The sequence below is a fragment of the Delphinus delphis genome, chromosome X, assembly GCF_949987515.2.
Source record: "Delphinus delphis chromosome X, mDelDel1.2, whole genome shotgun sequence".
Lineage (NCBI taxonomy): Eukaryota > Metazoa > Chordata > Mammalia > Artiodactyla > Delphinidae > Delphinus > Delphinus delphis.
In genome coordinates this window covers 79266901-79338989 of record NC_082704.1, presented here as the reverse complement: position 1 = coordinate 79338989, position 72089 = coordinate 79266901, and the positions used below count along the sequence as shown (strand labels likewise).

The window sequence follows — 72089 nt, the reverse complement described above, 5'->3', positions numbered from 1 at the left end:
TCTAGATTTTTTGAGGATGGCCATTCTGACTGGTGTGAGATGATATCTCACTGTAGTTTTGATTTGCATTGCTCTCATGATTAATGATCTTGAGCATTCTTTCATGTATTTGTTGCAAATCTGTATATCTTCTTTGGAGAAATATCTATTTCGGTCTTCTGCCCATGTTTGGATTGGGTTGTTTGTTTTGTTGATATTGAGCTGCATGAGCTGCTTGTAAATTTTGGAGATTAATCCTTTGTCAGTTGCTTCATTTGCAAATATTTTCTCCCATTCTGAGGGTTGTATTTTGGTCTTGTTTATGATTTCCTTTGGTGTGCAAAAGTTTTGAAGTTTCATTAGGTCCCATTTGTTTATTTTTGTTTTATTTCCATTTCTCTAGAAGGTGGGTCAAAAATGATCTTACTGTGATTTACATCAAAAAGCATTCTGCCTCTGATTTTCTGTAAGAGTTTTATAGTGTCTGGCCTTACATTTAGGCCTTCAATACATTTTGAGTTTATTTTTGTGTATGGTGCTAGGAAGTGTTCTAATTTCATTCCTTTACATGAAACTGTCCAGTTTCCCAGAACCACTTATTAAAGAGGCTGTCTTTTCTCCATTGTATATTCTTGCCTCTTTTATGAAATATAAGGTGACCATACGTGCATGAAATTACCTCTGAGATTTCTATCCTGTTCCATTGACCTATATTTCTGTTTTTGTGCCAGTAGCATACTGCCTTGGTTACTGTAACTTTGTAGTATAGACTGAAGACCAGGAGCCTGATTCCTCCAACTCCATTTGACTTTCTCAAGATTCTCTGACTCTTCAGGGTCTTTTGTGTTTCCATACAAATTGTGAAAATTTTTTTCTAGTTCTGTGAAAAATGCCAGTGGTAATTCTATAGGGATTGCATTGAATCTGTAGATTGCTTTGGATAGTATAGTCATTTTCACAGAGTTGATTCTTCCAATCCAACAATATGGTTTATCTCTCCATCTGTTTATATTGTCTTTATGTCTTTCATCAGTGTCTTATTGTTTTCTGCATCCACGTCTTTTGTCTCCTTAGGTAGGTTTATTCCTACGAATTTTATTCCTTTCACTGAAATGGTAAACGGGAGTGTTTCCTTAATTTCTCTTTCAGATTTTTCATCATTAGGGTATAGGAATGCCAGAGATTTCAGTGCATTAATTTTGTATACTGCTACTTTACCAGTTTCACTGATTAGCTCTAGTAGTTTTCTGGTAGCATCTTTGCAATACTCTGTATAGTATCATGTCATCTGCAAACAGTGACAGTTTTTCTTCCTCTTTTCTGATTTGGATTCCTTTTATTTCTTTTTCTTCTCTGTTTGCTGAGGCGAAAACTTCCAAAACTATGTTGAATAATAGTGGTGAATATGGGTAACCTTGTCTTGTTCCTGATCTTAGAGAAAATGGTTTCAGTTTTTCTCCATTGAGAATGATGTTGGCTGTGGATTTTTCATATATGGCTTTAATTATGTTGAGGTAAGTTCCCTCTATGCCTAATGTCTGGAGAGTTTTTATCATAACTGGGTGTTGAAATTTGTCAAAAGCTTTTTCTGCCTCTATTTTGCTTATCATATGCTTTTTATACTTCGTTTTGTTAATATGGTGTATCACACTGTTTCATTTGCATATATTGAAGAATCCTTGCATTCCTCAGATAAACCCCACTTGATCATGTTGTATGATCCTGTTAAAGTGCTGCTGGATTCTGTTTGCTAGTATTTTGTGAGGATTTTTGCCTCTATGTTCATCAGTGATATTGGTCTGTAGTTTCCTTTCTTTGTCACAACTTTGTCTGCCTTTCGTATCAGAGTGATGGTGGCCTCACAGAATGAGTTTGGGAGTGTTTCTCCCTCTGCTATACTTTGGAAGAGTTTGAGAAGGAGAGGTGTTAGCTCTTCTCTAAATACTTGATAGAATTTGCCTGTGAATCTATGTGATCCTAGGCTTTTGCTTGTTGGAAGACATTTAATCAAGGCTTTTGCATGTTGGAAGACTTTTAATCAAAGTCTCAATTTCAGTGCTTGGGATTGGTCTGCTTATATTTTCTATTTCTTCCTGGTTCAGTCTCGGAAGTTTATGCTTTCCTAAGAATTTTTCCAGTTTGTCCATTTTTTTGGCATATAATTGCTTGTAGTAACCTCTCATGATCCTTTGCATTTCTGCAGTGTCAGTTGTTACTTCTCCTTCATTTTTAACTCTGTTAATTTGAGCTTTCTCTCTTTTTTCCTTCATTAGTCTGGCTAACGGTTTATCCATTTTATTTATCTTCTCAAAGAACCAGCTTTTAGATTTATTGATCCTGCAATTGTTTCCTTCATTTCTTTTTGATTTATTTCTGATCTGATCTTTATGATTTGTTTCCTTCTGCTAACTGTGGTTCTTTTTGTTCTTTCTCTAATTGTGTTAGGTGCAAGGTTAGGTTGTTTATTTGAGATGTTTCTCGTTTCTTCAGGTAGGATTGTCTTGCTATAAACTTCCCTCTTGGAACTGTTTTTGCTACATCTCATAGGTTTGGGGTTGTCATGTTTACATTGTCACTTGTTTCTAGGTATTTTTTGATTTCCTCTTTGATTTCTTCTGTGATCTCCTGGTTATTTAGTAGCGTATTTTTTAGCCTCCATTTGTTTGTATTTTTCACATTTGTTTTTCCTGTAATTGATATCATAGTCTCATAGTGTTGTGGTCAGGAAAGATACTTGATAGGATTTCCATTTTCTTAAGTTTACCAAGGCTTGACTTGTGACCCAAGATATGATATATCCTGGAGAATGTTTCATGGGCACTTGAGAAGAAACTGTATTCTGTTGTTTTTTGATTGAATGTCCTATACATATCAATTAAGTACATCTTGTGTAATGTATCATTTAAAGCTTGTGTTTCCTTTTTTATTTTCATTTCAGATGTTCTGTCCATTGGTGAAAGTGGGGTGTTAAAGTCCCATACTATGATTGTGTTAGTGTCTATTACCCCTTTAATAGCTGTCAGCACTTGCCTTATGTATTGAGGTGCTCCTCTGTTGGCTGCATAAATATTTACAATAGTTATATCTTCTTCTTGGATTGATCCCTTGATCGTTATGTAGTGTTCTTCTTTGTCTCTTGTAATAGTCTTTACTTTAAAGTTTATTTTTTCTGATATAAGAATTGCTTCTACAGCTTTCTTTTGGTTTCCATTTGCATGGAATATCTTTTTTCATTCCCTTACTTTCAGTCTGTGTGTGTCCCTAGGTCTGAAATGGGTCTCTTGTTGACAGCATATATGCGTGTCTTGTTTTTGTATCCATTCAGCCAGTTTGTGTCTTTTGGTTGGTGCATTTAATCCGTTTACATTTAAGGTAATAATCGATATGTATGTTCCTATTACCATTTTCTTCATTGTTTTGGGTTTGTTATTGTAGGTCTTTTTCATCTCTTGTGTTTCCTGCCTACAGAAATTGCTTTAGCATTTGTTTTAAAGCTGGTTTGGTGGTGCTGATTTCTCTTAACTTTTTCTTTCTGTATAGATTTAAATTTCTCCATCAAATCTGAATGAGATCCTTGCTGGGTAGAGTAATCTTGGTTGTATATTGTTCCCTTTCATTACTCTAAATATGTCCTGCCACTCCCTTGTGTTTTGCAGAGTTTCTGCTGAAGGATCCGCTGTTAACGTTATGGGGACTACCTTGTATGTTACTTCGTGATTTTCCCTTGCTGTTTTTAATTTTTTTTCTTTGTATTTAATTTTTGATAGTTTGATTAATACTTGTGCCTTGGCGTATTTCTCCTTAGATTTTTCCTGTATGCGACTCACTGTGCTTCATGGACTTGTTTGCTACTTCCTTTCCCATCTTAGTGACGTTTTCAACTATAATGTCTTGAAATATTTTCTCAGTCCCTTTCTTTTCCTCTTCTTCTTCTGGGACCCCTATAATTCGAATGTTGGTGTTTTTAATGTTGTCCCAGAGGTCTCTGAGACTGTCCTCAGTTCTTTTCATTCTTGTTTCTTTATTCTGCTCTGTGGTAGTTATTTGCACTACTTTATCTTCCAGGTCACTTATCCATTCTTCTGCCTCAGTTATTCTGCTATTGATTCCTTCTAGAGAATTTTTAATTGCATTTATTGTGTTGTTCATCATTGTTTGTTTGCTTTTTAGTTCTTCTATGTCCTTGTTAAACGTTTCTTGTATTTTCTCCATTCTATTTCCAAGATTTTTGACTATCCTTACTCTGAATTCTTTTTCATTTATGCTACCTACTTCCCCTTAATCTGTTTCATCTGGTGTGGTTTTACCTTACTCCTTCATCTGCTGTGTGTTTGTCTTCTCATTTTCTTTAACTTACTGTGTTTGAGATCTCCTTTTCACAGGCTTCAGGTTTGTAGTTCTCCTTCTTTTTGTTGTCTGCCCCCAGTTGTTATTGTTGGTTCAGTAGCTTGTTTAGGCTTCCTGGTGGAGGGGACTGGTGCCTTTGTTCTGGGGAGTGTGGCTGGATATCGGCTTTCTGGTGAGCAGGGCCCTGTCTGGTGGTATGTTTGTCATGTCAGTGAACTTAGTATTATTTTAGGCAGCCTTTCTGCTAATGGGTGGAGTTGTGTTCCTCTCTTGCTAGTTGTTTGGCATGGGCTGTCCAGCACTGGAGCTTGCTATCTGTTGGGTGGAGCTGGCTCTAAGCATTGAGATGGAAATCTCTGGGAGAGCTGTTGCCAACTGATATTACGTGGGGCCAGTAGGTTTCTGTTGGTCCAATATCCTGAACTCGGTTCTCCCTCCTAAGAGGCTCAGATCTGACACCAGGCCAGTGCACTGAGACCCTGTCAGACATACAGACAAGTTTGTAGGGACTTGCTTGCCTTTTGGGAATTCTGAGTTCTAGCAGCATTCAGTAGGTGTTCTGTAGGAGTTGTTACACATGTAGATGTATTTTTGATGTATTGTGGGGAGGAAGGTGACCTCCACGTCTTACTCCTCCATTATCTTGAATGTCCCTGCCATTATACGTGTTCGATTTGTGCTTCCCTTGAGGTTTTTGCATAACAGTCTATCTCTCTCTCTCTCTCTCTCTCTCTCTCTCTCTCTCTCTCTATATATATATATATATATATATATATATATATTTGTTTCAGGATGCTGATTATTTATTTTTTTATTTTTTTTTTACATCTTTATTGGAATATAAATGCTTTACAATGATGTGTTAGTTTCTGCTTTATAACAAAGGGAATCAGTTATACATATACATATGTTCCCATACCTCTTCCCTCTTCCGTCTCCCTCCCTCCCACCAGCACAATCCCACACCTCTAGGTGGTCACAAAACACCTAGCTGATCTCCCTGTGCTATGAGGTGGCTTCCCACTAACTATCTACTTTACATTAGGTAGTGTATATATGTCTATGCCATTCTCTCACTTTATCATAGCTTACCCTTCCCCCTCCTGATATCCTCAAATCCATTCTCTAGAAGGTCTGTATCTTTATTCATGTCTTAACCCAAGGTTCTTCATGACATTTCTTTTCTTAGATTCCATATATATGTGTTAGCATATGGTATTACTCTTTCTCTTTCTGACTTACTTCACTCTGTATGACAGACTCTACGTCCATCCACCTGACTACAAAAAACTCAATTTCATTTCCTTATTTTTTTTAACATCTTTATTGGGATATAATTGCTTTACAATGGTGTGTTAGTTTCTGCTTTAAAACAAAGTGAATCAGTTATACATATACATATGTTCCCATAACTCTTCCCTCTTGCGTCTCCCTCCCTCCCACCCTCCCTATCCCACCCCTCCAGGCGGTCACAAAGCACTGAGCTGATCTCCCTGTGCTATGCAGCTGCTTCCCAATAGCTATCTACCTTATGCTTGGTAGTGTATATATGTCCATGCCTCTCTCGTGCTTTGTCACAGCTCACCCTTCCCCCTCCCCATATCCTCAAGTCCGTTCTCTAGTAGGTTTGTGTCTTGATTCCTGTCTTACCCCTAGGTTCTTCAAGACATTTTTTTTCTTAAACTCCATATATATGTGTTAGCATACAGTATTTGTCTTTCTCTTTCTGACTTACTTCACTCTGTATGACACACTCTAGGTCTATCCACCTCATTATAAATAGCTCAATTTCGTTTCTTTTTATGGCTGAGTAATATTCCATTATATATATGTGTCACATCTTCTTTATCCATTCATCTGATGATGGGCACTTAGGTTGATTCCATCTCCGGGCTATTGTGAATAGAGCTGCAACGAACATTTTGGTACATGACTCTTTTTAAATTATGGTTTTCTCAGGGTATATGCCCAGTAGTGGGATTAGTGGGTGGTATGATAGTTTTATTTGTAGTTTTTTAAGGAACCCCATACTATTCTCCATAGTGGCTGAACCCATTCACATTCCCAGCAGCAGTGCAAGAGTGTTCCCTTTTGTCCACACCCTCTCCAGCATTTATTGTTTCCAGATTTTTTGATGATGCTCATTCAGACCTGGGTGAGATGATATCTCATTGTAGTTTTTATTTGCATTTCTCTAATAATTAATGATGTTGAGCATTCTTTCATGTGTTTGTTGGCAGTCTGTATATCTTCTTTGGAGAAATGTCTATTTAGGTCTTCTGCTCATTTTTGGATTGTGCTTTTTTTTTTGATATTGAGCTGCATGAGCTGCTTGTAAATTTTGGAGATTAATCCTTTGTCAGTTCCTCCACTAGCAAATATTTTCTCCCATTCTGAGGGTTGTCTTTTGGTCTTTTTTATGGTTTCCTTTGGTGTGCAAAAGTTTTGAAGTTTCATTGGGTCCCATTTCTTTATTTTTGTTTTTATTTCCATTTCTCTGGGGGATGAGTCAAAAAGGATCTTGCTGTGATTTATGTCATAGAGTGTTCTGCCTTTGTTTTCCTCTAAGAGTTTGATAGTTTCTGGCCTTATATTTAGGTGTTTAATCCATTTTGAGCTTATTTTTGTGTATGGTTTTACGCAGTGTTCTAATCTCATACTTTTACATGTACCTGTCCACTTTTCCCAGCACCATTTATTGAAGAGGCTGTCCTTTCTCCACTGTATAATCCTGCCTCCTTTATCAAAGATAAGGTGACCATATGTGTGTGGGTTTATCTCTGGGCTTTTGCTCCTGCTCCATTGATCGATATTTGTATTTCTGTCACAGTACCATACTGTCCTGATCACTGTAGCTTTGTAGTATAGTCTGAAGTCAGGGAGCCTGATTCCTCCAGCTCCATCTTTCATTCTCAAGATTGCTTTGGCTCTTCGGGGTCTTTCATGTTTCCATACAAATTGTGAAATTTTTTGTTCCAGTTCTGCGAAAAATGCCAGTGGTAGTTTGATAGGGATTGCATTGAATCTGTACATTCCTTTGGGTAGTAGAGTCATTTTCACAGTGCTGATTCTTCCAATCCAAAAACATGGTATGTCTCTCCATCTATTTCTCTCATCTTTAATTAATTTCATCTGTGTCTTATAATTTTCTGCATACAGGTCTTTTGTCTCCTTAGTTAGATTTATTCCTGATATTTTATTCTTTTCATTGCAATGGTTAATGGGAGTGTTTTCTTAATTTCACTTTCAGATTTTTCATCATTAGTGTATAACAATGCCAGAGATTTCTGTGCATTAATTTTATATCCTGCTACTTTACCAAATTCATTGATTAGCTCTAGTAGTTTTCTGGTAGCATTCTTAGGATTCTCTATGTATAGTGTCATGTCATCTGCAAACACTGACAGCTTTAATTCTCCTTTTCCAATTTGGATTCCTTTTATTTCCTTTTCTTCTATGATTGCTGTGACAAAAATGTCCAAAACCATGTTGAATAAGAGTGGTGAGAGTGGGCAACAGTTTCTTGTTCCTGATCTTAGTGGAAATGCTTTCACTGTTTCACTCTTGAGGACGAGTTGGCTGTGTGTTTGTCATATATGGCCTTTATTATGTTGAGGAAAGTTCCCTCTATGCCTACTTTCTGTAGGGTTTTTATCATAAATTGGTGTTGAATTTTGTCGAAAACTTTCTCTGTATCTATTGAGATGATCATATGGTTTTCTCCTTCAATTTGTTAATATGGTGTATCACGTTGATTGATTTCCGTATACTGAAGAATCCTTGCATTCCTGGAATAAAACCCACTTGATCATGGTGTATGATCCTTTTAATGTGCTGTTGGACTCTGTTTGCTAGTATTTTGTTGAGGATTTTTGCATCTATGTTCATCAGTGATATTGGCCTGTAGTTTTCCTTCTTTGTGACATACTTGTCTGGTTTCGGTATGAGGGTGATGGTGGCCTCATAGAATGAGTTTGGGAGTATTCCTCCCTCTGCTATATTTTGGAAGAGTTTGAGTGGATAGGTGTTAGCTCTTCTCTAAATATTTGATAGAATTCGCCTGTGAAGCCAACTGGTTCTGGGCTTTTGTTTGCTGGACAATTTTTAATCACAGTTTTAATTTCAGTGCTTGTGATTGGTCTGTTCATATTTTCTATTTCTTCTTGATTCAGTCTTGGCAGCTTGTGCATTCCTAATAAATTGTCCATTTCTTCCAGGTTGTCCATTTCATTGGCATACAGTTGCTTGTCGTAATCTCTCATGATCTTTTGTATTTCTGCAGCGTCAGTTGTTACTTCTCCTTTTTCATTTCTAATTCTATTGATTTGAGTCTTCTCCTTTTTTTTCCTGATGAGTCTGGCTAATGGTTTATCATTTTTTTTTATCTTCTCAAAGAACCAGCTTTTAGTTTTATTGATCTTTCCTATCGTTTCCTTCATTTCTTTTTCATTTATTTCTGATCTGATCTTTATGATTTCTTTCCTTTTGCTTACTTTGGGGGTTTTTTGTTCTTTCTCTAATTGCTTTAGGTGCAATGTTAGGTTCTTTATTCGAGAAGTTTCCTGTTTCTTAAGGTAAGATTTTATTGCTCTAAACTTCCCTCTTAGAACTGCTTTTGCTGCATCCCATAGATTTTGGGTCTTTGTATCTCCATTGTCATTTGTTTCTAGGTATTTTTTGATTTCCTCTTTGATTTCTTCAGGGATCACTTCGTTATTAAGTAGTGTATTGTTTAGCCTCCATGTGTTTGTATTTTTTACAGATCTTTTCCTGTAATTGGTATTTAGTCTCATAGCATTGTGGTCGGAAAAGATACTTGATACAATTTCAATTTTATTAAATTTACCAAGGCTTGATTTGTGACTCAAGATATCTATCCTGGAGTATGTTCTAAGAGCACTTGAGAAAAATGTGTATTCTGTTGTTTTTGCATGGAATGTCCTATAAATATCAATTAAGTCCATCTTGTTTAATGTATCATTTAATTCTTGTGTTTCCTTATTTATTTTCATTTTGAGTAAGGTGTAAAAATGTAGATCTTTTAGAATGTATCTGACTATCAGTTTAAAACAAGTAGATATACTTTTAAGTCAACACATGTGAACATGATGGTAAACGTACATCAAACCCAGCTGTAGATACACAAATACTAGAGCAGAAGAAACCCAAACATACCAATAAAGAAAATCATTAAACCATAATGGAAGAGACTAAAAGAGGAAGAGAACAATAGAGAAGGGAGGGAGGAATCAAGATGGTGGAGTAAGTGGACATGGAGCTCACCTTCCACCCCACCATGAACACATGAAGAATACATCTACATGTGGAAGAATACTCACTGAAAACTAACTGGAAACTGGAAGAAGGACTCCTGTTACAACCATGTCTGTAAGAAAGATACACACATTATCAGGTAGGAAGGGAAGAAAACTTATTGAGTTGAGACCTGAGCCCTTGGGAGAGGATTCATAAGAAAAAGGAGATTACACAGCTGGACACCTCCCCTGGTGAGTGAGTGGTTCAAGCCACAGATTGGGTGACCCTGTCCTGAGGTCTTTCATGGGGGAAACAAGCATCCATAGTTGGTTGGAGCATCTCTGTGACTAAAAGAAGTGTAATGTGAAGCCTGGACTCCACTCAACAACAGTGTTCCAGCACTGGCTAGCTTCTGAGGCAGGGAAGCTGCTGGGTTTCCTATGACCACCAAGCCGTACATCCCAGCCAAAACCCAGCAAGTGTTTCAGCCCCCACACTCCATGACACAGTGTGGCGCTGGTTATAAGTCAGCCATGACAAGGAAGAAGACAACAATGGGACGTAGAAGTGACCCAATCCCGGGGTGGAGCCCTGGTGGGGTGTCATGTGCCATTGTTGGTCCATATTCAAGCAGTAACACAGAAGCAGCCCAGACCTCGGACGATTGCAACTCCACCATGGCTCATTCCTGATATATGCAGAAAGGTCATGCAGGCACTGCCTACATTGTGGAGTGGTTCCACAACTGGGCAGGAGAGGTTGAGCCTGGGGACAGTGATCAACTATGGAAGACAAAGGGGACTTGCCCCCAAAGCAGGGTGGAGAGAGGTGTAATCAAGTTTCTGGGTTTCCCATGAATGCCTTGTGTTAAACCCCAGCCTGAGCACAGCAAACACCCCGCTCTACTCACTTCATGCAAGAGCACAACAGTGTACATGGGGCACCCATGATTAGGGAAAAGACTAGACCTTAGGAAACAGAGGAATCCTGGTTCCAGGGTGGAACCTGAGTGGTGCAGTGGCAACCACTGTTGACACTCCCTTAAGCAGCTCCTCAGAAGCCACCAGATCTATGATGGTGATTGTTCTATCACAGCTCACCTCCTGATACACAAAAAAAGTTCCACATGAGCTCAAGCCAGAACTGCAGATCTGTTCCACAACAGGGTAGGGGTGGTGGAGGCTGAGGGCAGTGATCAGCTCTGAGGGACAAAGGGGCCTTGCACCCCTGGCTGCATCTGAACAGAACCAGCTGTAGAGGTAGCACATAAGAACTCTATGGATGCCACTTGCTCTTGCAATCACCTACTCTGGAACAAAAGTCCTTGTGTGGGGAGAGAAAAAAACACACATGTAAAGGAAACAGCCAGATCAGGTAGACCCACAGGGCTTCTACTCCAGCAACTTGGGATCAGTCCCCATCCCCAATAAGGCAGTGATGGCCACTGAACAGAGAGGAAGTTCTTCCTCACACACATTGCCAGCTCTAGTCCATCCATCTCCAAGTCCACTCCATACAAAGGTGATATCTGCCAACACACCCTGAGGAAAAACGTGACATACGTCCACTTCAAATATTTCCACCAAAGGCATTGGACACATGCATACTGTATAGGGAAGCTTCTACATAAGAACAACCCTTCGAGACCACAATAGGTAAGTGTCCCACCTAAATTCATAGGGTTTGAGAAAGTAAAACAAAATGAAAAGGCAGAGGAACTACATTCAACTGAAGGAGCAAGAGTAATTCCCTGAAAAAATAAATAATAAAACAGAAATAAAAAATTTACTGAATAAATAATTCAAAACAATGGAAATAAAAGGGATGACTAAATTAGAGAAAATAATTGATGTACACAGTAAACATTTTAAAAGGAAGTAGAAAATATGAAAAAGGACAAACTACAATTAATCAATAGTTTAAATAAAAAACACACAAGAAAGAATGAATAGCAGACCAAGTGATACACAAGAATGCATACGTGATCTGGAAGAAAGAATAATGGAAATCACTCAATCAGAACAGCAGGAAAAAAAACATATTTTAAAACATGAAAGCAGGCACACGGCCTGGAAAGCTGAGGTGCTGGGTGCCGCAGTTTCACACTAGGATCTCTGGTCTGAAGAGCCGGGTGCACTGCGAATGAAACTAGACAAGCACAAAGGAAAAGAAAAAAAGATACAACAGAAATACATCTACACGTGGAACAACTCCTACAGAACACCTACTGAACGCTGGCAGAAGACCTCAGACTTCCCAAAAGGCAAGAAACTCCCCACGTACCTGGGTAGGGCAAAACAAAAAAGAATAAACAGAGGCAAAAGGATAGGGACGGGACCTGCACCAGTGGGAGAGAGCTGTGAAGGAGGAAAGGTTTCCACACACTAGGAAGACACTTCGTGGGCAGAGACTGCGGGTGGCGGAGGGGGAAAGCTTCGGAGCCGCAGAGGAGAGCACAGCAACAGGAGTGCGGAGGGCAAAGCAGAGAGATTCCCGCACAGAGGATCGGTGCCGACCGGCACTGACCAGCCCGAGAGGCTTGTCTGCTCACCCTCCAAGGCAGGCGGAGCTGTGAGCTGAGACTCGGGCTTTGGTCGGAGCGCAGGGAGAGGACTGGGGTTGGCAGCATGAGCACAGCCTGCAGGGGTTTAGTGCACCACGGTTAACAGGGAGGGAGTCTGGGGAAAAGTCTGGACCTGCTGAAGAGGCAAGAGACTTTTTCTTCCCTCTTTGTTTCCTGCTGTGCAAGCAGAGGGGATTAAGAGCACTACTTAAAAGAGCTCCAGAGATGGGTGCGAGCCGCGGCTAAAAGCACGGACCACAGAGACGGGCATGAGACGCTAAGGCTGCTGCTGCCACCACTAAGAAGCCTGTGTGAGAGCACAGATCACTATGCCCAACGCCCTTCCCGGGAGCCTGTGCAGCCCGCTACTGCCAGGGCCCGGGATCCAGGGACAACTTCCCCGGGAGGACACACGGCACACCTAAGGCTGGTGCAAAGACACGCTGGCTTCTGCCGCCGCAGACACGCCCCGCATCGTGCCTCACCCTCCCCCCAGCATCAGTGACCCAGAGCCCGCGAATCAGGGGCTCCTGTAACCCCGTCCTGTAGGAGCAAAGAACAGAAGCCCTCCGGCGACCTAAACGTACAGCAGGGCCTAATAAAAAGCTGAGCCCCGGGAGCTGTGCAGACAAAGAAGAGAAAGGGAAATCTCTCCCTGCAGCCTCAGAATCAGCGTATTAAAGCTCCACAATCAACTTGATGTACCTTGCATCTGTGGAATATATGAATAGACAACGAATCATCCCAAATTGAGGAGGTGGACTTTGAGAGAAAGATTTATTATTTTTTCCCCTTTTCCTCTTTTTGTGAGAGTGTATGTGTATGCTTTTGTGAGAGATTTTGTCTGTATAGCTTTGCTTTCACCATTTGTCCAAGGGTTCTATCCCTCCATTTTCATTTGTTTTCTTTTTCCTTTTAAAAAAATTTTTTTCTAGGGCTTCCCTGGTGGTGCAGTGGTTGGCAGTCCACCTGCCAATGCTGGGGACATGGGTTTGTGCCCCGGTCCAGGAAGCTTCCACATGCTGCAGAGAGGCTGGGCCCGTGAGCCATGGCCACTGAGGCTGTGTGTCCAGACCCTGTGTTCCACAATGGGAGAGGCCACAGCAGTGAGAGGCCTGTGTACGGCAAAAAAAAATACGTAAATAAATTCTTAATAGTTACTTTTTATTTTAATAACTTTATTTTATTATATCTTACTTTATTCTATTTTACCCTCTTTCTTTCTTTATTTATTTCTACTAGTTCTCCCTTTTATTCTGAGCCATGAGGATGAAAGTCTCTTGGTGCTGCAGCCAGGAGGCACTGCTGAGCCTCTGAGGTGGCAGAGCCAACTTCAGGACACTGATCCACAAGAGACCACCCAGCCCCATGTAATATCAAATGGCGAAAATCTCCCAGATATCTCCATCTCAACATGAACACCCAGCGTCACTCAATGAAAAGCAAGCTACAGTGCTGCACACTCTATGCAAAACAACTAGCAAGACAGGAACACAACACCATCCATTAGCAGAGAGGCTGACTTAAATCATAATAAGTCCACAGACACCCCAAAACACACCACCAGACGTGGACCTTCCCACCAGAAAGACAAGACCCAGCCTCATCCACCAGAACACAGGCACTAGTCCTATCCACCAGGAAGCCTACATATCCCAATGAACCAACTTTAGCCACTGGGGACTGACACCAAAAACAACGGGAACTACAAACCAGCAGCATGCAAAAAGGAGACCCGAAGCACAGTAAGATAAGCAAAATGAGAAGACAGAGAAACACAAAGCAAATGAAGGAGTAAGATAAAAACCCACCAGACTTAACTAAAGAAGAGGAAATAGGCAGTCTAACTGAAAAAGAATTCAGAATAATAATAGTAAAGATTATCCAAAATCTTGGATATAGAATAGAGAAAATACAAGAAACATTCAATAAAGGCCTAGGAGAACTAAAGATGACACAAGCAACGATGAAAAACACAATAAAAGAAATTAAAAATACTCTAAAAGGGATCAATAGCAGAATAACTGAGGCAGAAGAATGGATCAGTTCCTGGAAGATAAAATAGTGGAAATAACTACTGCAGAGCAGAATAAAGAAAAGGTAATAAAAAGAATTGAGGACAGTATCAGACACTTCTAGGACAACTTTAAATGCACCAACATTCGAACTATAGCGGTTCCAGAAGAAGAAGAGAAAAATAAAGGGAATGAGAAAATATTTGAAGAGATTATAGTTGAAAATTTCACAAATATGGGACAGGAAGTAGCTAATCAACTCCAGGAAGAACAGAGAGTCCCATACAGGATAAATCCAAGGAGAAACATGCCAGGACACATATTAATCAAACTGTCAAAAATTAAATACAAAGAAAACATAATAAAGAAGCAAGGGAAAAACAACCAATAACACAAAAGGGAATCCCCATAAGGTTAACAGCTACTCTTTCAGCAGAAACTCTGCAAGCCAGAGGGACAGGCAGGAAATATTTAAAGTGATGAAGGAGAAGAACCTACAACGAAGATTACTCTTCCCAGCAAGGATCTCATTCAGATTGGATGCAGAAATTAAAAACTTTAGAGACAAGCAAAAGCTAAGAGAGTTCAGCACCACCAAACCAGCTTTACAACAAATGCAAAAGAATCTTCTCTAGGCAAGAAACACAAGAGAAGGAAAAGACCTACAATAACAAACCCAAAACAATTAAAAAAATGGGAATAGGAATATACATATCGATAATTGCCTTAAATGAATATGGATTAAATGCTCCCACCAAAACACACAGACTGGCTGAAGGGATACAAAAACAAGAGCTATATATATGCTGTCTACAAGTAACCCACATCATACCTAGGGACACATACAGACTAAAAGTGAGGGAATGGAAAACGTTATTCCATGCAAATGGAAACCAAAAGAAAGCTGGAGTAGCAATACTCATATCAGACAAAATAGACTTTACAATAAAGATGATTACAAGAGACAAAGAAGGACACTACTTAATGATTAAGGGATTGCTCCAAGAAGGAGATATAACAATTGTAAATATTTATGCTCCCAATATAGGAACACCTCAATAAATAAGGCAAACACTAACAGCCATTAAATGGGAACTCGACAGTAACACATTCACAGTAGGGGACTTTAACACCTCACTTTCACCAATGGACAGATCATCCAAAATGAAAATAAATAAGGAAACAGAAACTTTAAATGATACATTAAGCAAGATGGACTTAATTGATATTTATAGGACATTCCATCCAAAAACAACAGTATACACATTTTGCTCAAGTGCTCATGGAACATTCTCCAGGATAGATCATATCTTGGGTCACAAATCAAGCCTTGGTAAATTTAAGAAAATCGAAGTTGTATCAAATAACTTTTCTGACCACAACGCTATGAGACAAGATATGAATTACAGGAAAAGATCTGTAAAAAAAATACAAACACATGGAGGGTAAACAATACACTACTTAATAACGAAGTGATCCCTGAAGAAATCAATCAGGAAATTAAAAAATACCTAGAAACAAACGACAATTGAGACACAACAACCCAAAACCTATGGGATACAGCAAAAGCAGTTCTAAGAGGGAAGTTTATAGCAATATAAGCCTACCTTACAAAACAAGAAACATATCGAATAAACAACCTAACCTTGCACCTAAAGCAATTAGAGGAAGCAAAACAAAAAGAACCCCAAAGTTAGCAGGAAGAAAGAAATCGTAAAAATCAGATCAGAAATAAATGAAAAAGAAATGAAGGAACCGATAGCAAAGATCAATAAAACTAAAAGATGGTTCTTTGAAAAGATAAACAAAATGGATAAACCATTAGCCAGACTCATCAAAAAAAAAGGGAGAAAACACAAATCAATAGAATTAGAAATGAAAAAGGAGAAGTAACAACTGACACTGCAGAAATACAAAAGATCATGAGAGATTACTACAAGCAACTCTATGCCAATAAAATGGACAACCTGGAAAAAATGGACAAATTCTTAGAAATGCACAACCTCCAAAGACTGAATCAGGAAGAAATAGAAAATATGAACAGACCAATCACAAACAACGAAATTGAAACTGTTATAAAAAATCTTCCAACAAACAAAAGCCCAGGACCAGATGGCTTCACAGGCAAATTCTATCAAACATTTGGAGAAGACCTAACGCCTATGCTTCTCAAACTCTTCCAAAATATATCAGAGGGAGGAACACTCCCAAACTCCTTCTACGAGGCCACCATCACCCTGATAACAAAACCAGACCAGGATGTCACAAAGAAAGAATACTATAGGGCAATATCACTGATGAAAATAGATGCAAAAATCCTCAACAAAATACTGGCAAACAGAATCCAACAGCACAGGAAACAGATCATACACCATGATCAAGTGGGGTTTACTCCAGAAATACAAGGATTCTTCAGTATATGCAAATCAATCAATGTGATACACCATATTAACAAACTGAAGGAGAAAAACCATATGATCATCTCAATAGATACAGAGAAAGCTTTCAACAAAATACAACACCCATTTATGATAAAAACCCTGCAGGAAGTAGGCATAGAGGGAACTTTCCTCAACATAATAAAGGCCATATATGACAAACCAACAGCCAACATCATCCTCAATTGTGAAAAACTGAAAGCATTTCCACTAAGATCAGGAACAAGACAAGGTTGCCCACTCTCACCACTCTTATTCAACATAGTTTTGGAAGTTTTAGCCACAGCAATCAGAGAAGAAAAGGAAATAAAAGGAATCCAAATCGAAAAAGAAGAAGTAAAGCTGTCACTGTTTGCAGATGACATGATACTATATATAGAGAATCCTAAAAATGTTACCATAAAACTGCTAGAGCTAATCAATGAATTTGGTAAAGTAGCAGGATACAAAAATAATGCACAGAAATCTCTGGCATTCCTATACACTAATGATGAAAATTCTGAAAGTGAAATCAAGAAAACATTCCCATTTACCATTGCAACAAAAAGAATAAAATATCTAGGAATAAACCTACCTAAGGAGACAAAAGACCTGTATGCAGAAAATTATAAGACACTGATGAAAGAAATTAAAGATGATACAAACAGATGGAGAAATATACCATGTTCCTGGATTGGAAGAATCAACATTGTGAAAATGAATCTACTACTCAAAGGAATGTACAGATTCAATGCAATCCCTATCAAACTACCACTGCCATTTTTCACAGAACTAGAACAAAAAATTTCACAATTTGTATGGAAAAACAAAAGACCCCGAAGAGTCAAAGCAATCTTGAGAACGAAAAAAGGAGCTGGAGGAATCAGGCTCCCGGACTTCAGACTATACTACAAAGCTACAGTGATCAAGACAGTATGGTACTGGCACAAAAACAGAAAGATGGATCAATGGAACAGGATGGAAAGACCAGAGATAAACTCACGCACATATGGTCACCTTATCTTTGATAAAGGAGGCAGGAATGTACAGTGGAGAAAGACAGCCTCTTCAATAAATGGTGCTGGGAAACCTGGACAGGTACATGTAAAAGGATGAAATTATATCACTCCCTAAAACCATACACAAAAATAAGCTCAAAATGGATTAAAGACCTAAATGTAAGGCCAGAAACTATCAAACTCTTAGGGGAAAACATAGGCAGAACACTCTATGACATAAGTCACAGCAAGATCCTTTTGGACCCATCCCCAAGAGAAATGGAAATAAAAACAAAAATAAACAATAGGGACCTAATGAAACTTCAGTGCTTTTGCACAGCAAAGGAAAGCATAAACAAGACCAAAAGATAACCCTCAGAATGGGAGAAAATATTTGCAAATGAAGCAACTGACAAAGGATTAATCTCCAAAATTTACAAGCAGCTCATGCAGCTCAATAACAAAAAAACAAACAACCCAATCCAAAAATGGGCAGAAGACCTAAATAGACATTTCTCCGAAGAAGATATACAGAGTTCCAACAAACACATGGAAGAATGCTGAACATCATTAATCATTAAAGAAATGCAAATCAAAACTACAATGATATATCTTCTCACACCAGTCAGAATGGCCATCATCAAAAATTCTAGAAACAGGGTTTCCCTGGTGGCGCAGTGATTGAGAGTCCGCCTGCCGATGCAGGGGACACGGGTTCGTGCCCCAGTCCGGGAAGATCCCACTTGCCATGGAGAGACTTGGCCCGTGAGCCATGGCCGCTGAGCCTGCACGTCCAGAGCCTGTGCTCTGCAACGGGAGAGGCCACAGCAATACGAGGCCTACGTTCCACACACACACACACAAAAAAAAACCAAAACAATAATTGCTGGAGAGAGTGTGGAGAAAAGGGAACACTCTTGCACTGCTGGTGGGAATGTGAATTGGTTCAGCCACTATAGAGAACAGTATGGAGGTTCCTTAAAAAACTACAAATAGAACTACCATATGACCCAGCAATCCCACTAATGGGCATATACCTTGAGAAAACCAAAATTCAAAAAGAGTCATGTACCAAAATGTTCATTGTAGCTCTATTTACAATAGCCCGGAGATGGAAACAACCTAAGTGCCCATCATTGGATGAATGGATAAAGAAGATGTGGCACATATATACAATGGAATATTACTCAGCAATAAAAAGAAACGGAATTGAGCTATTTGTAATGAGGTGGATAGACCTAGAGTCTGTCATACAGAGTGAAGTAAGTCAGAAAGAGAAAGACAAATACCGTATGCCAACACATATATATGGAATTTAAGGGGAAAAAATGTCATGAAGAACCTAGGGGTAAGACAGGAATAAAGACACAGACTTACTGGAGAACGGACTTGAGGATATGGGGAGGGGGAAGCGTGAGCTGTGACAAAGCGAGAGAGAGACATGGACATATATACACTATCAAACATAAGGTAGATAGCTAGTGGGAATCAGCCGCATAGCACAGGGATATCAGCTCGGTGCTTTGTGACTGCTTGGAGGGGTGGGATAGGGAGGGTGGGAGGGAGGGAGATGCAATAGGGAAGAGGTATGGGAACATATGTATATGTATAACTGATTCACTTTTTTATAAAGCAGAAAGTAACACACCATTGTAAAGCAATTATACTCCAATAAAGATGTTATAAAAAAAAAAAAGAAAAGGGAACACCCTTGCACTGCTGGTGGGAATGTGGATTGGTACAGCCACTATGGAGAACAGTATGGAGGTTCCTTAAAAAAACTACAAATAGAACTACCATATGACCCAGCAATCCCACTACTGGGCATATACCCTGAGAAAACCGTAATTCAAAAAGAGTCATGTACCAAATTATTCATTGCAGCTCTATTTACAATAGCCAGGAGATGGAAACAACCTAAGTCTCCATCATCAGATGAATGGATAAAGAAGATGTGGCACATATATACAATGGAATATTACTCAGCCATAAAAGGAAACAAAATTGTCTTATTTGTAGTGAGGTGGATGGACCTAGAGTCTGTCATACAGAGTGAAGTAAGTCAGAAAGAGAAAGACAAATACCGTATGCTAACACATATGTATGGAATCTAAGGAAAAAAATGTCATGAAGAACCTAGGAGTAAGAGAGAAATAAAGACACAGACCTACTAGAGAATGGACTTGAGGATATGGGGAGGGGGAAGGGTAAGCTGTGACAAAGTGAGAGAGTGGCATGGACATATATACACGACCAAACGTAAAATAGATATCTAGTGGGAAGCAGCCGCATAGCACAGGGAGATCACCTCGGTGCTTTGTGACCACCTGGAGGGGTGGGATGGGGATGCTCAGAGGGAGGGAGATGCAAGAGGTAAGAGATATGGGAACATATGTGTATGTATAACTGATTCATTTTGTTATAAAGCAGAAACTAACACACCAATGTAAAGGAATTATTCTCCAATAAGATGTAGAAAAAAAAAAAATAAAGAGGGTTCCCTTTTCTGCACACCGTCTCCAGCATTTATTATTTGTAGATTTTCAATGATGGCCATTCTATCTGCTGTGAGGTGATACCTCACTGTAGTTTTGATTTGAATTTCTCAAATGATTAGTCATGTTGAGCATTCTTTCATGTGACTGAAGGCAATAAGTGTATCTTCTTTGAAGAAATGTCTATTTAGGTTTTCTGCAAATTTTTGGATTGGGTTGTTTGTTTTTTTGATATTGAGCTACATAAGCTGCTTGCAAATTTTGGAGCTTGATCCTTTGTCACTTGCTTCATTTGCAAATATTTTCTCCGATTCTATGGGTTGTCTTTTCTTCTCATTTACGGTTTCCATTCCTGTGCAAAAGCTTTTAATTTCATTAGGTCCCATTTGTTTTTCTTTCCATTTCTCTAGGAAGTGGGTCAAAAAGGATCTTGCTGTGATTTATGTCATAGAGTGTTCTGCCTATGTTTTCCTCTAAGAGTTTGATAGTTTCTGGCCTTACATTTAGGTCTTTAATTCACTTTGAGCTTATTTTTGTGTATGGTGTTAGGGAGTGATCTAATCTCATACTTTTACATGTACCTGTCCAGTTTTCCCAGCACCACTTATTGAGGAGGCTGTCCTTTCTCCACTGTACATTCCTGCTTCCTTTATTAAAGATAAGGTGACCATATGTGCGTGGGTTTATCTCTGGGCGTTCTATCCAGTTCCATTGATCTTATTTTCTGTTTTTGTTCCAGTACCATATTTCCTGGATTACCATAGCTTTGTAGTATTGTCTGAAGTCAGGGAGTCTGATTCCTCCAGCTGCGTTTTTTCATTCTCAAGATTGCTATGGCTCTTCAGTATCTTTTATGTTTACATACAAATTGTGAAATTTTTGTTCTAGTTCTGTGAAAAATACCATTGGTAGTTTTATAGGGATTGCATTGAATCTGTAGATTACTTTGGGTAGTATAGTCATTTCACAGTGTTGATTCTTCCAGTCCAAGGACATGGTATATCTCTCCATCTGTTTGTATCATCTAAAATTTCTTTCATCAGTGTCTTACAGTTTTCTGCATACAGGTTTTTTCTCCTTAGGTAGGTTTATTCCTAGATATTTTATTCTTTCTGTTGCAGTGGTAAATGGGAGTGTTTTCTTAATTTCACTTTCAGATTTGTTATCATTAGTGTATAGGAGTGCCAGAGATTTCTGTGCCTTAATTTTGTATCTTGCTACTTTACCAAATTCCTTGATTAGCTCTAGTAATTTTCTGGTAGCATCTTTGGGATTCTCTATGTATAGTATCATGTTATCTGCAAACAGTGACATCTTTACTTCTCCTTTTCCCATTTGGATTCCTTTTATTTCTTTTTCTTCTTTGATTGCTGTGGCTAAAACTTCCAAAACTATGTTGAATAATAGTGGTGAGAGTGGGCAACTTCTTCCTGATCTTAGTGGAAATGCTTTCAGTTTTTCACCATTGAGGATGATGTTGGCTGTGGTTTTTTCATATATTGCCTTTATTATGTTGTGGAAAGTTCCCTCTATGCCTACTTTCTGTAGGGTTTTTATCATAAATGGGTGTTGAATTTCGTCGGAAGCTTTCTCTGCATTTATTGAGATGATCATATGGTTTTTCTCCTTCAATTTGTTAATATGGTGTATCACGTTGATTGATTTGCATATATTTAAGAATCCTTGCATCCATGGGATAAGTCCCCCTTGATCATGGTGTATAATCCTTTTAATGTGTTGTTGTATCCTGTTTTCTAGTATTTTGTTGAGCATTTTTGCATCTATATTCATCAGTCATATTGGCCTGTAATTTTTTTTTTGTAGTATCTTTGTCTGATTTTGGTATCAGGGTGATGTTGGCTTCATAGAATGAGTTTGGGAGTGTTCCTTCCTCTGAAATTTTTTGGAAGAGTTTGAGAACGATGGGTGTTAACTCTTCTCTAAATATTTGACAGGCTTCACATGTGAAGCCATCTTGTCCTTTTGTTTATTGGAAGTTTTTTTTTTTTTTTGTGGTACGCTGGCCTCTCAGTGTTGTGGCCTCCCTCGTTGTGGAGCACAGGCTCCGGATGCTCAGGCTCATCAGCCATGGCTCACGGGCCCAGCTGCACCGTGGCATGTGGAATCCTCCCCGACTGGGGCACAAACCCATGTCCCCTGCATTGGCAGGCGCACTCTCATCCACTGCTCTACCAGGGAAGCCCTGGAAGATTTTTAATCACAGTTTCAATTTCATTACTTGGGATTTGTCGGTTCATATTTTATATTTCTTCCCGGTTCAGTCTCGGAAGGTTGTGCTTTTCTAAGAATTTTTCCATTTCTTCCATGTTGTCCATTTTTTTTTGGCATAGAGTTTCTTGTAGTAGTCCCTTACGATGCTTTGTATTTCTGCAGTGTCTGTTGTAACTTCTCCTTTTTCCTTTCTAATTTTATTGATTTGAGTCTTCTCCTTCTTTTTCTTGATGTGTCTGCCTAATGGTTTATTAATTTTGTCTATCTTCTCGAAGAACCAGCTTTTAGTTTTATTGATCTTTGCTACTGTTTTCTTTTTTTCTATTTCATTTATTTCTGCTTGATATTTATGATTTCTTTCCTTCTACTAACTTTGGGTTTTGTTTGTTCTTCTTTCTCTAATTCCTTAAGGTGAAATGTTAGAAATTTTATTTATATTTCTTGTTTCTTGATGTAGGCTTGTATTGCTATAAACTTGCCTCTTTATACCAAACTGCTTTTGCTGCATCCCTTAGGTTTAGGATTGTCGTGTTTTCATTGTAATTTGTCTGTAGGTATTTTTCTTGATTTCCTCTGATTTCTTTAGTGACCTCTTGGTTATTTAGTAACATATTGTTTAGGCACCATGTGTTTGTGTTTTTTCTGTTTTTTCCCTGTAATTGATTTCTAATCTCATAACATTGTGGTCAGAAAAGAATCTTGATATGATTTCAATTTACTGAGGCTTGATTTGTGACCCAAGATGTGATCTATCCTAGAAAACATTCTGTGTGCACTTGAGAAGCAAGTGTAATCTGCTCTTTTGGATGGAATTTTCTATAAGTAGCAATTAAACCTATCTGATCTACTGTGTCATTTAAAGCCTGTTTTCCTTATTAACTTCCTTTTGGATGATCTGTCCATTGGTGTAAGTGAGGTGTTAAATGTCCCCCACTATTATTGTGTTACTGTCAATTTCCTCTTTTATAGCTGCTAGCAGTTTCCTTATGTATTGAGGTGTTCCTATGTTGGGTGCATATATATTTATAATTTTTATATTTTCTTCTTGGATTGATCCCTTGATCATTATGTAGTATCCTTCCTTGTGTCTTTTAACAGTCTTTATTTTAAACTCATTTTATCTGATATAAGTATTGCTATTCCAGCTTTCTTTTGATTTCCATGGAATATCTTTTCACGTCCTCTCATTTTCAGTCTCTATGTGTCCCTAGGTCTGAACTGGGTCTCTTTTAGACAGCATATATATGGGTCTTGTTTTTGTATCCATTCAGCGAGCCTGTGTCTTGTGGTTGGAGCATTTATTCCATTCATGTTTAAGGTAATTATCCATATGCATGTTCCTATTACCATTTTTGTAATTGTTATGGGTGGGGTTTTTTTGTAGGTTCTGTTCATCTCTTGTGTTTCCAACTTAGATAAGTTCCTTTAGCATTTCTTTTAGAGCTGGTTTGTTGGTGCTGAATTCTCTTAGCTTTTGCTTGTCTGTAAAACTTTTGATTTCTCCATCAAATCTGAATGAGATCCTTGCTGGGAAGAGTAATCTTGGTTGTAGGTTCTTCCCTTTCATCACTTTAAATATGTCATGTCACTCCCTTCTGGCTTGTAGAGTTTCTGCTGAGAAATCAGCTGTTACCCTTATGGGAGTTCCTTTGTATGTTTTTTGTAGTTTTCCCCTTGTTGCTATCAGTAATTTTTCTTTGTCTTTAATTTTTGTCAGTTTGATTACTATGTGTCTCGGCATCTTTCTCCTTGAGTTTATCCTGCCTGGGACACTCTGTGCTTCCTGGACTTGATTAACTATTTCCTTTCCCATGTTAGGGAATCTTTCACTATAATCTCTTCAAATATTTTCTCGGGTCCTTTCTCTCTCTCTTCTCCTTCTGGGACCCCTATAATGCGAATGTTGTTCCTTTTAATGTTGTCCCAGAAGTCTGTGAAGGCTGAATGAAGTCTTTAATGAATGAAGACTTTAATGTTGTCCCAGAAGTCTGAAGGCTGTCTTCATTTCTTTTCATTCTTTATTCTATTCTGTGGCAGTGAATTCCACCATCTGTCTTCCAGGTCATTTATCCATTCTTCTGCCTCAGTTATTCTGCTATTGATTCCTTCTAGTTTATTTTTCACTTCAGTTATTGTATTATTGATCCCTGTTCATTTGTTCTTTAATTCTTCTAGGTGTTTGTTCTTTAATTCTTCTAGGTCTTTGTTAAAACTTTTTGCATCTTCTCGATCTTTGCCTCCATTCTTGTTCTGAGGTCCTGGATCATCTTCACTATCATTATTCTGAATTCTTTTTCTGGAAGGTTGCCTATCTCCACTTCATTTAGTTGTTTTCCTGGGGTTTTATCTTGTTCCTTCATCTGGTACATAGCTCTCTGCCTTTTCATCTTGTCTATCTTTCTGTGAATGTGGTTTTTGTTGCACAGGCTGCAGGATTCTAGTTCTTCTTGCTTCTGCTGTCTGCTCTCTGGTGTATGAGGCTATCTAAGAGGCTTGTGCAAGGTTCCTGATGGGAGGGACTGGTGGTGGGTAGAGCTGGGTGTTGCTCTGGTGGGCAGAGCTCAGTAAAACTTTAATCCGCTTGTCTGCTAATGGGTGGGACTTGGTTCTCTCCCTGTTGGTTGTTTAGCCTGAGTCAACCCAACACTGGAACCTACCCGGACTCCTCGGTGGGGCTAATGGCCGACTCTGGGAGGGCTCACGCCAAGGAGTACTTCCCAGAACTTCTGCTGCCAGTGTTCTTGTCCTCACGTTGAGCCACAGCTACCCTCAGCCTCTGCAGGAGACCCTCCAACACTAGCAGGTAGGTCTGGTTCAGTCTCTATGGGGTCACTTTTCCTTCCCCTGGTCCCGATGAACACACTACTTTGTGTGTGCCCTCCAATAGTGGAGTCCCTATTTCCCCCAGTCCTGTCAAAGTTGTGCAATCAAATCCCACTAGCTTTCAAAGTCTGATTCTCTAGGAATTCCTCCTCCCATTGCCGGACCCCCAGGTTGGGAAGCCTGATGTGGGGCTCAGAACTTTCATTCCAGTGGGTGGACTTCTGTGCTATATGTGTTCTTTGTGAGTCACCCACCCAGTAGTTATGGGAGTTGATTTTATTGTGATTGCGCCCCTCCTCCCATCTCACTGTGGCTCCTCCTTTGTCTTCGGATGTGGGGTATCTTTTTTGCTGAGTTCCAGTGTCTTCCTGTTGATGACTGTTCAGCAGTTAGTTGTGATTCCGGTGTCCTCATAAGAGGGAGTAAGTGCACGTCCTTCTACTCTGCCATCTTGTTATTTCTATGATTCCATTTATATGAAATATCCAGAATAGTCAAATCCATAGAGACAGAAAATAGATTAGTGGTTTCCAGTGGCTGTGGGATGGAGGATTGGGAGTGACTGCTAATTGGTACATGTTTTCTTTTTGAAGTGATAAAGATATTCTGGAATTAGATAGTGGTAATGGATGCACAATTTTGTGTATACTTTATTTTTGTTTTTTTTTTGTTTTTTTTTTTTGCGGTACGTGGGCCTCTCACTGCTGTGGCCTCTCGCATTGCAGGCTCCGGACGCGCAGGCTCAGCGGCCATGGCTCACGGGCCCAGCCGCGCGGCATGTGGGATCTTCCCGGACCGGGGCACGAACCCATGTCCCCTGCATCGGCAGGCGGACTCCCAACCACTGCGCCACCAGGGAAGCCCCTGTGTATACTTTAAAATGCTGAATTGTATATTATTAAAAGGTGAATTTATGGTTATGGATTAATTTTCAATTTTAAAAGCTGGAAACAATGAAAGTATCCACAAACATCCATAAATAGATAATTATTTAAATTAAAAATTATGGTAAGTCCATACAATGGGTTTGTGTGCAGCCATTAAAAGGACCTTTAAAAATGAGAATAAAGAACATGTTACATGGAAAAATCACCAAGCTACATGGTTAACTTTAAAAAAACACCCTACCAAAATGGTGAATGTATGATCACTTTGTGAAATGAAAAGCAACACATATGCAGGTAGATGCAACTCTCACACACATATCTGTGTGTATGTGTGTGTTTGTGTAAACATATACAAATTTATATTCTGCTCTTCTCCACGCTATTAATTATTGAATCATGACTATACTGGCCAACTTTGGATATTTTTACTTTTCATTGGCTCTTTCTGCAGTATTAATTTTTTCTAATCTTACACTATTTTATCTCTTTTACTTATTTAATCTTTTGAATGTTTATAGAGGCTATCTAGATAGAGAGATAATAGATCTTCTTACTTTCTTCTTTGTGTTTCATAGAATTCTAAAAAATTCTAAGTGAAATATTACATTGAAAACCTGAAGTAAGGGCTTCCCTGGTGGCGCAGTGGTTAAGAGTCTGCCTGCCGATGCAGGGGATGCAGGTTCGTGCCCCGGTCCGGGAGGATCCCGCATTCCGCAGAGCAGCTGGGCCCGTGAGCCGTGGTCTCTGAGCCTGCGCCGTGGTCTCTGAGCCTGCGCGTCCGGAGCCTGTGTTCCGCAGGAGGAGGGACCGCAGCAAGTGAGAGGCCCGCGTGCCAAAAAAAAAAAAAAAAACCTGAAGTAAAACACACACACAAAAATACATGTAGTCTTCCTCCAAATCATTCTTATTTTTCATTTTATGAGAATGTTACAGGGACTCCATGGTTCTTATCCTTAGATTTTTACCTTAAAAAAATTAACAGAGAAGTCCTTTATATTTGTTCAAAGAAGAGAAAAATTCTTGGCCTTAAGATGAAAGCTAATTTCCAGAAAAAACACAATGAATCAACGAACTCCTCAATTAAAAAACCCTAAATGAAAACAGATTACTATCGCCCAGAGGGTTCAGTTTTGTTCTCTGTTGTCATCCTTTGAGCACTTGAAATTATGAAAGAATTTCAGATCTATAGTCCTTCACCTTGGCAATGCCCTCTTCTTGTTCCATGTTTCACATGCAGCTAGTTCATCAATGTTGAAAAAAAAAGGCTGAACTTGGAAAAAATGATGGGGAAAAATCATTTTGAAACCTAGAAGTAAAAGGCTTTAGTTTTCCATTCTAGTATAACAAAAAAACACAAAAATCCAGTTGTGAGTATAATGGTGGTTGACAGGGCTGGGGAGAGGGGAAAATGTGAAGTTGTTTAATGGGTATAAAAAATTCTGGACTTTGGTTGTACAACTCTGTGAATATACTTAGCATGACTGAACTGTACACTTAAAAAAGGTTAATATGGTCAATTTTATGTTATATGCATCTTAATGCAGTTTAAAATAAAAATAAATAAATCCATTTAAAGTATAAATGGTTCGGGTTGATGTCAGCAGCTCTAAGTTGGGAATGTTTTCAACTCAAGTCAAATGTTTCCCATAAATCAAACCCACCTGGATTTGATACAATTTTTAATTCCAGTCATTTTACTAAAATACGCACATATTTCTCTTAATTTACTAAAACTATATCTATAGCTATAAAACAACTTAATTTCCAATTTTACTCTTAAAGTCTTTTGTCTTGCAAGATTTAGAGACCCCTGTAAAAAGATTGTGAAAATATTACTACATTTACTTTGGGAAATAATAAATAGTCTGATATATATATATATATATATATACACACACACACACACACACACACACACACACACACACACAAAACTCCAAGGTTTGACTTGTACAACTGGGTAGAAGTGTGACATTCACTGAAATGAAGAGTAGGAAAGGAGCAAGTTTGGAGGATTAGGGCTAGATCAACTGTTCTCAAAAGGTATGATTTCCCCCCCAGGGGACATTTGGGAGTACCTGGAGACATTTTTGGTTACCACACCTGGAGGCAGTTGCGGGATGTGGGGGCATGCTATTGGCCTGGGTTGGGATACTGTTAAACATCCTACAGTGCACAGGACAGGCTCCCACCAGAAAGAGTGATCTGTCCCCAAATGTCAATAGTGCCAAGAGTGAGAAACCTTGGGTTGGCACCCTCTCTTCTGAATCTGGCCACTCTTTCTCAGCCTTTGCAGCAGGCTTCTCCTCTTCTGACTCTAATTGCTCAATAGTCTGCCTTTAGCAGCCCACTTCTCTTTTCCTCTACATTTTCTCTTGGGAACATCACTCATGACTTCAACTACCAATTCTATGTTGCTAACTCCCACATCTTTATGCCTAGTCCCAACTGTTCTTCTAGCTCTAGAGCATTTTTTCTTTGTATTTCCCTTCACATCTTTTCATTAACTTACTGCTACGTTTCTTGTCTTTATAAGTAGCATCTGGTAGAAAACCACAGGGTCATTTATTTCCCAAACATTTACTGAGTATCTAGTTTGTGTAAAGGGCAGCACTAGTATTTGAAAGAAGGTAGTGGTGGTGGAGATGAGAGGTAATCATAGTAAGTGTCTTAAATGCATTATCCCTGATTATGGCAATAGTTTTACAAGGAAGAAATTATTATCTCCTGGAAACGAAAGCCTCAAGTGCTTAATCAACTACTTAACTATCACAGCTTGTAAATAGCAGAGTATTTTAAAAGTCAGTTCTATTTTGACATTAAGGATTGAACTCTCTACATTAAAAAACACTGGGGACAGTGCTGGAAAAGTGTGTCCATAGCCAAAGGGAGATGGATGTGAATGAGGAAGGTCTAAGACGTTCCAATAGCCTTTTATTCTAAGCCACAGTGCACCCTCTTCCGGTTGCTTACCGTATATCCCAGAATATAATACACCAGCCATAGGAGGATGAATCATTATTTTCCTTAACTCTAGAAAAGATAAAAAATTGACAACGAAAGTATGATATACCATCAATTGTCAGAGATTTCCTAGATGTTGAAATATTTTTTAAAAGGTAAGCCTTCAGAGATTTCTAATTTGTTAAAATATGAAGAAGAAAGTAATCTTAGATTCTATGACATACGATGAATTTGTTTTCTACATTCAATTTCCACGGTCAGTGCTGGTGGCTGGTGTGCTATTCTGCACTTCAGTCAACTAAGACGTTTGTATATTGCTTTCTAAATGGTCGTAGATTGTTTCATGGCTCTGTGTTGTGCTTCTGCAACTAGATCGTAAAGCTCTTAGCTCTTCAATCACCTCTTTGTTCTCCTCCCCCCCCCCGCCGCCCCGCCCCCACACCAAGCGCCTTTCAACAATCTACGCAGAGTTTACCACTTATGAGTAAACCTAAATTTCTTGTAACTTAGAATTTCATAGACAGTATAAGACTGTTCACAGATTTAGTTACACTGGGGGGCGGGATGGGGAAAACATTATATTAAATATGAGCATCGTTTTTTTAAAGACCCATCCTTGTAGAAACGTTAAAATGTGGTGGGGTAGGGAGCGAGGCGGAGAGGGGATATACGTCTCAGGATACAGGAAATACGGAAAAAGCGAAACCCGGAGGAAGCTCTGTGCCTGGAGGGGACCCGCCGCCATCTCCGGTCTCTTGGCTTCGCCAGGGCCCACCGGAGAGAGCTGACACCCGGGTCCTATAATCCTTATGGGGGACCAACCTTGTACCTCCGGGAGATCCACGCTCCAGCCTGGAAACACGCGGGAAATCAAGCCTCCAAAAAAGCGCTGCCTCCTAGCTCCACGTTGGGATTATCCAGAAGGAACCCCCAACGGAGGTAGTACCCCTCTCCCTTCCACACCTCCTCCAGCATCACCGGGCCTGAAGTCGCACCCACCTTCTCCGGAGAAATAGTACAATATACTTCTCTCACCCCAAACCAGGTCAGATTCTTTCTCATTTGGGATATCCAGGCTCTCTGAAACTTAATTATATATTTTCCCAGATCTCCTTCTCCCTTTCCCTATTCTCTCCAGGATTTCAAAGTTGAAGAAAGAACATGCAGGCATTAAATAGCTCTTTCACAAAATATGTGGGGGTGAATTTATGGATATTTAATAACATTAAGTAATTATTTTAATATATTAGCTATGACAATTGTGGTTATATTTTTAAGAAGTAGACTTAATCTTTTGATATGCTTGAAAGTAATTCAGTAGGGCCAAGGTGAGGGGTACAAACAAAATGTTCATGAGTTAATAATTGTTAAAGCTGAGTGACGTATACATGGGGATTCATTAAACTGTTCTTGCTACTTTTGTGTATATTTGAAACTTTTCCATTCAAAAAATGATTGGTTCAAGATCAATAACAACATTATATTGAAGGCCTAATTCCTATGGCTAGCACTGTGGTAGCAGTATTGTAAGGTGAGCCTTCAGAGGTGTGTGCTTCTCTGTGTATGGCAGGAGAATTCAATTAGTAAAAAACAAAAAGTTACAATATGGTAACTCAAACCCAAGTGCCATAATGTTTGCTTGTTCAAGGTATTTAGGAAGCACGGGGGCGGGGGGGACGAGATGGACCAAATCATTCTGCCTGGTAGTAATCTTGAGCCATCAAAGAGAAAGGGGTAACTCTGGGTGGACCTTAAAGGGTGAGTGACATCTGCCATGTGGAGGGGGAGAGAATGTTTTTCTGGCTTACCTTTCCCAAGGCAGGCTTGTTCTAGGAAAACTTGGCTATAACTCTGAATGTATGAGAAGAACTAGGTGAGATAGAGTGCTGCAGGGCTTTAAATGTTATGCTAAGGAGTATGCAGTTTAATCCATAAGCAGTGGAAGCCACTGAAGATTTTCAAGGAAGTATTGTATTTTAGCAGTCCAGTTTTTACTATCAGAAAAATGATCTATTTAGATGAGCTTATAGAATACAAAAAACAAACGCTGACCGAAACCTCACAGATTCTTGTAATCCAAAGGAGACAGGGCATCCTTTCTTCATTCATGCAACAAACCTTTAAGAAGCCCTTGCAATGGACTAGGCATTATGCTGGGAGCTGTAGGGGATGGATAACCAAAGCACATAGGAGTGAAACAGATATTTGAATAAATAGGTCAATGAATGATGGGATAACAGTGGCAACTAAGGGAGTTCTGGACTTGGGGCTTGGTGGTAGTGCATAGAAAAAGAATGAGCTCTATTGTGCTTGGAGGCATCACCCAGTCATTCCTTACTGCCTGATTTCCCTCAACTTTACCTCTTTGTTCAAAGGGGTAGAGTTGGGACTGGGAGGCACCATAGGGATAGCAATGCTCAAACAGAAAACAAAGAAGGTTGTACAGGGCAAGAAGTGCAAGAGCTACATAATTTCCTCCAGTGACTCAAATCATTGAAAATTATAATAATAGCAAATATTTACTGAACATCTTTATGTGCCAGACACTGTTCTACAAAGCTTCCTAAAGTCTCTGCTCATAATTACTATGCAATAGATCCCTTCTACTACTGTCTATATAACTGTTTTTCATGAATATATAACTGCAATGGGGGTATGGTAAAGCATAAGGACTTGAGGAGCCCAGGGGAAAGAGATGAACAGTAACAGAAGAAATGATTTAATGTTATTTTATTATTTTTCAGTCTTTGAGGGATTGCAGTATGACTCCATTTCCTTGGTGCATCCATAAAATAATTATTCAGTGAAGACAATGAAGATTATTGACAACGCTACCCTGCTTTTCTGATGTCCTGCTTCAGGAAGTTGTGATTTTTAAGGTAATCTCTTTACCAAAAACTTTTTAAGGAAGGAGCAGGAATAAGAGTTGATTATGACACATTAAATATAACTAGCCAAACAAAAAGCTAGCACCAAATGATAAATTGAAACCATTTTCTACATTATATGAAAGCATATATACCATATAATAATAATGTTATCTATAAGCTGTTTTGCTATATTCATTCCTAATTACCTTATAGTTCCTGCTGTTACTGTGAAATGTATATTTTAAACCACATTTTCAGATTATTGCCCGTAAATGAGAACACGATTGATATTTTTACATACTGATTTTATACACTGTAACCTTTCTGATTTATATCTGTTCTAATAATTTGTAGGTTCTCTGGATTATCTGTTAATTTATTATATTGTGAATAATGGCAGTTTGTTCCTTTCCAATATTTATTTTTTAATTTGTCTTACCGGGCTAGCTAGGATCTTCGGTACAATGAGAAATAGTGGCAGTGACAGAGGATTTCCTTGTCTTGCTCCTGAATTTACAAGGAAACTATACGTATTTCACCATTTTTAGTAGATTTTCTTTTTCGGGTTAAAGAAATTCCTTTGTATTCTTAGTTTGCTGAGAGCTTTTATTCTGAATGAGTATGGAGTTTTTTCTCCAAATACTTTGTATCTACTGCCATGATCATGTGGGGTATTTTCCTCCATTAATATGACACTGTGACTGTGTGATAAATTATAATATTCAGTTTTCTAATGTATTTCCTGCTTTTGGTTTCATCAGGCCTCACCATTGAATATTTTGTCCCCTATTTTTATAATTTTTCCTTTTATCTTTATTTTTCTCTTTACTTTCTTTTTGTTTGCTCTTTTTCTAATTTATTTATTTGGACCATTAGCTCAGTAATTTTAAATCTTCTTTCCTAAAATAAGAATTTATAACGAAGTTTTCCACTACATACCACTTTAGAAGAATTTCACAGGTTTTTATGTGTAGTATTTTTATTATTATTCAATTATTAGTATCTAATTGCTCTTATGATTTCTTTTTTGACTCATGAGTTATTTGGTTTTGTTTCAATTTACATACATATGATCTCTTTTTTAGAAATCATATTGTGAAATTATTAATCCAGTTACAGTTAAACTTCATCTTTATTATTCTTCTGGTAACAAAAACAAAATTATACACTGGCTCCTCATCCCAATAGATTTCAGCAATATAAAACTTTTTCTTTCATTAAATACATAGGGAAACTGATTACGCTATTCAGTGATGGAGTTATTGATGATATTTACACTTGTGATTTTAAACCTTTTATTTTGATCTAATTCTACACTTAAAGAAAAGTTCTGAGAATATTACCAAAAACTCCCATACACCCTTTACCCAGGTTCACCAATTACCATTTTACCATGTTTGCTTTATAATTCTCTATTTCTGTTTCTCCCTCTCACTCTCCCTTCCCCTTTCCCTTCCCTGTCTTAAGCCTCCCCCCTCCCTCCTTCTCTCTCTTTGAACTATTTGAGAGTAACTTGCAGACATCATGCTCCTTTACCTGTAAATACTTCAGTGTATATTTCCTCAGAATAATGCCTTTCTCTTACATAGCCTCAGTACATGTGTCAAAATAGAAATTGGACATTGTTCCAATTTTTTGTTCCATAAACCTTTATTGTCAAGATTATCCACTCATACTCACTGAAAAAGGGATGAGTTTGGGAGAACATGTATTTCAAATGGACAATGTAAGCTCTATTATAGTTCATTTTTTCCAGCTTTATTTTTTTTATTGGAGTATAATTGCTTTAGAGTGTTGTGTTAGCTTCTGCTGTACAATGAAGTGAATCAGAATCAGCTATATGTATACCAATATCCCCTCCCTCTTAAACCTCCCTCCCACCCCTCGCCCCATCTAGGTTGTCACAGAGCACTGAGCTGAGTTCCCTGTGCTATACAGCAGGTTCCCACTGGCTATTTTACACATGGTAGTGTATTTATGTCAAACCTAATCTCCCACTTTGTTCCACCCTCCCCTTCCCCCACCATATCCACATGTCCTTTCTCTATGTCTACATCTCTATTCCTGCCCTGCTAATAGGTTAATCTGTACCATTTTTCTAAGTTCCACATATATGCGCTAATATACGATATTTCTTTTTTTCTTTCTGGCTTACTTCACTCTATATGACAGACTCTAGGTCCATCCACATCTCCACAAATGACCCAATTTCATTCCTTTTTATGGCTGAGTAATATTCCATTGTATATATGTACCACATCTTCTTTATCCATTCATCTGTCATTGGACATTTGTTTCCATATCATGGCTATTCTAAATAGCGCTGCAATGAACATTGTGGTACATGTGTCCTTTTGAATTATGGTTTTCTCAGGGTATATGCCCAGTAGTGGGATTGCTGGCTCGTATGGTAGTTCTATTTTTAGTTTTTTAAGGAACCTCCATACTGTTATATTTGACATATAACATTGTAAGTTTAAAGTGTACAGTGTGATGATTTGCTACATGTATATATTACAAAATGATTACACAGGATAAGATTAGTTAACACATCAATCACCTCATATAGTTACTATTTTTGTGTGTGTGTGTGGTGAGAACTTTTAAGATCTACTCTCCTAGCAACTTTTAAGTATACAATACAGAATTGTTAACTGTAGTCATTATACTATAGTATTAACTCTACTAACTATAGTTATATAACTATATATACTATAACTATAGTATTAATTACAGTATAATATACATCATGCTTTATATTAGATCCCTAGAACTTATTCATGTTACCACTGAAAGTTTATACCCTTTGACCACCTTCACCCATTTCCCCTACCCTACCACCCCTGGAAACCACCAATATACTCTCTGTTTCTATGAGTTCAGTTTTTTTAGATTCCATGCATAAGTGAGAGCATACAGTATTTATCTTTTTCTGTCTGACTTATTTCACTTTGCCTGATGCCCTCAAGGTTTATCCACTATGTCAGAAATGACAAGATTTCCTTTTTTTTTATAGCTGAATAATGTTCCATTGTGTATTTTTTTTTATTTGTCCATTCATCTGTCAGTGGACACTTAGTTTGTTTCCACATCTTGGCTATTGTAAATAATGATGCAGTAAACATAGGGGTTGCAGATATCTCGAGATCGTGATTTCATTTCCTTCAGATATACCAAGGAGTGGAATTGCTGGATCATATGGTAGTTCTATTTTTAATTCTTTGAGGAACCAACATACTGCTTTCCATAGTAGATATTTCAGTTCACATTCCCATCAAGGGATGTGCAAGGGTTCACTTTTCTCTATATCATCACCAGCATTTGTTATCTTCTGCTTTTGTTAATAGCCATTCTAAAAAGTGTGAGATATCTCATTGTGTTTTTGATTTGTATTTCCCTGATGATTAGTGATGTTGAGTACCTTTTCATGTGCCTGTTAGCCAGATATGTCTTCTTTGGAAAAATGTCTATTTAGGTCTTTTGCACCTTTTTGAATTAGATTACTTGTTTTTCTGTTCCTTATATATTCTGGATATTAATTTCTTATCAGATATATGTTTTAAAAATATTTTCTCCCATTCCATAGTTTGCTTTTTCATTTTGTCAATCATTTCTTTGTCTGTGCAGAAGCTTTTTAGTTTGGTATAGTCCCATTCGTTTATTTTTTGCTTTTGTTGCTTATGCTTCGGGTGTCATATCCATAAAATCATTGCAAAGACAAATATCAAGAAGCTTTTTCCCTGTTTTCTTCTAGGAATTTCATGGTTTCAGATCCTTACCTTTAAGTCTTTAATCTATCTTGAATTAATTTTTGCGAGTGGTATAAGATTGGGCTCCAGTTTTATTCTTTTTTGTGTGAATATTCAGTTTCCTCAGCATTATTTATGAAATAGACTATCTTTTCTCCATTAAGTACTCTCAGATCCCTTGTCAAATATTAGTGGACTGTATATGCAGCATTTTATTCTGGGCTCCCAATTCTGTTCCAAGGTCTGTATGTCTGTTTTTATGTCAGCACCATACTCTTTTGATTACTATAGTTTTGTAGTATATGAAATTGGGGTTCCAATATTATTATCTAGGCCATATTCCAATTTCACCTATTTATCCCAATAATGTCTTTTATAGCTATTTTCTTTTCCTGATCAAAATTTCAATCCAAGATGATGCATTGCATTTAGTTCTCATGTCTCTTCAGTTTTTTTTTTATTATTAACCTGGAACAGTTCAACCTTTCTTTATCTCTCATGACATTGACAATTTAGAAGACTACAGAACAATTATTTTGTAGATTGTTCCTAAGTTTAAATTTGCATGCCAGTTCCTCATTATTATGTATAGATTATGCATTTTGGCAGGAATGTCAGAGAAGTAATAAATTGTTCTTAGGGCAGCATATCAGTGGCGTATAATATTGATTTGACCCCTTAGAAGAAATGTTAACCTTGATTACTTTGTTCAGATGATGTTTGCTAGATTAATCCACTATAAAGTTCCGTTTTCCTCTTTGTAGTTAATAATTTTGCTGGGGGTACTTTGAAACTGTGTAGATATCCTATTCCTCATCAAACTAAAATCCACTGGCCTTAATATCTATTGATAATTCTTTACCACATCAGTTATTACTATGAAGGCTGCAAAATGGTCATTTTCAAACATCATCATTTTTACTACATTAGTTTGTATTCTACTTCAAGGAAGAGCTTTTTTCCCCCTCCATCTATTTATTTATTTATCTTAGTTTGGCACACAGATTTTTTTTACTTTATTTCATGAATACACTATTGCTATCATAATTTATTTTAATGCTCAAATTGTCCCAGTGGCAGCCCATTCAACCTGGATTCTCTGATTATTTGACATATTCCCATCATTCTTTGATATATACTTTGAGTTCAATATTTCCTTACTTTTTTACTTTCATGTTTGTCTGGTGTTTCCTGACTCATTGACCATTTCTCTATGGATCTCTGGTACCATTTAGTGGGAGACAGTATTTGGAAACCAAGACATGGGTACATGGATTTTTTTTAACTTTTTAAAAAATTTTTCATACAATTATAAAGATTACTTTACATTTACAGTTATTACAAAATATTGGCTATATTCCCCACGTTGTACAACACATCTTTGAGCCTGTGTTATACCCAATGGTTCGTACCTCCCACTCCTCCACCCCTATACTGCCCCTCCCCCTTCTCCCCACTGGTGACCACTAGTTTGTTCTCTATATCTGTGAGTCTGCTCCTTTTTTGTTATATTCACTACTGTGTTGTATTTTTTAGATTCCACATATAAGTGATATCATACAGTATTTGTCTTTCTCTGTCTGACTTATTTCACTTAGCATAATGCCTTCCAAGTCCATCCATGTTGCTGTAGATGACAAAATTTCATTCTTTTTTATGGCTGAGTCGTATTCCATTTTGTGTGTGTGTGTGTGTGTGTATACCTAATTTTACCCATTCATCTGTTGATGGACACTTAGGTTGCTTCCATATCTTGGCAATTATAATGCTGCTAGGAACATTGGGGTTGCATGTATCTTTTCAAATGACTGTTTTTTGTTGTTGTTGGATATATACCCAAGAGTGGAATTGTTGGGTCATATGGTAGTACTATTTTTAGTTTTTTGAGAAACCTCCATACTGTTTTCCGCAGTAGCTGCACCAATTTACATTCCCAACAAGAGTATAAAATGGTCCCTTTTTCCACATGCTCACCAACATTTTTTATTTGTGCTCTTTTCAATGATAGCCATTCTGATAGGTGTGAAGTGTTATCTTGTGGTTTTGATTTGCATTTCCCTGATGATTAGTGATGTTGAGCATGTTTTCATGTGCCTGTTGGCCATCTGCATTTCCTCTTTGGATAAATGTCTATTTAGTTCTTCTGCCCATTTTTTAGTTGGGTTTTTTTTATGATGTTCAACTGTATGAGCTGTTTATATATGTTGGTTGTTAATCCCTCATAGGTCATACCATTTTCAAATATTTTCTCCCATTCACTAAGCTGTCTTTTCATTTTGTCAGTGGTTTCCTTGGCTCTTCAAAAGCTTTTAAACGTGATTAGGTCCCATTTGTTTATTTTTGCTTTTATTTCCTTTACTTTAGGAGACAGATCCAAAAAAATATTGCTGTGATTTATGTCAAAGAGTATTCTGCTTTTGTTTTCCTCTAGGAGTTTTATAGTATCCAATCTTACATTTAGGTCTTTAATCCATTTTGAGTTTGTTTTTGTATATGGTGTTAGAGAATGTTGTAATTTCATTCTTTTACATGTAGCTGTCCAGATTTCCTAGCACTACTTATTGAAGAGACTGTCTTTTCTCCACTGTGTATTCCTGCCTCCTTTGTCATTGATTAATTGACTGTGAGTGTGTAGGTTTATTTCTGGGCTTTCTATCCTGTTGCATTGATCTACATGTCTGTTTTGTTCTAGTACCGTATGATTTGGATTAGTGTAGCTTTGTAGTATAGTATGAAGTCAGGGAGCATGATTCCTCCACCTCTGTTCTTTCTTCTGGAGATTGATTTGGCTATTATGGGTCTTTTGTGTTTCCATAAAAATTTTATGATTTTTGGTTCAGGTTCTATGGAAAATGCCACTGGTACTTTCATAGGGAATGCAATGAATCTTCAGATTGCCTTGGATAGTATGGTCATTTTAACAATATTGATTTTTCCAACCCAAGAATCTGGTATATCTTTCCATGTTTTTATGTCTTCAATTTCTTTCATCAGTGTCTTACAGTTTTTGGAGTACAGGTCTTTTGTCTCCCTAACTAGGTTTAGTCCTAGGTATTTTATTCTTTTTGTTGCAGTGGTAAATGGGAGTGTTTCCTTAATTTCTCTTTCAGATATTTCATCATTAGTGTATAGGAATGGAAGAGATTTCTGTGCATTAATTACTTGACCAAATTCACTGATTAGCTCTAGTAGTTTCCTGGTAACATCTTTAGGATTCTCTATGTGCAGTATCGTGTCATCAGCAGTGACAGCTTTACTTCTCTTCTGATTTGGATTCCTTTTATTTCCTTTTCATCTCTGATTGCTGTGGCTAAAACTTCCAGAACTATGTTGAATAATAGTGGTGAGAATAGAAAACCTCGTCATGTTCCTGATCTTAGAGGAAATGGTTTCAGTTTTTCACCATTGAGAATGATGTTGGCTGTGGGTTTGTCATATATAGCCTTTATTATGTTGAAGTAAGCTCCTTCTATACCTACTTTCTGAAGGGTTCTTATCATAAATGGGTGTTGAATTTTGTCAAAAACTTTTTCTGCATCTATTGAGATGATCATATGGATTTTTCTCCTTCAGTTTGTTAATGCGGTTTATCACATTGATTGATTTGCTTATATTGAAGAACCCTTGCATTACTGGGATAAACCCCAGTTGATCATGGTGCATGATCCTTTTCATGTGTTTTGGATTCTGTTTGCTAGTATTCTGTTGAGGATTTTTGCATCTATGTTCATCAGTGATGAACACTACACTACATCAGTGTAGTGTTCTTTCTTTGTGACATCTTTGTCTAATTTGGGAATCAGGGTGATATGACCTCGTAGAATTAGTTTGGGAGTGTTCTTCCGTCTGCTATATTTTAGAAGAGTTTGAGAAGGATGGTTGGTAGCTCTTCTCTAAATGTTTGATAGAATTCACCTGTGAAGCCATCTGGTACTCAGCTTTTGTTTGTTGGAAGATTTTGAAAAACAGTCTCAATTTCAGTGCTTCAATTGCTCTGTTTATATTTTATATTTCTTCCTGATTCAGTCTTGGAAGGTTGTGCTTTTCTAAGAATTTGTCCATTTCTTCCAGGTTGTTCAATTTATTGGTATATAGTTGCTTGTAGTAATATCTAAAGATCCTTTGTGTTTCCTCAGTATCAGGTGTTACTTCTCATTTTTCATTTTGAATTCTATTGATATGAGCCTTCTCCCTTTTTTTCTTTTTTCTTTTTTTTTAAAATTTAATTAATTTATTTATTTGGCTGTGTTGGGTCTTCGTTTCTGTGTGAGGGCTTTCTCTAGTTGTGGCAAGCGGGAGCCACTCTTCATCGCGGTGCGCAGGCCTCTCACTGTCGCGGCCTCTCTTGTTGCAGAGCACAGGCTCCAGACGCGCAGGCTCAGTAGTTGTGGCGCACGGGCTTAGTTGCTCCGCGGCATGTGGGATCTTCCCAGACCAGGGTTTGAACCTGTGTTCCCTGCATTGGCAGGCAGATTCTCAACCACTGCGCCACCAGGGAAGCCCCTCCCTTTTTTTCTTGATGAGCCTGGCTAATGGTTTTTCAATTTTGTTTATCTTCTCAATGAACCACCTTTTATTTCATAGATCTTCACTATTGTTTCCTTCATTTTGTTTACATTTATTTCTGATCTGATCTTCATGATTTCTTTCCTACTGCCAACTTTGGGGGTTTTTTTGTTCTTTCTCTAATTGCTTTAGGTATAAGGTTAGGTTGTGTATTTAAGATGTTTCTGGTTTCCTGAGGTAGGATTCTATTGCTATAATCTTCCCTCTTAGAACTGCTTTTGCTGCATCCCATAGGTTTTGGGTTGTCATGTTTTCATTGTAATTAGTTTCTAAGTATTTTTTTATTTCCTCCTTGATTTCTTCAGTTATCCCTTGGTTATTTAGTAATGTATTGTTTAGCCTCCATGTGTTTGTTTTTTTTAAAGATTTGTTCCTGTAATTGATATCTAGTTTCATAGTGGTGTAGTAGGAAAAGGTACTTGATACGATTTCATAAATTTTCATAAATTTACCAAGGCTTGATTTGTGACCCAGGATATGATCAATCATGGAGAATGTTCCATGAGCACTTGAGAAGAAACTGTATTGTGTCTTTTTTGGATGGAATCTCCTATAAATATCAATTAAGTCCATCTTCTTTAATGTATCATTTAAAGCTTGTGTTTCCTTATTTATTTTCCTGTTTTTTTTACACTATTTTGAATTTTATTTATTTTTTTATATGGCAGGTTCTTATTAGTTATCCATTTTATACATATTAGTGTATATTTGTCAATCCCAATCTCCCAGTGTGTCACACCAAACGCCCCCTCCCGCGACTTTGCCCCTTTGGTGTCCATACGTTTTTTCTCTACATCTCTGTCTCTATTTCTGCCCTGCAAACCGCTTCATCTGTAACATTTTTCTAGATCCCACATATATGCATTAATATACAATATTTGTTTTCCTCTTTCTGACTTACTTCACTCTGTATGTCAGTCTCTCGATCCATCTATGTCTCGGCAAGTGACCCAATTTTGTTCCTTTATATGGCTGAGTAATATTCCATTGTACATATCTACCACATCTTCTTTATCCATTCATCTGTCAATGGGCATTTAGGTTGCTTCCATGACCTGGCTATTGTAAATAGTGCTGCAATGAACATTAGGGTGCATGTGTCTTTTTGAATTATGATTTTCTCTGGGTATATGCTCAGTAGTGGGATTGCTGAGTCATATGGTAATTCTACTTTTAGTTTTTTAAGGAACCTCCATACTGTTCTCCATACTGACTGTATCGATTTACATTCCCACAGCAGTGCAAGAGGGTTCCCTTTTCTCCACACCCTCTCCAGCATTTGTTGTTTATAGATTTTCTGATGATGCCCATTCTAACTGGTGTGAGGTGATACCTAATGGTAGTTTTGATTTGCATTTCTCTAATAATTAGTGATGTTGAGAAGCTTATCATGAGCTTCTTGGCCATCTGTATGTCTTCTATGGACAAATGTCTATTTAGGGCTTCTGCCCAGTTTTGGATTGCATTGTTTGTTTTTTTAATATTGAGCTGCATGAGCTCTTTATACATTTTGGAGATTAATCCTTTGTCAGTTGATTCATTTGCAAATATTTCTTCCCATTCTGAGGGTTGTCTTTTCGTCTTGTTTGTAGCTTCCTTTGCTTTGGAAATGCTTTGAAGTTTCATTAGGTCTCATTTGTTTAGTTTTGGTTTTATTTCCATTACTCTGGAAGGTGGATCAAAAAAATCTTCCTGTGATTTTTGTCAAAGAGTATTCTTCCTATGTTTTGCTCTAAGAGTTTTATAATCTCCAGTCTTACATTTAAGTCTCCATTTCAGTTTGAATTTATTTTTGTGTATGGTGTTAGGGAGTGTTATTAATTTCATTCTTTTACATGTTGCTGTCCTGTTTTCCCAGCACCACTTATTGAAGAGACTGTCTTTTCTCCATTGTTAATCATTGCCTCCTTTGTCACAGATTAGTTGACCATAGGTAGCTGGGTTAATCTCTGGGCTTTCTATCCTGATCCTTTCATCTATTTCTGTTTCTCTGCCAATATCATATTGTCTTGATTACTGTAGCTTTGTGTTATAGTTATATTTCTGTTTTTCTGCCAATATCATGTTGTCTTGATTACTGTAGCTTTGTGGTATAGTCGGAAGTCAGGGAGTCTGATTCCTCCAGCTCCGTATTTTTCCCTCATGACTGCTTTAGATATTCAGGGTCTTCTGTGTCTCTATACATATTTTAAGATTTCTTGTTGTAGTTCTGTAAAAACTGCCACTGTTATTTTGATAGGATTGCATTGAATTTTGAGATTCCTTTGGGTAGTATAGTCATTTTCACAATGTTGATTCTTCTGATCCAAGAACATGGTATATCTCTTCATCTGTTTGTATCATCTTTAATTCCTTTTGTCAGTGTCTTATAGTTTTCTGCATACAGCTCTTTTGTCTCCTTAGGTAGGTTTATTCCTACGTTGTTTTTTTTTAACATCTTTATTGGGGTATAATTGCTTTACAATGGTGTGTTAGTTTCTGCTTTATAACAAAGTGAATCAGTTATACATACACATATGTTCCCATATCTCTTCCCTCTTGTGTCTCCGTCCCTCCCACCCTCCCTATCCCACCCCCCCAGGCAGTCACAAAGCACCAAGCCGATATCCCTGTGCAACGCTGCTGCTTCCACTAGCTATCTACCTTACGTTTGTTAGTGTATATATGTCCGTGCCTCTCTCTCGCCCTGTCACAGCTCACCCATCCCCCTCCCCATATCCTCAAGTCCATTCTCCAGTAGGTCTGTGTCTTTATTCCCATCTTACTCCTAGGTTCTTTATGACATTTCTTTTCTTAAATTCCATACATATGTGTTAGCATACGGTATTTGTCGTTTTCTTTCTGACTTACTTCACTCTGTATGACAGACTCTAGGTCTATCCAACTCATTACAAATAGCTCAATTTCATTTCTTTTTATGGCTGAGTAATATTCCATTGTATATATGTGCCACATCTTCTTTATCCATTCATCCGATGATGGGCACTTAGGTTGTTTCCATCTCCGGGCTATTGTAAATAGAGCTGCAATGAATATTTTGGTATATGACCCTTTTTGAATTTTGGTTTTCTCAGGGTATATGCCCAGTAGTGGGACTGCTGGGTCATATGGTAGTTCTATTTGTAGTTTTTTAAGGAACCTACATACTGTTCTCCATAGTGGCTGAACGAATTCACATTCCCACCAGCAGGGCAAGAGTGTTCCCTTTTCTCCACACCCTCTCCAGCATTTATGGTTTCTAGATTTTTTGATAATGGCCATTCTGACTGGTGTGAGATGATATCTCATTGTAGTTTTGATTTGCATTTCTCTAATGATTAATGATGTTGAGCATTCTTTCATGTGTTTGTTGGCAGTCTGTATATCTTCTTTGGAGAAATGTCTATTTAGGTCTTCTGCCCATTTTTGGATTGGGTTGTTTGTTTTTTTGTTATTGAGCTCCATGAGCTGCTTGTAAATTTTGGAAATTAATCCTTTGTCAGTTGCTTCATTTGCAAATATTTTCTACCATTCTGAGGGTTGTTTTTTGGTCTTGTTTATGGTTTCCTTTGCTGTGCAAAAGCTTTGAAGTTTCATTAGGTCCCTATTGTTTATTTTTGTTTTTATATCCATTTCTCTAGGAGGTGGGTCAAAAAGGATCTTCCTGTGATTTATGTCATAGAGTGTTCTGCCTATGTTTTCCTCTAAGAGTTTGATAGTTTCTGGCCTTACATTTAGGTCTTTAATTCATTTTGAGCTTATTTTTGTGTATGGTGTTAGGGAGTGATGTAATCTCATACTTTTACATGTACCTGTCCAGTTTTCCCAGCACCACTTATTGAAGAGGCTGTCCTTTCTCCACTCTACATTCCTGCCACCTTTATCAAAGATAAGGTGTCCATATGTGCGTGGGTTTATCTATGGACTTTCTATCCTGTTCCATTGATATATCTTTCTGTTTTTGTGCCAGTACCATACTGTCTTGAGTACTGTAGATTTCTAGTATAGTCTGAAGTCAGGGAGCCTGATTCCTCCAGCTCCATTTTTCATTCTCAAGATTGCTTTGGCTATTCGGGGTCTTTTGTGTTTCCATAAAAATTGTGCTATTTTTTGTTCTAGTTCTGTGAAAAATGCCAGTGGTAGTTTGATAGGGATTGCATTGAATCTGTAGATCGCTTTGGGTAGTAGAGTCATTTTCACAATGTTGATTCCTCCAATCCAAGGACATGGTATATCTCTCCATCTATTTGTGTCATCTTTCATTTCTCTCATCAGCATCTTATAATTTTCTGCATACAGGTCTTTTGTCTCCTTGGGTAGGTTTATTCCTAGATATTTTATTCTTTTCGTTGCAATGGTAAATGGGAGTGTTTCCCCAATTTCTCTTTCATATTTTACATCATTAGTGTATAGGAATGCCAGAGAATTCTGTGTATAAATTTGGTATCCTGCAACTTTACCAAATTCATTGCTTAGCTCTAGTAGTTTTCTGTTGGCATCTTTAGGATTCTCCATGTATAGTATCATGTCATCTGCAAACAGTGACAGTTTAATTCTTCTTTTCTAATTTGTATTCCTTTTATTTCTTTTTCATCTCTGATTGCCATGGCTACGACTGCCAAAACTATGTTGAATAACAGTGGTGAGAGTGAAAATTATTGTCTTGTTCCTGATCTAAGAGGAAATGCTTTCAGTTTTTCACCATTGAGAATGATTTTGCTGTGAATCTGTTGTATATGGCCTTTATTATGTCGAAGTAGGTTACCTAATGCCCCCTTGTTGTAGAGTTTTTATCATCAGTGCATGTTGAATTTTGTCCAAAGCTTTTTCTGCATCTATTGAGATGATCATAATGGTTTTTCTTCTTCAGTTTGTTAATATGGTGTATCACATCGATTGAAATGCGTATATTGAAGAATTCTTGCATCGCTGGGATAAATGCCACTTGACCATAGTATATGACCCTTTTAATGTGTTGTTGGATTCTGTTTCCTAGTGTTTTGTTGAGAATTTTGCATCTATATTCAACAGTATATTGGTCTGTAATTTTCTTTTGTTGTAGTGTCTTTCTCTGCTTTTGGTATCACGGTGATGGTGACCACATAGAATGAGATTCAGAGTGTTCCTACATCTGCAATATTTTGGAAGAGTTAGAGAAGGATGGGTTTTAGCTCTTCTCTAAATATGTGATAGCATTCTCCTGTGAAGTCATGCAGTCCTGGACTTTTGTTTGTTGTAAGATTTTTAATCCCAGTTTCAATTTCATTACTTTTGATTGGTCTTTTCTTATTTTCTATTTCTCCTTATTTTTTTCTACATCTTTATTGGAGTATAATTACTTTACAATGGTGTGGTAGTTTCTGCTTTTTTTTTTTAAACATCTTTATTGGGGTATAATTGCTTTACAATGGTGTGTTAGTTTCTGCTTTATAACAAAGTGAATCACTTATACATATACATATGTTCCCATATGTCTTCCCTCTTGCGTCTCCCTCCCTCCCACCCTCCTTATCCCACCCCTCCAGGCGGTCACAAAGCACAGAGCTGATCTCCCTGTGCTATGCAGCTGCTTCCCACTAGCTATCCACCTTACGTTTGGTAGTTTATATATGTCCATGCCTCTTTCTCACATTGTCACAGTTTGCTCTTCCCCCACCCTATAACCTCAAGTCCATTCTCTAGTAGGTCTCTATCTTTATTCCTGTCTTACCCCTAGGTTCTTCATAACATTTTTTTCTTAAATTCTACATATATGTGTTAGCATACGGTATTTGTCTTTCTCTTTCTGACTTACTTCACTCTGTATGACAGACTCTAGGTCTATCCACCTCATTACAAATAACTCAATTTCATTACTTTTTATGGCTGAGTAATATTCCATTCTATACATGTGCCACATCTTCTTTATCCATTCATCCGATGATGAACACTTAGGTTGTTTCCATCTCCGGGCTATTGTAAATAGAGCTACAATGAATATTTTGGTACATGACTCTTTTTGAATTACGGTTTTCTCAGGGTATATGCCCATTAGTGGGATTGCTGGGTCATATGGTAGTTCTATTTGTAGTTTTTTTTTTGTTTGTTTGTTTTTTTGCCGTACGCGGGCCTCTCAGTGTTGTGGCCTCTCCCGCTGCGGAGCACAGGCTCCGGACGCGCAGACCCAGCGGCCATGGCTCACGGGCCCAGCTGCTCTGCGGCACGTGGGATCCTCCCAGACGGGGGCATGAACCCGTGTCCCCTGCATCGGCAGGCGGACTCTCAACCACTGCGCCACCAGGGAGGCCCCTATTTGTAGTTTTTTAAGGAACTTCCATACTCTTCTCCATAGTGGCTGTACCAATTCACATTCCCACCAGCAGTGGAGGAGTGTTCCCTTTCCTTCACACCCTCTCCAGCATTTATTGTTTCTAGATTTTTTGATGCTGGCCATTGTGACTAGTGTGAGATGATATCTCATTGTAGTTTTCTTTTCTTTTTTTTTGCGGTATGCGGGCCTCCCACTGTTGTGGCCTCTCCAGTTGTGGAGCACAGGATCCAGACGCACAGGCTCAGTGGCCATGGCTCATGGGCCCAGCGGCCATGGCTCATGGGCCCAGCTGCTCCGGGGCATGTGGGGTCTTCCCGGACCAAGGAACGAACCCATGTCCCCTGCATCGGCAGGAGGACTCTCAACCACTGCGCCACCAGGGAAGGCCCTCATTGTACTTTTGATTTGCATTTCTCTAATGATTAATGACTTTGAGCATTCTTTCATGTGTTTGTTGGCAGTCTATATATCCTCTTTGGAGAGATGTCTATGTAGGTCTTGTGCCCAGTATTTGAATGGGTTGTTTGTTTCTTTGTTATTGAGCTGCATGAGCTGCTTGTAAAGTTTGGAGATTAATCCTTTGTCAGTTGCCTCATTGGCAAATATATTCTCTCATTCTGAGGGTAATCTTTTAGTCTTGTTTATGGTTTCATTTGTTGTGCAAATCTTTGAAGTTTCATTAGGTCCCATTTGTTTATTTTTGTTTTTATTTCCATTTCTCTAGGAGGTGGGTCAAAAAGGATCTTGCTGTGATTTATGTCATAGAATGTTCTGCCTATGTTTTCCTCTAAGACTTTGATAGTTTCTGGCCTTACATTTAGGTCTTTAATTCATTTTGAGTTTATTTTTGTGTATGGTGTTAGGGAGTGATGTAATCTCATACTTTTACATGTACCTCTCCAGATTTCCCAACAAAAATTATTGAAGAGGCTGTCCTTTCTCCACTCTACATTCCTGCCTCCTTTATCAAAAATAAGGTAACCATATGTGCATGGGTTTATCTCTGTGTTTTCTAACCTGTTCCATTGATATATCTTTCTATTTTTGTGCCAGTACCATACTGTCTTCATTACTGTAGCTTTGTAGTATACGCTAAAGTCAGGGAGCCTGATTCCTCCAGCTCTGTTTTTCATTCTCAAGATTGCTTTGGCTATTCGGGGTCTTTTGTGTTTCCATACAAATTGTGAAATTTTTTATTCTACTTCTGTGAAAAATGCCAGTGGTAGTTTGATGGGGATTGCATTGAATCTGTAGATTGTTTTGGGTAGTAGAGTCCTTTTCACAATGTTGATTTTTCCAATCCAAGAACATGGTATATCTCTCCATCTATTTCTCTCACCTTTAATTTCTTTCATCAGTGTCTTATAATATTCTGCATACAGGTCTTTTGTCTCCTTAGGTAGGTTTATTTCTGGATATTTTGTTCTTTTCATTGCAATGGTAACTGGAGTGTTTTCTTAATTTCACTTTCAGATATTTCATCATTAGTGTATAACAATGCCAGAGATTTCTGTGCATTAATTGTGTATCCTGCTACTTTACCAAATTCATTGATTAGCTCTGGTAGTTTTCTGGTAGCCTGTTTAGGATTCTCTATGTATAGTATCATGTCATCTGCAAACGGTGACAGCTTTACTTCTGCTTTTCCGATTGGATTCCTTTTATTTCTTTGTCTCTCTGATTACTGTGGATAAAACTTCCAAAACTATGTTGAATAAGAGTGGTGAGAGTGGGCAACCTTGTCTTGTTCCTGATCTTGGTAGAAATGCTTTCAGTTTTTCACCATTGAGGATGATGTTTGCTGTGGGTTTGTCATATATGGCCTTTATTATGTTGAGGAAAGTTCTCTCTATACCTATTTTCTGCAGGGTTTTTATCATAAATGGGTGTTGAATTTTGTCGAAAGCTTTCTCTGCATCTATTGAGTTGATCATATGGCTTTCTCCTTCAATTTGTTACTATGGTTTATCACATTGATTGATTTGCGTATATTGAGGAATCCTTGCATTCCTGGAATAAACCCCACTTGACCATGGTGTATTATCCTTTTAATGTGCTGTTGGATTCTGTCTGCTAGTATTTTGTTGAGGATTTTTGCATCTATGTTCATCACTGATATTGGCCTGTAGTGTTCTTTCTTTGTGACATCATTGTCTGGTTTTGGTATCAGGGTGATGCTGGCCTCGTAGAATGAATTTGGGACTGTTCATCCCTCTGCTATATTTTGGAAGAGTTTGAGAAGGATAGATGTTAGCTCTTCTCCAAATATTTGATAGAATTCGCCTGTGAAGCCACCTGGTCCTAGGCTTTTGTTTGTTGGAAGATTTTTAATCACAGTTAAAATTTTAGTGCTTGTGATTGGTCTGTTCATATTTTCTATTTCTTCCTGTTCAGCCTTGGCAGGTTGTGCATTTCTAAGAATTTGTCCATTTCTTCCAGTATTTCCATTTTATTGGCATAGAGTTGCTTGTAGTAATCTCTCATGATCTTTGTATTTCTGCAGTGTCAGTTGTTACTTCTCCTTTTTCATTTCTAATTCTATTGATTTGGGTCTTCTCCCTTTTTTTTCTAGATGAGTCTGGCTAATGGTTTATCTATTTTTTTTTATATTCTCAAAGAACCAGATTTTAGATTTATTGCTCTTTGCTATCATTTCCTTCATTTCTTTTTCATGTATTTCTGGTTAGATTTTAATGATTTCTTTCCTTCTGCTAAATTTGGGGATTTTTGTTCTTCTTTCTCTAATTGCCTTAGGTGCAAGGTTAGGTTGTTTATTCAAAATGTTTCCTGTTTCTTAAGGTGGACTTGTATTGCTATAAATTTTCCTCTTAGAACTGCTTTTGTTGCATCCCGTAGGTTTCAGGTTGTCGTGTCTCCATTGTCATACGTTTCTAGGTATTGTTTGATTTCCTCTTTGATTTCTTCAGGGATCACTTCGTTATTAAGTAGTGTATTGTTTAGACTCCATGTGTTTGTATTTTTTACAGACCTTTTCCTGTAATTGATATCTAGTCTCTTAGCGTTGTGGTCAGAAAAGATACTTGATACAATTTCAATTTTATTAAATTTACCAAGGCTTGATTTGTGACCCAAGATATGATCTATCCTGGAGAATGTTCCATGAGCACTAGAGAAAAATGTGTATTCTGTTGTGTTTGGATGGAATGTCCTATAAATATCAATTAAGTCCATCTTGTTTAATGTATCATTTAAAGCTTGTGTTTCCTTATTTATTTCCTTTTTTTGATGATCTGTTCATTGGTGAAAATGGGGTGTTAAAGTCCCCTACTATGATTGTGTTACTATCGATTTCCCCTTTTATGGCTGTTAGTATTTGCCTTATGTGTTGAGGGGCTCCTATGTTGGGTGCATAAATATTTACAATTATTTTATCTTCTTATTTGATCAAACCCTTGATCATTATGTAGTGTCCTTCTTTGTCTCTTCTAATGCTCTTTATTTTAATGTCTATTTTGTATGATATGAGAATTGCTACTACAGCTTTCTTTTAGTTTCCATTTGCATGGAAAATCTTTTTCCATCCCCTTACTTTCAGTCTGTGTGTGTCTCTAGGTCTGTAGTGGGTCTCTTGTAGACAGCATCTATATAGGTATTGTTTTTGTATACATTCAGCAAATCTGTGTCTTTTGGTGGGAGCATTTAGTCCATTTACATTTAAGGTAATTATCGATATGTATGTTCCTATTCCCATTTTCTAAATTGTTTTGGGTTCATTATTGTAGGTCTTTTCCTTCTCTTGTGTTTCTTGCCTAGAGAAGTTCCTTTAGCATTTGTTGCAAAGCTGGTTTGGTAGTGCTGAACTCTGTCAGCTTTTGCTTGTCTGTAAAGGTTTTAATTTTTCCATCAAATCTGAATGAGATCCTTGCTGGGTAGAGTAATCTTGATTGCAGGTTTTTCTCGTTCATCACTTTAAATATGTCCTGGCAGTCCCTTCTGGCTTGCAGAGTTTCTGCTGAAAGATCAGCTGTTAGTCTTATGGGGATTCCCTTGTGTGTTATTTGTTGTTTTTCCCTTGCTGCTTTTAATATGTTTTCTTTGTATTTAATTTTTGACAGTTTGATTAATATGTGTCTTGGCATATTTCTCCTTGAATTTATCCTGTATGGGACTCTCTGTGCTTCCTGGACTTGATTAACTATTTCCTTTCCCATATTAGGGAAGTTTTCAACTATAATCTCTTCAAATATTTTCTCAGTCCCTTTCTTTTTCTCTTCTTCTTCTGGAACCCCTATAATTCGAATATTGGTGCGTTTCATGTTGTCCCCAAAGGTCTCTGAGACTGTCCTCAGTTCGTTTCATTCCTTTTTCTTTATTCTGCTCTGCAGTAGTTATTTCCACTATTTTATCTTCCAGGTCACTTATCCGTTCTTCTGCCTCAGTTATTCTGCTACTGGTCCCATCTAGAGTATTTTTAATTTCATTTATTGTGTTGTTCATCATTGTTTGTTTCATGTTCAGTTCTTCTAGGTCCTTGTTAAATATTTCTTGCCATTTGTCTGTTCTATTTCCGAGATTTTGGATCATCTTTACTATCATTATTCTGAATTCTTTTTCTGGTAGACTGCCTATTTCCTCTTCATTTGTTAAGTCCGGTGAGATTTTATCTTGCTCCTTCATCTGTGGTGTGTTTTTCTGCCTTCTCATTTTGCTTATCTTACTGTTTTTGGCGTCTCCTTTTTGCAGGCTGCAGGTACATAGTTCCCGTTGTTTTTGGTGTCTGTCCCCAGTGGCTAAGGTTGGTTCAGTGGGTTGTGTAGGCTTCCTGGTGGAGGGCAGTAGTGCCTGTGTTCTGGTGGATGAGGCTGGATCTCGTCTTTCTGGTGGGCAGGTCCACCACTGGTGGTGTGTTTGGGGTGTCTATGGACTTATTATGATTTTAGGAAGGCTCTCTACTAATGGGTAGGATTGTGTTCCTGTTTTGCTAGTTGTTTGGCATAGGGTGTGCAGCACTGTAGCTTGCTGTTCGTTGAGTGAAGCTGGGTGCTGGCGTTAAGATGGAGATCTCTGGGAGATTTTCACCGTTTGATATTATGTGGAGCTTGGAGGTCTCTTTTTGACCAGTTTCCTGAAGTTGGCTCTCCCACCTCAGAGGCACAGCACTGACTCCTGCCTGCAGCCCCAAGAGCCTTTCATCCACGCAGCTCAGAGTAAAAGGAAGAAAAAGTAGAAAGAAAGCATTAGTAGAAGTACAAAGAAAGAATGAAAGAACAGAGAAAGAAAGAAAGGAAGGAAGGAAGGAAGGAAGAAAGAAAGAAAGAAGAAAAGAAGGAGAGAAAGAAAGGAGGGAGGGAGAGAGGGAGGGACGTAGGGAGGAAGGAAGAAAGGAAGAAAGGCAGGAAGGAAGGAAAAAGGAAAGAAAGAAAAAAGATAAAGTAAAATAAAACAAAGTAAAATATAATAAAATTATTAAAATAAATAAATAATTATTAAGGAAAAAAATTAAAAATGGACTGATAGAACCCTAGGACAAATGGTAGAAGCAAAGCTATACAGACAAAATCTCATACAGAAGCATAAACATACACACTCACGAAAAGAGGAAAAGGGGAAAAAGTCATAAATCTTGCTCTCAAAGTCCGCCTCCTCAATTTGGGATGATTCGTTGTCTAAAGGTGGGAAGGAAGGAAAGAAAGAAGGAAAGAAAGAAGATAAAGTAAAATAAAGTTATTAAAATAAAAAATAATTATTATGAAAAAAATTTTTTTAAAAAGACGGATAGAACCATAGGACAATTGGTGGAAGCAAAGCTATACAGACAAAATCTCACACAGAAGCATACACACTCACAAAGAGAGGAAAAGGGGAAAAAATCATAAATCTTGCTCTCAAACTCCACCTCCTCAATTTGGGATGATTCGTTGTCAATTCATGTATTCCACAGATGCAGGATACATCAAGTTGATTGTGGAGCTTTAATCCGCTGCTTTTGAGGCTTCTGGGAGAGTTTTCCCTTTCTCTTCTTTGTTCTTACAGCTCCCAGAGGCTCAGGTTTGGATTTGGCCCTGCCTCTGCGTGTAGGTCGCCAGAGGGCATCTTTTTTTCGCTCAGACAGGACGGGATTAAAGGAGCCGCTGATTCCGGGGCTCTGGCTCACTCAGGCCGGGGGAAGCGTGGGGCACGGAGTGCGGGGCGAGCCTGCGGCAGCGGAGACCAGAATTCCATTGCACCAGCCTGAGGCGCGCCATGCATTCCCCTGGGGAAGTTGTTCCTGGATCCCGGGACCCTGGCAGTGGCTGGCTGCAGACTCCCAGGGAGGTGTGGATAGTGACCTGTGCTCGCACACAGGCTTCTTGGTGGCAGCAGCAGCAGCCCTAGCGTTTCCTGCCCATCTCTGTGGTCCGCGCTTTTAGCCACGGCTTGCACCGGTCTCTGGAGCTCCTTTAAGCAGCGTTCTTAATCCCCTGTCCTCACGCACCAGGAAACAAAGAGGGAAGAAAAAGTCTCTTGCCTCTTCGGCAGCTCCAGACCTTTTCCCGGACTCCCTCCTGGCTATCCGTGGTGCACTAACCCCTTCAGGCTGTGTTCACACAGCCAACACCAGTCCTCTCCCTGTGCTCCAACCGAAGCCCGAGCCTCAGCTCGCAGCCCTGCCCGCCCCACCGGGTGAGCAGACTAGCCTCTTGGGCTGGTGAGTGCCAGTCAGTACTGATCCTCTGTGCGGGAATCTCCCCGCTTTGCCCTCCGCACCCCGGTTGCTGTGCTGTCCTCCGTGGCTCTGAAGCTACCCCCTCTGCCACCTGCAGCCTCCGCCCGTGAAGGGGCTTCCTAGTGTGTGGAAACCTTTCCTCCTTCACAGCTCCCTCCCACTGGTGCAGGTTCCGTCCCTATTCTTTTGTCTTTGTTTTTTCTTTTGTCTTTTGCCCTACCCAGGTACATGGGGAGTTTCTTTCCTTTTGGGAGGTCTGAGGTTTTCTGCCAGCGTTCAGTAGGTGTTCTGTAGGAGTTGTTCCACGTGTAGATGTATTTCTGGTGTATCTGTGGGGAGGAAGGTGTCTTACTCCGCGTCTTACTCTTCCGCCATCTTCCCCTCTGGTTCTAATTCTTCTTAATTCAGTCTTGGAAGGTTATACCTTTCTAAGAATTTCTCCATTTTTTTCCAGGTTGTGCATTTTATTGGCATAGAGTTGCTTGTAGTAGTCTCTTACGATGCTTTGTATTTCTGCAGTGTCTGTTGTAACTTCTCCATTTTCATTTCTAATTTTATTGGAGTCCTCTCCCTCATTTTCTAGATAAGTCTGGATAATGGTTTATCAATTTTGTTTATCTTCTCAGGGAACCTGCTTTTAGTTTTATTCATCTGTGCTATTGTTTTCTTTGTTTCTATTTCATTAATTTTTGCTCTGATCTTTATGATTTCTTTCCTTTTACTAACTTTGAGCTTTGTTTGCTCTTCTTTCTCTAGTTCCTTTTGGTGTAAGGTTAGATTTTTTGAGATTTTTCTTCTTTGCAGAGGAAGCCGTGTATTATTATAAACTTCCCTCTTAGAACTGCTTTTGCTGCATTCCAAAGGTTTTGAGTCATCATGTTTTCATGGTCGTTTTTTTCTTGGTATTTTTTTATTTCCTCTTTGATTTCTTCAGTGATCTCCTGGTTATTTAGTAGTGTATTATTTTGCCTCTATGTGTTTTTATGTTTTACACAATTTTTCCTGTGATTGATATCTAGTCTCATAGCATTGTGGTCGGGGAAGATAGTTAATATGATTTCAATTGTCTTAAATTTACCAAGGCTTACCCTAGATATGATGTATCCTGGAGAATATTCCATGAACACTTGACCATAAAGTGTATTCTGTTGTTTTCGGATGGAATGTCCTATAAATATCAATTAAGTCCATCTTGTTTAATGTATCATTTAAAGCTTGGGTTTCCTTATTTACTTTCATTTTGGATGATCAGTCCATTGGTGAAAGTGGCGTGTTAAAGTCCCCTACTATAATTGTGTTACTGTCAAGTTCCCCTTTTAAGGCTGTTAGCATTTGCCTTATATATGTTGGGTGCATAAGTATTTACAATTGTTATATCTTCTTCTTGGATTGATCCCTTGATCATTATGTAGTGTCCTTCTTTGTTTCTTGTAATTGTCTGTATTTTAAAGTCTATTTTGTCTGATATGAGAATAGCTACTCCAGCTTTGTTTTTTTTGTTTTGTTGTTTTGTTGTTTTTTTTGGTACACAGGCCTCTCACTGTTGTGGTCTCTCCCATTGCAGAGGACAGGCTCCAGACTCACAGGCTCAGCGGCCATGGTTCACGGGCCCAGCTGCTCCATGGCATGTGGGATCTTCCCAGACCAGGGCAGGAACTCATGTCCCCTGCATCGGCAGGTGGACTCTCAACCACTGTGCCACCAGGGAAGCCCTCCAGCTTTGTTTTGATTTCCATTTCCATGGAATATCTTTTTCCATCCCCTCAGTTTCAGTCTATATGTGTCCTTACGTCTGAAGTGAGTCTCTTGTGGACAACATGTATATGGGTCTTGTTTTTGTATCCATTTAGCCAGTCTATGTCTTTTGGTGGAGCATTTAAACCATTTGCATTTATGGTAGTTATCAATATGTATGTTCCTATTAACATTTTCTTAATTGTTTTGGGTTTGTTATTGTAGGTCTTTTCCTTCTCTTGTGTTTCCTGCCTAGAGAAGTTCCTTTAGCATGTGTTGTAAAGCTGGTTTGGTGGTGATGAATTCTCTTCCCTTTTGCTTGTCTGTAAAGCTTTTACTTTCTCCATCAAATCTGAATGAGATCCTTGCTGTTTAGTGTAATCTTGGTTGTAGGTTTTTCCCTTTCCTCACTTTAAATATGTCCTGCCACTCCCTTGTGTCTTGCAGAGTTTCTGCTGAAAGATCAGCTGTTAACCTTCTGGGGATTCTATTGTATGTTATTTGTTGTTTTCCCCTTGCTGCTTTTAATAGTTTTTCTTTGTATTTAATTTTTGATAGTTTGATTAATTTGTGTCTTGGTGTGTTTCTCCTTGGATTTATCCTATATGGGATTCTCTGTGCTTCCTGTACTTGATTGACCATTTCCTTTCCCATATTAAGGAAGTTTTCAACTATAATATGTTCAAATATTTTCTCGCACCCTTCCTTTCTTCTTCTTCATAGACCCCTATACTTTGAATGTTCGTGTGTTTAATGTTCTACCAGAGTCTCTGAGACTCAAATCTTTTCATTCTTTTTTCTTTATTCTGCTCTGTGGTAGTTTTTCCACTATATTATCTTCCAGGTCACTTAGCCATTCTTCTGCATCAGTTATTCTGCCATTGATTCCTTCTAGAGAATTTTTAATTTCATTTATTGTGTTGTTCATCATTGTTTGTTTGCTCTTTATTTCTTCTACATCTTTGTGAAACATTTTTTGTATTTTCTTGATTCTATTTCTGAGATTCTGGATCATCTTTACTATCATTACTCTGAATTCTTTTTCAGGTAGGCTGCCTATTTCCTCATATTTTTGGTGGGTGGGTTTTTATCTTCCTTCTTCATCTGCTGTGTGTTTCTCTGTCTTCTCATCTTACTTACTTACTGTGTTTTGAGTCTCCTTTTCACAGGCTGCATTTTCATAGTTCCCGTTGTTTTTGGTGTCTGGCCCCAGTGAATAATGTTGGTTCATTAGGTTGTGTAGGCTTCCTGGTAGAGGGAACTGGTGCCTGTGTTCTGTTGGCTGAGACTGGATCTTCTCTTTCTGGTGGGCAGGACCATGTCCGGTGGTGTGTTTTGGCATGTCTGTGACATTATTATGATTTTAGGCAGCCTCTCTGCTAATAGGTGGGGTTGTATTCCTGTCTTGCTAGTTGTTTGGCATAGGGTGTCCAGCACTGTAGATTGCTGGTCATTGAGTGGAGCTGGCTCTTAGTGTTGAGATGGCTATCTCTGGGAGATCTTTTGCTGTTTGATAGTACGTGGAGCCTGGAGGTCTCTGATGGACCAGTGTCCTGAACTCGGCTCTCCCACCTTCAGAGGCACAGGCCTGTCACCCAGATGGAGCACCAAGACCCTGTCAGCTACACGTCTCAGAAGAAAAGAGAAAATAATGAAAGAAAGAAAAATAAATAAAGTTATTAAAATAAAATTTATTTTAAATATTACAATTTAAACTCTTTAAAAGTTATGAAAAAAACGAAAGAAAGTAGAGAGCAACCAAACTGAAAAACAAATCCACCAATGATAACAAGCACTGAAAACTATACTAAAAAAAACAAAAATAAAAATGGACAGTCAGAACCCTTGTACAAATGGTAACAGCAAATCTATACAGACAAAATCACACCCAGAAACATACACATACATACTCACAACAAGAGAAAAAGGGAAAAAAATTATATATATATATATATATAAAGAAAAGAAAAGAAAGGAAGAGAACAACCAAATCAATAAACAAATCTACCAATGATAATAAACTCTAAATAATAAACTAAGATAAACATAAAACGAGAAACAAATTAGATGTAGAAAGCAAACCCAAAGTCTAAAGGTGATCCCAAAATCCACTGCCTCAATTTTAGGATGATTCGTTGTCTATTCAGGAATTCCAGAGATGCAGGGTACATCAAGTTGATTGTGGCAATTTAATCCACTACTCCTGAGTCTGCTGGGAGAAATTTCCCTTTCTCTTCTTTGTTTGCACCGCTGCTTGGGTTCAGCTTTGGATTTGACCCCGTCTCTGTATGTAGGTTGCCTGAGGGTGTCTTTTCTTCACTCAGACAGGACGAGGTTAAAGTAACAGCTGACTAGGGGGCTCTGGCTCACTCAGGCCGGGGCGGAGGGAGGGATACGGAATGTGGGACAAGCCTGCGTCAGCAGAGGCGGGGGTGTGAGCTTGCAACAGCCTGAGGCATGTCATGTGTTCTCCTGGGGAATTTGTCCCTGGATCACGGGACCCTGACAGTGGCGGACTGCACAGGCTCTCGGGAGGGGAGGTGTGGATAGTGACCTGTGCTTGCACACAGGCTTCCTGGTGGTTGCAGAAGCAGACTTAGCATTTCATGCCCATCTCTGGTGTCTGCACTGATAGCCACAGCTCGCACCTGTCTCCGGGGCTCATTTACACAGTGCTCTGAATCCCCTCTCCTCGCACACCCTGAAGCAATGGTCTCCTTTCTCATAGGCTGTTACAGACTTTTTCCTGGACTCCCTCCTGGCTAGCTGTGGCACACTAGCCCCCTTCAGGCTGTGTTCATGCAGCCAATCCCAGTTCTCTCCCTGAGATCTGATCTCTGAAGCTGGAGCCTCACCTCCCATTCCCCACCTGACCCAGTGGGCTTTCTCAGGCTGGTGAGTGCTGGTCGGCACTGATCATCTGTGTGGGAGTCTCTCTGCTTTGCCCTCTGCACCTTTATTGCTGCCCTTTCCTCCAAGGCTCTGAAACTTCCCTCTGCCACCTCCCTTCTCTGCCAGTGAAGGGGCTTCCTAGTGTGTGGAAACTTTTCATCCTGCACAGCTCCCTCCCAGAGGTGCAGGTCCCTTCCCTATTCTTTTGTCTCTGTTTTTTCTTTTGCCCTACACAGGTACATGGGGAGTTTCTTGCCTTTGGGGAGTCTGAGTTCTTCTGCCAGCATTCAGTAGGTATTTTATAGGAGTCGTTCCACATGTAGATGTATTTCTGATATATTTCTGGGGAGAAAGGTGATCTCCACGTCTTACTCCTCTGCCATCTTGAAGGTCACATGGATATTTTTTAGCTTAATATTTTGTTACTCTTTTCCATTTAATTGCACTTAGTACAGACAACATGGTTTACATGATACTGATTTTTAGTATATGTTGAGATTTGCTTTATGTTCTAGAGAACATGATGAATTTATAAGTGTTTCATGTGTGCCTGAAAATATTTTGTATATTCTAATTGTTTCATGTAGCATTCTATAAAAGTCCATTAAACTTGTTAATTGTATTGTTTGTCTTCTATATTACTGTTAATTCTGTTTGTCTGCTACATCTATCCATTATTGAGAGCAATTAAAAATCTCCCACTGTAATTGTAGATTTGTCAAATTCTTGTAGTTCTGTAAGTTTTTGCTTTATATATTCAAGGCTTTATTATGTGCATACTAGTCTAAAATAGATACACTTTTTATCTTTTATAGTGACTCATTTGACCTTTTTGAATTTAAAGTCTACTTTGATAGACTTTGTTTTGGATGATATTTCTGTTTTCTATCCTTTTACTTACTTAATTTCTTTATTTCCTTTCTTTTATTTTGCAGAGAATTTTTTGCCAAAAAAATTGAATGCATTGGTTTACTTCTGAATTTACCAGTAGGATTTATAATTAGAATTAAGGATAAACTTCATAGCTCCAAACATTATTTTCTTCACCAATTTTTTATTTTATGAAACTTCAACTCTTCAGGAACATCAAAAGCCATCCTTCATGTAGATACGTCTATTGTTTATTTTTCTACATATTTTTTCTCTTTGTAGATATATATATAGATATAGATAGATAGATAGATAGATAGATAGATAGATAGATAGATATACACTTTTTTTGCTGAACCTTTTGGAAGTAACTTGCAGCTATTGTGACACTTCAACCTTAAATACTTTGATGTGTATCTCTTAGGAGCGAGTGCATTACTATTATCACACTCAGAAAAATTCAACATTGATGCAATTATCTAATATACTATTCATGTCAAAGTTCTCCAGTTGTCCTAACAATATCCTTTATATCTTTTTATTTGTTTTGATCCAGGATCCAGTCAAGAATCATGCACCATATTTAGCTGTCATGCCCCTTTAGTCTTTTAAAATCTCGAATTGCACCTTCCCATCCTTTTCTTTTAATTTTTCATTACATTGGCATTTTGGATGAGTCCAGTCAGTTGTCCTACATTCATCCCACAATCCAAACTTGTCTGCTTTCCCAAGATTAATTTGAGCATTTTTAGTAAGAAGTCTACATAGGTGATGCTCTGTCCTTGCTATTGCATCACATCAAGAGGCACAAAATGCCATTTGGTCCCATTCATTATTGACGATGTTAAGTTTGTTGACCTTGTTTAAAGACTTTTTTAAGAGCAGTTTTAAGTTCACAAAAAAATTGAGAGGAAGGAACAGAGATTTCCCATATGCCCACTGCCCCTACACAGGCATAGCGCCTTCTCCATTATTAACATCTCGTACCAGATTTGTACATTTGTCACATTTGATGAACATACATTGACATATCATTATATTCCAAAGTCCATAGTTATATTTTTACTCTTGAACAATATACATTCTTGCTGTTATACATTCTATGAGTTCGCACAAATGTATAATGACATGTATTCATCATACAGAGTATTTTCAGTGCCTTTAATATCTTCTGTGCTCCACCTATTCATCCCACTGCCTCAACCCCTGGCAACCACTGATCTTTTTAGAGACTCCATGGTTTTACCTTTTCCAGAATGTCGTGTAGTTGGAATCATACATTATGTAGTCTTTTCAGATTGTCCTCTTTCCCTTAGTAATATGCATTTATGCTTCCTCCATGTCTTTTCATGACCTGATAGCTCATTTATTTTCAATGCTGAATAACATTCCATTGTCTGGATGTACCAGTTTATTTGTCCATTCATCTACTGAAGGCTGTATCCAAGTTTTGGCAAGTATGAATGAGGCTGCTATAAACTGCCATGTGCAGGTTTTTGTGTGGATATGAGTTTTCAACTCTTTTGGATAAACATCAAGAATCATGATTTTTTATATTTATAGTTATATTTATACATTTATTTCTTCTTTTATATGTACACATATATTTTTTGAAACATTAGACAATAAGTTGCCTCATGACTCAAAAACACTTCAGTATGTGTTTCCTAAAGACCTTATTTATTTTTTACCAATTATGCCAATAAATGTCCTTTAGGTAAAGAGAAAGAAAAGAAAATCTGGTCCAGGATCCACTCCAGAATCATATGTTGCATTTAGTTGTCATGTCTGTTTAATTTTCTTTAATCTGCAATAATTTCTTAGACTTTCTTTGTCTAAGAAAAAAATGTTTTTGAAGATATAACACAGTTATTTTATAGAATTTCCTTTGATTTCAGTTTTCCGAGCTTTCCTCATGGTTAGATTCAGCTTATGTACTTTTGTCAAGGAATACCACTGAAATGAGCTTTTTTTCTTCTCAGTGTTTTATATTAGGTGGTGCACAATGTCAAATTGTTCTTTAACTTTCAATTTCTTGTTACAGAATGCTGTTCAGGAGATGTCAGAATGTAAGGCTTTGATGCCCTTCAGTGACTTTATGAATAGCTATGTGGGTACTTTTTACTTTCTCCTTGGGAAATAGTCACACTTTTTTGGAAACAGGTGAAATTATAGTTTATAAATAGCATCGTATTCCTTGTCTACGTTTATAGAAGTGCTCAGCGTTAAAGGGAGTTCTCATGTCTATTCTGCCATAATATTTTCCTTCCTCAGAGCATTTATGTAGCCTGGCTGGTTGTCTGTCCATTTCTCTCTCCCAGAAGAGATTGTTTTTTCCATTTCTCTCTCCCAGAAGAGGTTAACTTGTTTTCTTTCTTTTTTTTTTTTAAGAGAAAGAAGGTTTATTCAGGGAGATACACACTCCATAGACAGAGTGTGGGCCATTTCAGAAGGCAAGAGGCCTCAAAATATGGGGTGGTCAGTTTTTATGGGCTGGGTAATTTCATAGGCTAATGAGTGGGAGGATTATTGCAACTATTTTGGCAAAGGGGCGGGGATTTCCAAGAATTGTGCCACTGCCCACTTTTTCACGTTTTATGGTCGGCCTCAGAACTGCCATGGCACCTGTGGGTGAGTCTTTTAGCATGCTAGTGTATTACAATGAGCATATAATGAGGCCCAAGGTCTACTGGAAGTTGAATCTTCCGCCATCTTGGACCTAGATGGTTCTAACCAGTTTATGTCGTATCCTCAAGGGCTGTGTCATTCTTTTAGAGGTTGTGCCATGCCTCCTTCTCTCTTGTTTCCTTCCCCCCTCAGAGATTTTACTCCCATAATCTTCTGGGAAGCAGAGGGGTGATGGTCTCTCTTCTGTAGCTGCTTGAGAGCTGACTAGAAGTGTTAACCCTGCCTGTCAGGGAATAAAACTCTCTGGATGCCTGATCTAGTGACCCCAGTGGCAGGATGGCTTCTTGTTTTGAGTCAGAGGGTAGTAAGGACTGGAATCCTGGAATCCTCATGTAGCCAACATCTTGATGTCAAACTGTTGTAACTGCTTCTGTAGCCTTCCTATGAATCTTCTTGAAGATGAAGCACTTTTTGCAACAGCATCAGTACAACAATAACTGTTTATAAATGACAAAAGACTAAAGCATGCGTGGTTAAACATCTGATTACAGTGAAATTGATAAAGAAGCTTGGTTACTGTTGTGACATACAACATTTTAAGATAACAACTACAACTATAGCATTATACCAGGACATATCCAAATTTCAGAAAATTTATATAATTTTTAGAATGTCTATATTAATGCCATTCATCCATACAGTGTATTTTAAGTAGGTTTATTGCTCATGTGATAATGTTCTCCATGTAATTTAACATACCAAATAATACTAGTTAAATATCTTTTGTTAAGATACCTCAGGGGCCCTCTAAAGCATCCCAAAGTTAGCTGGAAGTCAAAAGAAATTGAATTAAAATTTGTTACTTGGGAAGTTCGTGAAAAACTTTCAAAACACTTGGTCAAATAAGATCATAGGTCACTGTGAGACAATACTTATTCCTTAACCAAAGTTAAAAGAGATCTCAAAAGCAAATACAGATCACTTAAAGGCAAAGAAACTCATACAACCTGTTACTAAAAGCAGCATTTTAAGAAAACTTTGGAGGGAGAAACCAAATCCATTCTTGCCCCAGCCCACTCCCAACAAAATCCATTTACCCAACTAAGTTTCCTTTTCCTTTTCCACAAACCTTTGACAACTTTTTGTATCTATGTTATTTTGTCCATTTTCTTTCCATTTAGGAGCAACCAGCTGTAGGACAAAAATTGCTCTTTTCCCTTAAGAGAATGTAATGCCCTTCCTCACACCTTCTTTTGTTTAAAATACACACCCTACATTCCTTAAGCAACCATAAACTGTGTTCTGCACCAGGACTTTGTAGATTGGTAAACATAAATACTAATGATTTCTAAAAACATATGCTTTCTTATAGAGAATAACTCAGGGTGGCACCAAATATATTTATCATTAGTGCTAAATACCTTTAGTTTCTCTGTTCAGTAATTTATATCTCAGTAACTTATTTTATTTGGGAATAACCTAGCTATTAAATAAACTTCCATCACTTAACTTAGAACAACTCTAAATATCGAGTAAATTTCCAAATATCTGGAGCGATTCTTTAATTTTTATTGTAGTATAGTTGATTTAAAATGTTGTGTTAGTTTCTGCTGTACAGCAAAATGGATCAGTTATATACATATACATATATCCATTCTTTTTTAGATTCTTTTCCCATATAGGTAATTACAGATTATTGAGTAGAGTTCCCTGTGCTATGCAATACGTCCTTCTTGGTTATCTATCTTATATATATTAGTGTGTATACGTCAATCCCAATCTCCAAATTTATCCCTTCCCCCATCCCCCTGGGTAACCATAAATTTGTTTTCTATATCTGGGACTCTATTTCTGTTTTGGAGGTAAGATCATTTGTACCATATTTTTAGATTCCACATATAAGCAATAGCATATGATATTTGTCTTTCTCTGTCTGACTTACTTCACTCATTATGACAATCTCTAGGTCCATCCATGTTGCTGCAAATGGCATTACTTCATTCCTTTTTATGGCTGAGTCATATTCCATTGTATATATGTACCACATCTTCTTTATCCATTCCTCTGTTGATGGACATTTATGTTGCTTCCATGTCCTGGCTATTCTAAATAGTGCTGTGGTGAACATCGGGATGCATGTATCTTTTTGAATTATGGTTTTCTCCAGAGATATGCCCAGAGTAGATGACTGGATCATAGGGTAACTATGTTTTAAGTTTTGTTCTCCATAGTGGCTGTACCAATTTACATTCCCACCAACAGTGTAGGAGGGTTCCCTTTTCTCCACACCCTGGAGAGATTCTTTTTAAGTACACATTCCTAAAACATAATTATTCCTAAAAAGTTCATCCAGATTGGGGAAGACAGCGGAAGAGTAAGACGTGGAGACCACCTTCCTCCCCACAGATACATCAGAAATACATCTTCACGTGGAATAACTCCTACAGAACACCTACTGAACACTGACAGAAAACCTCAGACCTCCCAAAAGGCAAGAAACTCCCCATGTACCTGGGTAGGGCAAAAGAAAAAAGAATAAACAGAGACAAAAGAATAGGGATGGGACCTGCACCAGTGGGACGGAGCTGTGAAGGAGGAAAGGTTTCCATACACTAGGAAGACCCTTCACGGGTGGAGACTGCAGGTGCTGGAGGGGGGAAGCTGAGGAGCTGTGGAGGAGAGCACAGCAACAGGTGTGTGGAGGGCAAAGCAGAGAGATTCCCGCACAGAGGATCAGTGCTGACCGGCACTCACCAGCCTGAGAGGCTTTTCTGCTCACCCGGCGGGGCGGGCAGGGACTGGGAGCTGAGGCTCGGGCTTCAGTCGGATCGCAGGGAGAGGACTGGGGTTGATGGCATGAACACTGCCTGAACGGGCTAGTGCGCCACACCTAGCCAGGAGGGAGTCTGGGAAAAAGTCTGGACCTGCTGAAGAGGCAAGAGACTTTTTCTTCCCTCTTTCCCGCTGCACGAGGAGAGGGTATTAAGAGCGCTGTTTAAAGGAGCTCCAGAGATGTGCGCGAGCGGCGGCTATCACCGCGGACCCCAGAGACGGGCATGAGACACTAAGGTTGCTGCTGCCACCACTAAGAATCCTGTGTGTGAGCACTGGTCACTATCCCCACTATCCCTCCCGGGAGCCTGTGGAGCCCGCCACTGCCAGGGTACCGGGATCCAGGGACAAGTTCCCCAGGAGAACGCACGGCGTGCCTCAGGCTGGTGCAATGTTACACTGGCCTCTGCTGCTGCAGGCTCATCCCACATTGTGCCCCTCCCTCCCTGCGGCCTCAGTGAGCCAGAGACCCCGAATCAGTGGCTCCTTTAACCCTGTCCTGAGTGAAGAACAGACGCCGTCTGGCGGCCTAAGCTTAACCCTGGGAGCTGTGCGAACAGGGAAGAGAAAGGGAAATCTCTACCAGCAGGCTCCGGTCCAGCGGATTAAATCTCCACAATCAACTGGATGTACTCTGCATCTGCGGAATACCTGAATACACAACGAATCATCCCAAATTAATGAGGTGGACTTTGAGAGCACGATTTATTATTGTTCCCCTTTTCCTCTTTTTGTGAGTGTGTAAGTGTATGATTCTGTGTGAGATTTTGTCTGTATACCTTTGCTTTCACCATTTGTCCTAGGGTTCTATCCGTCCGTGTTTTTGTTTTTAATTTTCAAAAAAAATTTTTCTAGGGCTTCCCTGGTGGCGCAGTGGTTGGGAGTCCGCCTGCCGATGCACGGTATGCGGGTTCATGCCCCCGTACAGAAAGATCCCACATTCCATGGAGCGGCTGGGACCGGGAGCCAAGGCCGCTGAGCCTGTGCGTCCAGACCCTGTGCTTCACAACAGGAGAGGCCACAGCAGTGAGAGGGCTGTGTACGGCAAAAAACAAACAAAAAAATTGCTTGATACTTATTTTTTATGTTAATTTATTTTATTTTGCCTTTATTTTATTTTCTTTTATCCCCTTTCTTGCTTTATTTCTACCTTTTCTCCCTTTTATTCTGAGCCATGTGGATGAAAGGCTCTTGGTGCTACAGCCAGGAGTCAGTGCTGTGCCTCTGTGGTGGGAGAGTCAACGTCAGGACACTGGTCCACAAGAGACCGCCCAGCTCCACGTAATATCAAATAGTGAAAATCTCCCAGAGATCTCCATCTCAGCATCAACACCCAGCTTCACTCAACGACCAGCAACTACAGTGCTGGACACTCTATGCCAAACAACTAGCAAGACAGAAAAACAAAACCACCCATTATCAGAGAGGCTGACTAAAATAATAATAAGTCCACAGACACCCCAAAACACACCACCAGACATGGACCTGCCCACCAGAAAGATAAGATCCAGCCTCATCCACCAGAACAAAGGCACTAGTCCTATCCACCAGGAAGCCTACACAACCCACTGAAACAACTTTAGCCATGGGGACAGACACAAAAAACGATGGGAATTACAAACCTGCAGCCTGAAAAAAGGAGACCTGAAACACAGTAAGATAAGCAAAATGAGAAGACAGAAGTATACACAGCAGTTGAAGGAGCAAGAAAAAAACCCAACAAACCTAGCTAATGAAGAGGAAATAGGCAGTCTACCTGCAAAAGAACTCAGAATAATGATAGTAAAGATGATCCAAAATCATGGAAATAGAAGAGACAAAATGCAAGAAACATTTAACAAGGACATAGAAGAAATAAAGATAAAACAAGCAATGATGAACAACACAATAAATGAAATTAAAAATACTCTAGAAGGGATCAGTAGCAGAATAACTGAGGGAGAAGAACAGATAAGTGACCTGGAAGATAAAATAGTGGAAATAACTACTGCACAGCAGAATAAAGGAAAAAGAAGGAAAAGAACTGAGGACAGTCTCAGAGACCTCTGGGACAACATTAAACACACCAACATTCGAATTATAGGGATTCCAGAAGAAGAAGACAAAAAGAAAGTGACTGAGAAAATATTTGAAGAGATTATAGTTGAAAACTTCCCTAATATGGGAAAGGAAATAGTTAATCAAGTCAAGGAAACACAGAGTCCCATACAGGATAAATCCAAGGAGAAACATGCCAAGAAACATATTAATCAAACTGTCAAAAATGAAATACAAAGAAAACATATTAAAAGCAGCAAGGGAAAAACAACAAATAACACACAAGGTAATCCCCATAAGGTTAACAGCTGATCTGTCAGCAGAAAATCTGCAAGCCAGAAGGGAGTGGCAGGATATATTTAAAGTGATGAAGGGCAAGAACCTACAACCAAGATTACTCTACCCATCAAGGATCTCATTCAGATTTGACAGAGAAATTAAAATCTTCAGAGACAAGCAAAAGCTGAGAGAGTTCAACACCACCAAACCAGCTTTACAATAAATACTAATGGATCTTCTCTACACAGGAAACACAAGAGAAGGAAAAGACTTACAATAATGAACCCAAAACAATAAAGAAAATGGGAATAGGAACATAGATATTGATAATTACCTTAAATGTAAATGGATTAAATGCTTCCACCAAAAGAAACAGACTGGATGAATGGATACAAAAACAAGACCCAAATATATGCTGTGGACAAGAGACCCACGTCGGACCTACAGACACACACAGATGGAAAGTGAGGGGATGGAAAAAGATATTCCATGCAAATGGAAACCAAAAGAAAGCTGGAGTAGCAATTCTCATATCAGAGCAGACAGACTTTAAAATAAAGAGTATTAGAAGAGACAAAGAAGGACACTACATAATGATCAACGGATCGATCCAAGAAGAAGATATAACAATTGTAAATATTTATGCATCCAACATAGGAGCACCTCAATACCTAAGGCAAATACTAACAGCCATAAAAGGGGAAATTGACAGTAACACATTCATAGTAGGGGACTTTAACATCCCACTTTCACCAATGGACAGATCATCCAAAATGGAAATAAATAAGGAAACACAAGCTTTAAATGATACATTAAACAAGATGGACTTAATGGATATTTATAGGACATTCCATCCAAAAACAACAGAATACACATTTTTCTCAAGTGCTCATGGAACATTCTCCAGGATAGATCATATCTTGGGTCACAAATCAAGCCTTGGTAAATTTAATAAAATTGAAATTGTATCAAGTATCTTTTTGGACCACAATGCAATGAGACTAGGTATCAATTAAAGGAAAAGATCTGTAAAAAATAAAAACACATGGAGGCTAAACTATACACTGCTTAACAAAGAAGTGATCACTGAAGAAATCAAGGAGGAAATCAAAACATACCTAGAAACAAATGACAATGGACACATGGTGACGCAAAACCTACGGGATGCAGCAAAAGCAGTTCTAAAAGGGAAGTTTATAGCAATACAATCCTACTGTAAGAAACAGGAGACATCTTGAATAAACAACCTAACATTGCACCTAAAGCAATTAGAGACAGAAGAACAAAAACCACCAAAGTTAGCAGAAGGAAAGAAATCATAATGATTAGACCAGAAATAAATGAGAAAGAAATGAAGGAAATGATAGCAAAGATCAATAAAACTAAAAACTGGTTCTTTGAGAAGATAAAAATAATTGATAAACCATTAGCCAGACTCATCAAGAAAAAAAGGGAGAACACTCAAATCAATAGAATTAGAAATGAAAAAGGAGAAGTAACAACTGACACTGCAGAAATACGAAAGATCATGTGAGATTACTGCAAGCAACTCCATGACAATAAAATGGACAACCTGGAAGAAATGGACAAATTCTTAGAAATGCACAACCTGCCAAGACTGAATCAGGAAGAAATAGAAAATATGAACAGACCAATCACAAGCACTGAAATTCAAACTGTGATTAAAAATCTTCCAACAAACAAAAACCCAGGACCAGATGGCTTCACAGGCAAATTCTATCAAACATTTAGAGAATGGCTCACACCTATCCTTCTCTAAATCTTCTAAAATATAGCAGAGGAAGGAACACTCCCAAACTCATTCTACGAGGCCACCATCACCCTGTCACCAAAACAAGACAAGGATGTCACAGGCCAAATCAGTGATGAACATAGATGCAAAAATCATCAACAAAATACTAGCAAACAGGATTCAACAGCACATTAAAAGGATCCTACACCGTGATCAAGTGGGGTTTATTCCAGGAATGCAAGGATTCTTCAATATACGCAAATCACTCAACGTGATACACCATATTAAAAAATTGAAGGAAAAAAACCATATGATCATCTCAAGAGATGCAGAGAAAGCTTTCCACAAAATTCAACACCGATTTATGATAAAAAACCCTGCATAAATAGGCAAAGAGGGAACTTTCCTCAACATAGTAAAGGCCATATATGACAAACCCACAGCCAACATCATCCTCAATGGTGAAAAACTGAAAGCATTTCCACTAAGCTCAGGAACAAGACAAGGTTGCCCACTCTCAACACTCTTATTCAACATAGTTTTGGAAATTTAGCCACAGAAATCTGAGAAGAAAAGGAAATAAAATGAATCCAAATTGGAAAAGAAGAAGTAAACCTGTCACTGTTTTCAGATGACATGATACTATACATAGAGAATCCTAAAGGTGCTACCAGAAACTACTAGAACTAATCAATAAATTTGGTAAAGTAGCAGGATACAAAATTAATGCACAGAAATCTCTGTGCAAAATTGCCAAAGCAATCTTGAGAATGAAAAAACGAGCTGGAGGAATCAGGCTCCCTGTCTTCAGACTATACTACAAAGCTACAGTAATCAAGACAGTATGGTACTGGCACAAAAACAGAAAGATAGATCAACGGAACAGGATAGAAAGCCCAGAGATATACCCACCCACACATGGTCACATTATCTTTGATAAAGGAGGCAGGAATGTACAGTGGAGAAAGGACAGCCTCCTCAATAATTGGTGATGGGAAAACTGGACAGGTACATGTAAAAGTGTGAGATTAGATCACTCCCTAACACCATACACAAAGTTAAGCTCAAAATGGATTAAAGACCTAAATGTAAGGCCTCAAACTATCAAACTCTTAGAGGAAAATATAGGCAGAACACTCTATGACATAAATCACAGTAAGATCCTTTTTGACCCACCTCCTAGAGAAATGGAAATAAAAACAAAAATAAACAAATGGGACCTAATGAAACTTCAAAGCTTTTGCACAACAAACGAAACCATAAACAAGACTAAAAGATAACCCTCAGGGGCTTCCCTGGTGGCGCAGTGGTGGAGAGTCCACCTGCCGATGCGGGGGACACGGGTTCGTGCCCCGTTCCGGGAGGATCCCACATGCCGTGGAGCGGCTGGGCCAGTGAGCTATGGCCGCTGAGCCTGCACGTCCTGAGCCTGTGTTCCGCAAGGGAGAGGCCACAACAGTGAGAGGCCCGCTTACCGCAAAAAAAAAAAAAAAAGATAACCCTCAGAATGGGAGAAAATATTTGCAAATGAAGCAACTGAAAAAGGATTAATCTCCAAAGTTTATAAGCAGCTCATGCAGCTCAATAGCAAAGTAACAAACAAACAAATCCAAAAATGGGCAGAAGACCTAAAAAGACATTTCTCCAAAGAAAGTATACAGCCTGCCAACATACACATGAAAGACTGATCAACATCACTAATCATTAGAGAAATTCAAATCAAAATTACAATGAGATATCATCTCACACCTGTCAGAATGGCCATCATCAAAAAATCTAGAAACAATAATTGCTGGAGACGGTGTGGAGAAAAGGGAACACTCTTGCACTGCTGGTGGGAATGTGAATTGGTACAGCCACCATGGAGAACAGTATGGAGCTTCCTTAAAAAAACTACAAATAGAACTGCCATATGACCCAGCAATCCCACTACTGTGCATATACCCTGAGAAAACCATGATTGAAAAAGAGTCATGTACCAAAATGTTCATTGCAGCTCTATTTAAAATAGCCCAGAGATGGAAACAACCTAAGTGCCCATCATCGGATGAATGCATAAAGAAGATGTGGCACATATATACAATGGAATATTACTCAGCCATGAAAAGAAAAGAAATGAGCTATTTGTAATTAGGTGGATAGACCTAGAGTCTTTCATACAGAGTGAAGTAAGTCAGAAAGAGAAAGACAAATACCGTATGCTAACACATATATATGGAATGTAAGAAAAAAAAATGTCATGAAGAACCTAGGGCTAAGACAGGAATAAAGACACAGACCTACTAGAGAACAGACCTGAGGATATTGGGAGGGGGAAGGGTGAGCTGTGACAAAGTGAGAGAGAGGTATGGACAATATACACTACCAAACATAAGGTAGATAGCTAGTGGGAAGCAGCCGCATAGCATAGGGAGATTGGGTCTGTGCTTTATGACCGCCTGGAGGGGTGGGATAGGGAGGGTGGGAGGGAGGGAGACCCAAGAGGGAAGAGATATGGGAACATATGTATATGTATAACTGATTCACTTTCTCATAAAGCAGAAACTAACACACCGTTTTAAAGCAATTATTCCCCAATAAAGATGTTAAAAAAAAAAAGACACACTCCTACTAGAGAATGGACTTAAGGATATCAGGAGGCGGAAGGGTAAGTTGTGACAAAGCGAGAGAGAGGCATGGACATATATACAGTACCAAACATAAGGTAGATAGCTAGTGGGAAGCAGCCGCATAGCACAGGGAGATCAGCTCTGTGCTTTGTGACCTTCTGGAGGGGTCGGATAGGGAGGGTGGGAGGGAGGGAGACCCAAGAGGGAAGAGACATGGGAACATAGGTATATGTAGAACTGATTCACTTTGTTATAAAGCAGAAACTAACACACCATTGTAAAGCAATTATACCCTAATAAAGTTGTTAAGATAATAATAATAAAAATTCTTTCACTTCAGAATTAGGAAAAAAGAGACAAATACCATATGCTAACACATATATATGGAATTTAAGAAAAGCAAATGTCAGGAAGAACCTAGGGTAAGACAGGAATAAAGACACAGACCTACTAGAGAATTGACTTGAGGATATGGGGAGGGGGAAAGGTAAGCTGTGACAAAGTGAGAGAGTGCCATGGACATATAAACACTACCAAAAGTAAAATAGATAGCTAGTTGGAAGCAGCCGCATAGCACAGGGAAATGAGCTCAGTGTTTTGTGACCACCTAAAGGTGTGGGATAGGGAGGTTGGGAGGGAGGGAGACGCAAGAGGGAAGAGATACGGGAACATATGTATATGTATAACTGATTCACTTTGTTATAAAGCAGAAACTAGCAAACCATTGTAAAGCAATTATACTCCAATTAAGATGTAAAAAAAAAGAAATGAAGGAAACAATAGCAATTATCAATAAAATTAAACGCTGGTTTGTTGAGAAGATAAACAAAATTGATAAACCATTAGCCAGACTCATTAACAAAAAAATGAGAGAAGACTCAAGTCAATAGAATTAGAACCGAAAAAGGAGAAGTAACAACTGACACTGCAGAAATACAAAAGATCATGAGAGATTACTACAAGCAACTCAATGCCAATAAAATGGACAACCTGGAAGAAATGGACAAATTCTTAAAAATGCACAACCTGCCAAGACTGAATCAGGAAGAAATAGACAATATTAAAAAACCAATCGCAGCACTGAAATTGAAACTGTGATTTAAAATCTTCCAACAGAGCTTCCCTGGTGGCGCAGTCATTGGGAGTCCGCCTGCCGATGCAGTGGACACGAGTTCATGCACCGGTCAGGGAGGATCCCGGGCACCATGGAATGGCTGCGACCGTGAGCCTCGTCCGCTGAGCCTGCGCTTCCAGAGCCTGTGTTCCGCAGCGTGAGAGGTCACTAAAGTGAGAGGCCTGTGTTGTGCAGAAAAATAAATAAATAAATCCAACAAACGA

At 38.6% G+C, this 72089-nt stretch overlaps 1 protein-coding gene across 3 annotated transcripts; it reads left to right on the top strand.

Moving 5' to 3' along the window:
• The first annotated feature begins 29772 nt into the window (after positions 1-29772).
• On the top strand, positions 29773-65008 carry NBDY (negative regulator of P-body association). Of its 3 annotated transcripts, none has more exons than XM_060002482.1 (3): positions 29773-30021; positions 31721-31855; positions 64929-65008. In XM_060002482.1, the coding sequence occupies exon 1, from the start codon at positions 29786-29788 to the stop codon at positions 29990-29992; it is 207 nt and encodes a 68-aa protein (XP_059858465.1). In that variant the 5' UTR covers positions 29773-29785; the 3' UTR covers positions 29993-30021; positions 31721-31855; positions 64929-65008. The 3 variants fall into 3 exon arrangements, with proteins under 3 accessions (XP_059858465.1, XP_059858466.1, XP_059858467.1); XM_060002483.1 differs by lacking the exon at positions 64929-65008 and adding an exon at positions 63586-63645; XM_060002484.1 differs by lacking the exon at positions 64929-65008 and adding an exon at positions 46662-46761.
• Positions 65009-72089: the final 7081 nt, after the last annotated feature.

Bases quoted from the DNA above. Each gene is read 5' to 3' on its own strand.
- NBDY (XM_060002482.1), top strand. From the start codon at position 29,786: ATGGGGGACCAACCTTGTACCTCCGGGAGATCCACGCTCCAGCCTGGA.